This window comes from Strix uralensis, chromosome Z (genome assembly GCF_047716275.1).
Source record: "Strix uralensis isolate ZFMK-TIS-50842 chromosome Z, bStrUra1, whole genome shotgun sequence".
NCBI lineage: Eukaryota > Metazoa > Chordata > Aves > Strigiformes > Strigidae > Strix > Strix uralensis.
Genome location: NC_134012.1, coordinates 85,332,038 through 85,402,754, shown reverse-complemented (window position 1 = coordinate 85,402,754; position 70,717 = coordinate 85,332,038). Strand labels below are relative to the sequence as shown.

The 70,717-nt window shown below is 42.1% G+C and overlaps 3 protein-coding genes across 8 annotated transcripts; 2 read left to right on the top strand and 1 right to left on the bottom strand.

Moving 5' to 3' along the window:
• The first annotated feature begins 165 nt into the window (after positions 1–165).
• Positions 166–19,825, top strand: ZNF131 (zinc finger protein 131). 4 transcript variants are annotated; one of them, XM_074855883.1, is made up of 9 exons: positions 166–267; positions 1,887–2,070; positions 3,811–3,949; positions 5,411–5,512; positions 6,311–6,455; positions 9,255–9,615; positions 9,718–9,940; positions 14,461–14,591; positions 17,694–19,825. In XM_074855883.1, exons 2-9 carry the CDS (start codon positions 2,011–2,013, stop codon positions 18,354–18,356), a joined length of 1,824 nt encoding a protein of 607 aa, XP_074711984.1. In that variant the 5' UTR covers positions 166–267; positions 1,887–2,010; the 3' UTR covers positions 18,357–19,825. The 4 variants fall into 4 exon arrangements, with proteins under 4 accessions (XP_074711984.1, XP_074711982.1, XP_074711983.1 ...); XM_074855881.1 differs by having other exon boundaries at positions 9,255–9,940; XM_074855882.1 differs by lacking the exon at positions 1,887–2,070 and having other exon boundaries at positions 9,255–9,940.
• Positions 19,826–21,997: 2,172 nt separating this feature from the next.
• On the top strand, positions 21,998–49,934 carry NIM1K (NIM1 serine/threonine protein kinase). 2 transcript variants are annotated; one of them, XM_074856860.1, is made up of 4 exons: positions 21,998–22,149; positions 40,541–41,719; positions 46,786–47,054; positions 49,081–49,934. In XM_074856860.1, the coding sequence occupies exons 2-4, from the start codon at positions 41,428–41,430 to the stop codon at positions 49,822–49,824; spliced, it is 1,305 nt and encodes a 434-aa protein (XP_074712961.1). In that variant the 5' UTR covers positions 21,998–22,149; positions 40,541–41,427; the 3' UTR covers positions 49,825–49,934. The 2 variants fall into 2 exon arrangements, with proteins under 2 accessions (XP_074712961.1, XP_074712960.1); XM_074856859.1 differs by lacking the exon at positions 21,998–22,149 and adding an exon at positions 36,380–40,381.
• A 1,486-nt stretch (positions 49,935–51,420) lies between these two features.
• On the bottom strand, positions 51,421–63,190 carry HMGCS1 (3-hydroxy-3-methylglutaryl-CoA synthase 1). Of its 2 annotated transcripts, none has more exons than XM_074856858.1 (10): positions 63,084–63,190; positions 57,786–58,243; positions 57,271–57,396; positions 56,581–56,745; positions 55,689–55,857; positions 55,407–55,577; positions 54,477–54,583; positions 54,005–54,130; positions 53,589–53,752; positions 51,421–53,192 (listed from the first exon to the last, which is right to left on the bottom strand). In XM_074856858.1, the coding sequence occupies exons 2-10, from the start codon at positions 58,231–58,233 to the stop codon at positions 53,100–53,102; spliced, it is 1,569 nt and encodes a 522-aa protein (XP_074712959.1). In that variant the 5' UTR covers positions 58,234–58,243; positions 63,084–63,190; the 3' UTR covers positions 51,421–53,099. The 2 variants fall into 2 exon arrangements, with proteins under 2 accessions (XP_074712959.1, XP_074712957.1); XM_074856856.1 differs by lacking the exon at positions 63,084–63,190 and adding an exon at positions 59,859–59,908.
• Between the last annotated feature and the right edge of the window lie 7,527 nt (positions 63,191–70,717).

The window sequence follows — 70,717 nt, the reverse complement described above, 5'->3', positions numbered from 1 at the left end:
GCAGCGGCGCCGCCCACCCCTGGCGACCGCTCCCCGCCCGCGGGCGCACCCACGCGGGCCACAGCTCCCAGAATGCACCGGGCCGCCAGGCCCCGCCCCCCGCGCGCCCCGGCGTGTGAAAGGTGACCCGCTGCGTCACTTCCTTGGCGCGGTGCAGGCCGGGAATGCGAGTCGCGATTGGCCGGCACGCGCCCCGCTTTCCAGCGCGCTAGGGAGCAGGAAGCGGTAACGGCGGAGCGGGCGCGGCGGGGCGAGGGGCTCCTCGCGGTGAGTACCTAGCGGAACCGCCTCCCCACCCCGCGGGGCGCCGCGCCGCCGGGGCGCGACCTGGCCGGGAATTGAAAAGGGATCGATTTAATGCGCGCTTTGATGACGTAATAAGGACTAACGAGGCGGCGTTGATGCCAGACGCACGGCTCGGGCCGGCACCGGCCCGGTCCCTTCCCCGGGGGTACCCCCGTGGGACACCCGCTCCCGCCGGCGGCCGCCCGCACCGCTGTCGGGGCGCCTGTGCCCGGCGGGCACTCGGTGCTGTCTAGGCCTTCCGCCTTCTCCCGCTCCTGGGACTCGGCGGGCGCTCATTGGCTCTCCCGCCTGGGGCGGGCTGAGCCGCCGCCTTACGATTGGCGGAGGTCGCGCTGACTGCCATCAGCGCTCGCCAATGGGGCCGCGGTTGGGCTGCGGGAGGCTGTGGCTGGCTACGGGGCGCGAGGGCTGAAGCCCGCGGGAGGCGCGCGCGGCCACCGGGGCTCGGTGGGGGGCGGGGCCTGCGAGAGCTCGGCGGAGCCCTAGGGCGGCGGGTGGGGGCTGCCGGTGGGCGGGGCCGCCTCGTGACCGCTGTGGGCGGTGAAAGGCCTCTGCCGCCCCCCAGCAGCGCGGCTGCCGGTGTCGGGCTGGGCCGCCACCGCGTCAGGGAGGCCTGGTCTGTGGCTGAGGGGACCGAGGGGCTAGCTCGTGTCCCCGTTCTGCGGTTGTTATGTTTGGGAGAAAATACGCAGCGAAATGCACAAGAAGTTCTCACTTGTGTGTTCCCTGGAAGCAACCACTGCTGTAGCCCGCCAGGCACCTCTCAGATCGCCCTTCCCTGAGATGGCTGCAGGTGGCGGTGGTTGGGCCGGTGTTCGGTCTGCTCCTCCGGGTCATCTCAATTGCCATAACGCTGCTCTGAATGCCTGCATTCGTGTATGATCTGTGCAGGCAAAGAAAACAAATGTCATTCTTAAAATACAAGGAGTTCCTGTTGTAGTGCAGTCCAGGATAATAATAAGATGGCTTCCTTCTGGTAGATTTATAAAAACATCTGCAAGTCGCATACATATCACGTGAGATGCATCCATCTTTACAAACCGATAAACTTGTCAGTAGTTGGCTGCATCTTCTAAAAATATCAAAGTAAACAACTGAAGTAGTCCAGTTTCCATCACTCATCTGAGCCTACTTTTAAGTGGCAACTTGGATCACTTCTGCCTGCCTTCCTTGGCTTCTTGGTTTTCCCAACTGTACCTTTCACTTCTTCCTCCAAAGTAGTCATGCTCTTATAGAATATATGCTGTCCTGTTGGGCTTTTTTCTGCAATAACGCTGAGTTTTTATAATGAGAATACTCAATGAGTGCTGCAACTGCATTTAGATAAACAGTAAATGCACATTTTTTGTAATTCACGCCAACAAACTATCATAAGTTGTATGTTTTCTTATTCATGTTATTTAAGTGTTCTGAGAGAATCTTTTTTAAATTTCTCAGGTAGGGGGAAGGTTACCCTCTTATTTTGAGGGGTGTTTTAGTAAGATATCCCTACAAATATTCAATTTGGAAGTAAATTGCATTTGTGTAGGTGGAAATCATGAGAGTTGGAGGTTAAAATTTTGTTTGTTTTAACTTTTAAGGAGTTATGCTTTTAACTGCAAGTCATCTATCCTTTTGTGATGTGTCAAGAATGGTCAAGAAGAATTAAACAGTGAAGTAAATGGCTGACAACTTCCCACATAAGACTTGTATGGGGAATACCAGATGATGGAAGAAAGGCAGGAGCTGCTCGTCACCTCTCTTAGACCCATCGTTACAAATGAGGTGAAGCGAATACAGCAGCAGCACCTGTTCCCTTCTACCTCACCTTCTCCCTTGCCCCCACAGGCTGGTCTCCTCTATCCCTTTTAAGACCCTGATAGGTATTTCAGCATCTCCTTGGCAAAGCAATAATAGCAGGTAGAGCTAGACTTCCATAAGCAGTTGCTTCAGCTCTTCTTTTTTCGTACTCTTGGCAAAATGACTTCTGCATGAGCCAGTCTTTCCGAGATGCAAAAAAAGAGTGTGTTTTACAGTGAAAATAGGAATTCCACAATTTCCTTTACTTGATGTCTGTTAGCCATAAGAAAATAACTTTGCTTTTATTGTAACTGGGTAATTCTCTCTGCTTCTATCAAACCCCGTATACCCGTATATGTGTTTGTTGTAAGTGAGGTACAATTTACACGGCCGCACAGGGGAGTTACCAAGCCTGGTGGCATCAGCTCAGATGTGGTTAGTACATGTAAGGAACTGTTTTGCACTCAGGACTTTCCAATTCCAGTCACACACAGACACACAAAAAAAATCTGCACTAAAAGTCAGGGAGCACCTGCTCTCTGGTTTCTTCTAGGACTCAAAAAACCCCTGGTACTTTGCCACACTGGAACTTTCCGTCTCTGTATTCAACCTTTGGTTAGATACTAGCTGCTCTCCTGACTTTCTTCCTTTTCACTCTACTAATTGTAACAATGTAGTGAAGGGTATGTCTCAAATTCCTTTAAAACTCATTCACACCTAGTTAGAAACTGCTCTTCAAAGTGAGTTAGACTGTGAAAAGAAACAGTGTTTCTGTGCTAATATGACTTTGAAATGTCTTCGATTTTTCTGTGGTGCTCTCAGTGTGAGCAGTGTGAATGTGGGAATTGAAGATGAGAGCTGCTGCACAGATCTGAAGTCATTTTGCCTGGAGTTAATATGTGAAATGCTTTCATTGAAAGGCTTGGATTCTCTCCTGAGGTTCTTTTGCATGAGCAGCAGACTAACATCTTTGTCTAGACCACAGGCACAGAGTTCTGTTAAACCTCTTCACGTTTGAGAACCTCTGCAGCTCCCAATGCCAGCTATGCTTATTGTATAAGGGAGGAAGATCTGTCAGATTACAAGCATATGTGTCTTTCAAAAGTTTGACAAAGAATATTTCACCTTGCAGGAAGAGAAGTACAAGCAGGCTAGGTGAATAAGATGCTCTTTGCTCTTGGATGTGACAGCACATTAAATGCCTGGTGTCTCCCATGTACTCAGAAGCTGAAAAGTGCTGCTTTATTACATTCTTATTTAAAGGAACTAAATCTCTTGTGTTTGCTAGGTGCAAAATGTGACTTAAATATGAAAATTTTAAGAACTGTTCTTGCACCAAGTAGATTGGTAGAATTGCGGAAAGTAACTGTATAAAGATTCTGACATTATGCTGCTGAGGTGTTGTTGAATAGTTAGCTGTGGCGGTGTTACATCCCTGCAGTATTTGCTTCGAGGGAGGTGGGTCCGTGCTGAATCTGTAAAATAAAGAAATACACTTACCCACTTTGACTGTTTTTTTTTCATGTGTATAAATACCACAACAGTAACTCTACCATTTCCTACCTGTCAGCTAAAATCAGGTAAACCTGTTACCAAGACAGTTTAGTGTTTCTGTAGGTTTTGTAGTCCCTGAAAAGTTCTAGTTCATTGATGTTTGTATACTAGCCTGACTGTGCATTTACTGTGTGGCGCAGTATTCTTACTCTCATACCACATTTCTTGCAGACTAGTCCTTTCGCCATGGAAGCCGAAGAAACGATGGAATGTATCCAGGAATTCCCTGAACACTATAAAGTTATTTTGGATAGACTGAATGAACAACGAGAGCAGGACCAGTTTACGGATATCACTCTGATTGTTGATGGTACGTACAGGCCTGAGAACTTGTTGATATACAGGGAATTCTGAAAGTTATGCTGGGAAGCTGTTGGGTTTGTCACAGGTCAGCTGTTAAACTGGGCTGCTAACAAATCTTGGTTCTATACCATTCTGTGAGTTGCTTGTAGAGTTTCATTTAAAATCTCAGGGTGAACAGAGTCTCCAGCAATGATTAATAATTTTGCTTCTGCTTTTCCAAACAAGGGGCTAAATATTTTCAGATAGAAGCCCACTTTGAAACTGCTGTGCTATATTAAATGTGTTGTCTAAGGATTTCCAAAACATCACTAAAATACTTTTTCCCTAACTTGAGCTGCCTGTTTGCATGCAGAGAACAAATATTGTGTTTTTAAAAACAAAAAAACCCACCAACCAACCAACCAAAAACCAAAACAACAAACCTTGAAATAAGACTTACTTCTTGCTTCTCTGGTATCTGCCTACTGTTTTAATATATATATATATATATATATATATATTTATAGTTAAAATAGGGTAAAAGCACTCACTTTTCTTTTTATATGTGTTCTAAGGACATAAATATTAGTTTAAAAGGATGACAGAGGTATAAATGCTTATTATGTCCTTAGAAAAGATGGTGTCTGATAGGTCGTGTAAGACTACTGTTTTAGAACAAATGAGGACTTCGGTGCAGATAGAGAGTGTCCACTAGCACGGACTTAGCTAAAGGAGTATGACCTGAGCTTTAAAAGGATAGCAAGAACTCACTTGAAGGAAAATGGTCCTGCAGAGCCCAGATTAGAAAAAAGTATGCAAATGAAGAAAAAATTGCTCTTCAGGAATTGCTGTAGTTTAACTGACAGCACTTGCACAGAACTTATCCTGAATGTTTGTTCCTGCTCTGGTACTACCAAACCCATGTGTTGAGCTCAAAGCTGCTTTTGTGTGAAGCTGTGTAGTTGTAATCCATGTTGCTTCTCTTATCTCTGTCCTATGGAGCCTTATGAATGTTCATGTCTGCGCTGGGGAGGAGGCAGCATAGTGATGGGGAATACGCAGTCTGGAAAACAGGAGAAACAGAGCAGAACCACTTCTGGTCTGCAATGGTTTTGGTGCTTACAGAAGAGGTGATAAAATACATCAGTCTGTAAGAGTAACAGTAAACAAGGAGAACCTGGATAAAACCTGAGAGCTGAGCCCAAGACATACAGGAAAAAGTTTGCATAGGAATTTCCCATAACTTAAATATCTGAAAAGAGAAACACTGGGGTGAGTGAGTCCTCCAGCTGATTGAGTTGCAGAGCTTCAGCAAGGTCAGTGATGTCAGCAAGGGACAGGGTAGCTGCAGTAGTATCCCATGTTACAAGGAGACCCACTAAGTGACTATATGCTGCTGGAATAGGTTTGTAGACTGGTGGTCTGTCTTCTGCTTCTGCACTATGAGTGAGGAAGGTGTTATCCTAATCTAAAATTTTTGTCTCTCTAGGTCACCATTTCAAAGCTCATAAGGCTGTTCTTGCTGCCTGTAGCCAGTTCTTCTACAAATTCTTCCAAGATTTCACTCAGGAGCCTTTGGTGGAGATTGAAGGTAATCTGATTTGTGCAAATAAAAACCTTCAGAGCTGTGTGCCCAAGGTAGAAATTAATGTAGTGTCCTTGCTACAGGATTACGTACATGCTTGGTCCTATCAACTGACTTACTAGATCTCAGCTCTTGAGTTGTTCTGAGGCAGCTACCACCACTGGAAAAAAACTTGCCCTGAAGAAAAATTAAAAGCAGAGCAGTCTTGAATTAAATCTTTTGAAAGGGAAAGTTGTTTTTTTTCCTTCTTCCCGCTGGTATATGATGGCTAATGGAGGTCAGGCAGACCCTCTATGATTTTGGGACTGGCAGTGTGACATACAATCTCTTCCCTGATAACAGCCATTCTGGTCAGGTGAAAAAGGCTGCCAGTGACGGCCAATGGCAGATGGCTTGGCTGGGATGCAAGAACCGGACAGACATGAAGCAATACTTGCCTGGTAGGTAGGGATCAAATTCCTGGAGCAGTATTTCAGCCTCCAGTAACTTGCTGCTTAGGGATCTCTTGAGAGACAGACTGTATTTTTGTGTTTAAATCTGTATTTTTTTATTATTCAAACAGCTTTTGTCTATCTTATCCTTCCTTTTATCTTTATTGTGGCATTACTCTGTAGTTGTTCCAGATTCACATGTTTCTATAGTAGACTTTTTATTCTAACATGAGCCTTTTAGAGTGTCATCTTTATGAAACTGGCAGCTACAGTACTGTGAGCAAAATGGTGAACAGTCAAGTGTGCAAGATTCATCAGATAAATGAGACTGAGGAATTGCTGAAAGAAACTTGTTTTTCTTGCCTGTATACAGGTGTAAGTAACATGGCATTTCGTCACTTAATTGAGTTCACCTATACAGCAAAACTAATGGTCCAAGGTGAGGAAGAAGCAAATGATGTTTGGAAAGCAGCTGAGTATCTACAGATGTTGGAAGCAATCAAAGCACTCGAAATCAGGTAAGCACGTAAGCCTCTTCCCAATGCTGAAATCCAGAGTCAGAAGAATCCCTTTACGAGAGCTAGCTTCGTGTATTTTGCAATACTGTTCCTTATCCTGGAGCCTCCTAAACTTGTGCGGGACCATATAGTTTTCTACTACAGGATATGGGTCAGAAGTATACAGGCTGAAAAACAAATGTCACGTTCTTTGTGCTCGAACTTGATGACAAGTGACATCGCTGGTAAACATCGCAGACATTGTAGGGTTGTGACTTTGTGGTAACTAATACCAGGTCTCTGTACTATCTGAATGCCCACACCTGATCGACAGCTGGGTGTACAGTGACAATGTGCCTCAGGTAATTAGACCACATTAACAAGCTTGTGCTGGTGTTTTGTCTTCATACAGCTTTCTGCTGTTGATGAGAGAACAAGCAGTGATCTTAAAACTTCTTGCTGCAAAATTAACCTCTCAAACTTCTTGAATGAATGTAACTGTTATGATGAGTTTTATATGGGATCAATGTTTAATCAAATGTTGCTCTGACATCTCTTATCCAGTACCAGGAACTGTGCTCCATCACCAGACTCCAACCTGAGAAAAGCAGGTGCCAGTGCCATCACGCTGGTTTTCTTCCCATTCCTTTCCTTCCACTCTTCCGTCTCTTTACGGTTATTCTTGCTTTCTCTTCTAGACACGCTGAAGGTCTTTGTATTCAGGCTAAGGAAAGACTATTGCTTCCATTTTGTCTCCCCATAGACATATTGGACAAGGAGAATGGCAATGGCCCCAAGTTCCTCTAGTAGCCCGTTAACATTTTGTTTAATAAAAACGTCCATGACATAATACACTGGAAACTTGATTTTCAACATCAGCATTTATTTCTGAATTAAGTTATTCTGTCCTTATTTTGTGCTTATTCTGTGGATTGGCAGTAGAGCTGGATAAGTATGTATTTTTTTTTAATAGGAAAGATAAGGGATTGTGCATTTCTAGTCCAACCTTCCAACCCCACAACCACCCTTTTTTGATATTATTAAGTATGGTACTACCAAAATATTTTTTTTTCAGTTCAGGAAAAGAAAGCAGACCTTTGCTGTCTGCTTGAGAAATTTAAAAGAAACTTGAAACTGAAAAAGCCTTGTTCTCATCAATATTACTTTGAGTCACTGTACACCAGTAGAGCTGTTGAACCAGGATTTAGATTCATCCATCAAGCTAAACTGTCCAGCCTGCAATTATTTTACACTATTGTATGATGTTATGCAGTTTGTTGGTTATATGTCATTAGTAAATGCTGTCATTTTTAGGTTACAAGGAAAGAAATATTTCGCTTAACGAATACACATGCAAGTCAGTCTATTCGTTAGACTTATTTCCATTGTTGATAGATTTTGAAAAATTTTTTGTGAGAATTTGTTTGGCTTATTTTGTGGGGTTTTTTTCGTTAGAAAGACAAACTTGAGTACCACTGTCAGTCTGTTTTCTGCCCTGCAGTAAGAGGGAGAAGAATTGCAATACAGTTCCTCAGTTGGAGCTTTGACTGAAAGCAGTAAGCTTCAGAAACCTCAGCTGAAGTAGATAAGATTATAGAACTAATTATTTGTATAATGCATCAGAGTTGCACATCACATAATCTAAATGAGAAGGAACATAAGCAGCCATTCCTTAAAGCGCGGTTGTGTTGTTTGTGTGTGTCCCCATTCAAAGTTTCACAGAATGTGGTCAAGGACAGTATTTTCCTCTTTGAGCAGATTATTCTTTTGGTATGTGATCCTGGAGCCCCTTGCAGTAATGTGCAAAGTAACTGTCACCTTCTAGACATCAGAATCTAGGCTAGATGAAGCTGTAGGTTTAGCTGCTCTGTTTTCCTGTGTCTGAATAGAGTAAAGTGCAATTTAATGAGCTGTATCCATATATCTCTGACATATGACTTGCAGATACTGGGCGAAGCCTTATCTCTCCTATTACTAGAAAACATGAAAGTGATAGGGAGTAGATGACATGAAAGGATTCATCGGGCTGCAAGGACTCATCAGACAGCTTGCTCCTGTCAGCCTGATTTGAGGGGAAGATAGCCGCTCATTTCAAAATTGATAATCAGTAGTAAAACCCTCCAACGCATAAGTGTTGTGAATGATCTTGAGGGTATGACTTGAAAGTATTGGCCCATTCAGCTCTGTCTGGGAGATGTGATGCTATCTGACATCTTGGATGAAAGGGGGGTGTGTGTGTGTGTGTGTGTGTGTGTGTGGCTTTTATTTTTTACCTCAGCTGTTAGCTGTGTGCTTTCCTGAAGTACAAGCTATTATTATAATCATTGTGTGAAGTCACAGCTGTAGTGTTTTCTAACAAGCTGTAAGCGCTGCAGGCAATTGCACCAGAGCTTAAGAGGTGAATAGCGTAGGAAGGACTTGAATCTTATTTCTGAGTAGGCAGGGCAAAGAACTCCTTCCTTCAGGGAAGTTTTCTTTCCAAGTACAGAATTTCATAAGTTTCTTAGATAAACCTTAGGTCATTAGGTTAACTGGCCTTTCTTCTTGGTAAGAGTTTTGTATCATTGAAGCAGAGCTATTTAAAACACTTTAGTAGCCTTATGTCAAAGGCTCTGCAGCTTTATCCATGCTATTTTACATCTCTAAGGAGTATAGATTAAGGACAAATTAGCTTCTGACATGCACATAGATTATTATGTGGTCATTCATCATTCAGCTTCTTTGAGAAACAGCTAGAGAGCGTTGGATGCAGAAGCTCAGGCAGGAATTGTTATGTCAGTGTTTATAGATCATAACCATGTTTATGCAAATGGTTTACAGGAACAAAGAAAATTCATCACCCTTAGAATCAAATCAAGCACAAGGTAAAAATAAACCAAAAAAGAGGAAGATAGCTGAAACCTCTAATGTTATCACAGAAACACTACCATCTGCAGAATCGGAGCCTGTTGAAATTGAGGTTGAGATTGCTGAAGGCACGATTGAAGTGGAAGATGACAGCATCGAAACACTTGAAGAAGTAGCTTCTGCAGAGCAATCCATAAAGTACATACAGACAACGGGTACATCAGATGAATCTGCTTTGGCTCTTTTGGCAGATATCACCAGCAAGTATCGTCAGGGAGAGAGAAAATGCCAGATCCAAGAAGGTGATAGTGCAACTGATCCCTCATGCAAACAGGTAGAAGGTATTGACATTGTGGAACTACAGCTGTCGCACATGAACAATTTATTCCACTGTGAGAAATGTAACCGTTCATTTAAATTGTTTTACCATTTTAAGGAACACATGAAAACACACTCTACTGAGAGTTACAAGTGTGACATATGCAATAAAAGGTACCTACGAGAGAGTGCTTTGAAACAGCACCTCACCTGTTACCACCTTGATGAAGGTGGTGCCAGCAAGAAGCAAAGACCTGGCAAAAAAATACATATATGCCAGTACTGTGATAAGCAGTTTGACCACTTTGGACATTTTAAAGAGCACCTCCGGAAGCACACAGGTAGGAGTACTGCTATAGTCCTGTCCTTGTGGCCTTGGCTCCAGTATTTTGGGTTTTTGCGTGTTTTGGGGAAATAGAGAATATGCTGAAGAGAACACAAGTCCTGAGTGCTAGAAATACTTGGCTTCTAGTTACAACTAGAATACTGGTTTGTCTTTTTGTTTGTTCATTCGTTTGTTTTGTTTTCCACTGACATAAATTTTAGAGGGATTGAGGTGGTTAAGAATAGGTACCTAAAACCAGAAAGCACTTACAAAGCTTCTCTTAAAAATAATTTCTTGAGGGATGTTTCCTTCTTCAAAAGTACCAAACTGAAGAGCTACACTTAATTTCACAATTCTACTAGTAAATGTTTCTGTTGAAATATGATCTGAACTGTGAGCTTCTCAGTGGAATACAGTTTAGAGAGTTTCTTTATCCAACAGAACTTCTGAGGAAATGCCTATTAATACATTAGGCATAAAACACCCTCTAAAAATTCTCTCTTGTACCATCTGGTTTCCAAAGTTTCACCTTTGCTCTTGACAATTCATTTGTGATTTGATTTTTCTTTGTTAATTAGCACAACAAAACATTTTAGTGACTATAGTACACTTCTTTTACTGTGAAATCTGCCTCTCTGAAATCTGGATAGCATCCTTTGAGTATAAAATGACTTGTGCTCCTTCTTTATAACATGGGAGGTTAAGATGCTACTTCTTCATCTCACTGAAAAGTCTGCTATCTGAACAGGTACTGAGCATTATACAGATAACTCTGAATGTAAAATACATGTGGTCCTCATCTTCCAGATGTTTTTGTTTAATATGTCAGTCATCAGTAAGAATTAAATGGAGGGTAGCAGCCCTGTTTCTTTTGCAGCTTCTTATTGTTAAAGCCTTTTAGTTCTAATTTCTTTGTATCCATGTATGGGACTGCTGAGTATTGATGACACTGTGTCCAGTCTATTCACAATAGCCCCTTAAAAGTTCCATTTATAAACAGTCTTTGGCAAATTCTTACCCCTTATGAAGCAGGGAGTGTTTCTCCATTATAAGCAATCCAAATACAAGCTCCTTAACAAAAGTCTTTTCAGAGAAAAATTTGTGGCAGATTAGCAGAGTAGCTCAAATAGCACAATACATTGGTTGCTGTTGCGACAAAGGATTTTTGGGACAAAGTAACTGTCATGGTTTAATCCCGGCTGACAGCCAAACACCACGCAGCTGCATGCTCACCCTCCTCCGCCCCAGCGGATGGGGGAGAGAATTGGAGAATTAAAGATAAGGAAATTTGTAGGTTGAGATAAAAACAAATTAATAATTGAAGTAAAATAAAATAATGAAGCAATAGTAATAATAAAATATAGAAATGAGTAATGCACAATGCACTTGCTCACCACTCGCCAACCAATGCCTAGCCCATTCCCAGCTAATGATCCCAGAGAAGAGAAAATCCTGAAACCACAACCCTGGAAGAGAGAGACCCAGCTTCCTGGCCCACCCTCATCTCTATACCGAGCATGACGATACATGATACGGAATACTCCATTGGCCAATTTGGGTCCATTGCTCTGGCTGTGGTCCCTCCCAGCTTTTTGTGCATCTGCGTGCTAGCACAACATGGGAAGTTGAAAAATCCTTGATTTCTTACCGATAACTTAAAACATCATTATATTAACGTTCTTCTCATACCAAATCCCATACTGAATCCAAAGCCCAGCACTATTCTAGCTACTAAGAAGAATTAGCTCTATCTCAGCCGAAACCAGGACAACAACTTAGCATATCACAGGAGGTACAGAGTACTTTCTAAATATATATTGATACAAGTATAATGCATGAAGTCGTTCCAGTTTAGTGTTTTCAAAAGCCTTAAGCTTAAAATCAAAACAGATATTACCATTTAAATGTAGTCTCCTAAGATCAGTGGAAAAACGCCCACTCAGCCAAAGGCTTTCTAAGTTCTGAATTCTGTATAACACTGGCTGAACGTTGAAATGAAATAAAAAGCCTGGGAGAAAATGTCCTACAAAGTATTTGATCCTGTTGCTGCTTAATCACAACATCAGCAATAACGTGAAAGTAGCAACTGGGGCAAAAGTAGACACCTTATCAAGTGTTGGTAATTCTTCTTGATCTAGGAATTTGACATTACCAATGGCTATCATCTTTGTTTGTCCTGTGAGTTACTTACGATTGGCAAGTGAAATATCATCCATTCTCATAGAGGGAAAAAACAATAATCATTATATCAGGCCATAAACCTCCCTCTTCATAAATTCTCACTTAGATGAGACTAAACTCATAGCTGGATGACATGCGGGGGAGGAGAAGCAAGTTGTCTCTCTTAGCAGAGGAGTTTAGCTGCCAGCTTGCCAGCGTGTTTCTCAGAGAAGATAGCTGGCGTGCTCTCTGTGTTTTCTATCACTGCTGTGACTGGTGCAGCCCAGGTCACAGCATTGATTTGCACTGGGCAAGAAGTCACACAATGTCTTTTGGCCTTTGGATATTGCCACCAGTGTCTTTGAATTGTCACTTTTGGACACTTTCAGCAGAACATGTTGGAGATTACTGGAGAATTTGAGTATGAATAGAATAAATCTGTCCCTGACTGGCGCCTTGCTCCAAGTAACTATTTAAATGTGACCAGATCACGGGGCAGCTGAAGGCCTGTGGTGTGAGTTTTGCTCTGTAGTATCCACTGGTTGCTTGGGCAAAGTCCATGACTTCTGACCTACAAGACTGGTGTCAGTTCAGCATCCTCTGCATTACCTGTACAACAGTCTCCAAAAACATAGCATTTTGTAACCATTAAGGTGAATGTTCCCACTATTTAACATTTTTCTGTAGCCTTTAGGTGTATGTTGTGGTTTAACCCCAGCTGGCAATTAAGTACCACACAGCCGTTCACTTGCTCCTTACCCCACAGTGGGATGGTGGAGAGAATCGGGGGGGGGGAAAGTAAAACTCATGGGTTGAGGTAGAGACAGTTTAATAGGACAGAAAATAAAGGGGAAATAATAATAATAATAATAGATTATACAAAACAAGGGATGCACAGTACAATTGCTCACCACTTGCTGACTGATGCCCAGCCAATCCCTGAGCCACAGAGCCCTCTGGCCAACCCCCCCACCCCCAGTTTATATACTGGGCATGATGTCATAAGGTATGGAGTATCCCTTTGGCTCATTTGGGACAGCTGTCCTTGCTGTGTCCCCTCCCAGCTTTTTGTGTGCTCCCAGCCTCAGGGCAGTATGAAAATCTGAAAAGTCCTTGACTTCATGTAAGCACTGCTCAGCAACAACTAAAACATCAGTGTGTTATCAACATTATTCTCATCCTAAATCCAAAACACAGCACTATACCAGCTATTGGGCAGAAGATTAACTTTATTCCAGCTGAAACCAGGACAGTGTATAAATAAGAATTATAGGCTACTTGTGGATTTCTTTTGAAAAGCTAATTAGGAACTTCTGAATATCTTTATTTCTGATAATACAGGTTTATTGACTTTCCATCTCAATAGTCAGTAACTACTGCATTCCTGAAAATGCAGGCTTTTAAACTAGCTAGGATAGATTCTTATGTTATTCACTTATATGCCTCAGCCTCTTTTGGAGTTCATTAAACTGTTTGTTTCATCAGTGATGTTGGTGTCAATACCTTCACAGATCAATAATCAGACTTTAAGAAGAAACACGCTGTTCCTAATTTTTTGTACTTTAATATCCTTGAATTTCATTGTGTTTGTGCATGATGAAATTACTAAACAGAGACACCATTTGTTCTTTGTTACTACTTGATGACAGTAATAACAATATGCTACTTTGGATGGAAAAAGAGAAGATGACCTCCTTCCAACCTCCCCTGTTGTTGTCCTTAGCTGGCTTCTGTGTTTGGTACCAGGTTTGAAACGAAGTGACCAAACTGAAAAGGATTATTTATCTTCCTTGTGTCCATTTCTGTCCCTCTGTGCTTTTTCTTCACTGTATTTTCGGCAGGGGGTGGTGGTGTTTGTTTATTTGTTTTAATACTGATGCATTGCTATTTTGTGGTCATTCTGTGCCAACTTCTTTTTCTGGAGCTCAGTTTCAGCTCTCAAGCATAAGCTGTTACTGTTCTTGAAAATAAAACTTTGTATTATTTAAATACTTCTTTCTTTAATGTGTCACTGTATATTTACTAATGTTGATTCTCTAGTCATAAATATTATCAGACTAAAAGAGAGAAATAGCTGCTGTTTCTGTAAGATATTTCATCAGAATAGTAATCTCATTTCCATGAAAAGCTAAGTGTACCTTAAATGGCACTGGTAATTGTTACATTGGTTTTTTTCTACATCAGACTTATGTCTCCACATTAGATTTTTGCCCTTTTATTTCTAGAAATAAAGTTTATATAGAATGTCTTTCTCCTGTAGAATAATCTAGTTGGCCACATCTTTACAGCATATTTATCAACCTACACAAAAAGGAGAGAGTAGAAGAGAACTAGCTGGTTTTATACATTTACAAGTCCCTGTATCTGTCTTAACAGGTGAAAAACCATTTGAATGTCCAAACTGTCATGAACGTTTTGCTAGGAATAGTACACTCAAGTGTCACCTGACAGCCTGTCAATCTGGAGCTGGAGCTAAAAAGGGAAGAAAGAAGCTGTACGAATGTCAGGTGGGTAATGGAAGTAGCAGAGTCAGAGGCTAGATACCTCCTTCCTGTGCTGAGGGAGTGTGGGAATACTAAACAGAAAAGGCAACAAGAGTGGGCTTATGTCTCCAAGAACTACTTCTAGTAAAATAAATATGAGGATCACATTCAACCACAACATGCAGATTAATTCTTGTATCTAAGTAGTTCCATTTAAAATACAGAATTACTGATATGGAGCCTCGTAATACTTAAAGAGATTCTTATGGGTAGGTGAATGTTCATCTGCATTTTACTGATGTTTCTGCTTCCTTTTCAAGGTTCTTGATGCACTGACCTAGTCCTTTCCCGCTTGCGAGCATGCTTCATTAAAGTCAAAAATACAAAGTACTATTTTATTTCCTATTTTATTCTTCTTCTGTTTGATACCCATATATTGACTTTGTCTGGAAAATCATTCCAATTTGCGATGACAATCTGCAATGTCTTTTAAGCAAATATAAATGCAGTAGATGGATAGCCTGGGTACTTGGTCACTATCTGTAACTGATATTTGAAAAGCTGTCCAGATAAATCTTACTTAGCTTTTAAAAGCTGATTCTGAAAAGCTAGAAAACACAAGAGCTGAGGTTGATTAAAGCATTCTTATTTGCCATTTTGCTGCCCCACTGCTGTGATAGTCTCAAATAAGAACACACCTCTTTTTCACCTTCACACCCTCCCTCCTTGTCTCTTTCCCTCCTCCTTCCCTTCCACAACCCCCACCCCCACCACACCCAAGGCTCTCGCCTTCTTCAGTTCACAGAATGGCTGTGGTTTGAGGGTAAATTGGATTGTGTAGTGAAGAAAACTGCTGGATGTCAACTTTATTGGCTCTAAAAGAGAGAGCAATCTTATTCACAGAAAGCATTGAATACTACAGGAGATGAATTCATTTTGTGTTGCTAATCAAATCATTTAATCAGAAGTTTCAATGATGCTGTTGCATCATTTAGTTGTTATGCTACTCTGAAGTTAATTCTTGGGAGCCTACCCTTGTCTTCAAGATAAGTTTGTTCTGAATGCAAGAATTACTGTATAACACAAAGTTGTACCTAACAGCTTCATTGAGCATACTGTTTTGTCTTTGTGTCCCTTTGGTCTAATCATTTTGTCATGGCTTTCTCTTTCTAAGTTGATACCACATCCTCTCACAGATGTTGTGAATGTGGATTAGTGTTTCTTCAGCCCATGGAAACTATAGCAATTCTTGGATAATTTTTTCTTGACTTTTTCTCTCTTTAGAACTAAATTTGAATAGTGTTCAATAAATACTACCCCTGTACTTGGCACTGCTGAGGCCACACCTCGATTACTGTGTTCAGTTTTGAGCCCCTCACTACAAAAAGGACATTGAATTGCTCGAGCGTGTCCAGAGAAGGGCAACGAAGCTGGTGAAGGGTCTGGAGCACATGTCGTACGAGGAGCGGCTGAGGGAACTGGGGTTGTTTAGTCTGGAGAAGAGGAGGCTGAGGGGAGACCTCATCGCCCTCTACAGCTACCTGAAAGGAGGTTGCAGAGATCTGGGGATGAGTCTCTTTAACCAAGTAATAAGTGATGGGACAAGAGGTAATGGCCTCAAGTTGCACCAGGGAAGGTTTAGACTGGATATTAGGAAGTATTTCTTTACAGAACGGGTTGTTAGGCGTTGGAATGGGCTGCCCAGGGAGGTGGTGGAGTCCCCATCCCTGGAGGTGTTTAAGAGTAGGGTTGACATAGTGCTGAGGGATATGGTGTAGTTGGGAACTGTCGATGTTAGGTTAATGTTTGGACTGGATGATCTTCAAGGTCTTTTCCAACCTAGACGATTCTGTGAAATAAATCTTGGCTCACTGAACAAAGAGGAGAACAAAATTGTGCTTCCTTGATGAGCACTTTTGGTGCTCTTCAGTGACTGCCTTGAGTACTCAGTTAGGCTCCACATGGCAAGAACAATCATTATGTGCTTAGGCATTAGTGGTGGTCATTACCTTATGTATGATTAAGTAATTTTGAGTGCTTATCTATAAGGTTAGTATTTTACAAAATGTTCAACTTCTTTTAAAAGCACAAGCCTGGGGGGACAAAAGCATGGCACTAGCATCATAAACCCATTTTAGCAGACTTCAAACAGCAAAATGAAGATACTTAGCTCCACTACACAGACGTGTTCTTGAGTTAATCCCTGTCAGATACTCTGTCATCCTTCTGTGCTGCTGCTGCAAATGATGAGGAGATAGAACATTCTGTTTCAAAACTATTCGCCAGCAGGGACGGGGGGTTGAAACCTGTTCTTTGCTGCTTTCTGCAGCCAGGAACACTTGCATGGACAAAGAGCCTGTTTCTTCACTCCAAGCCTGACTGTACCCCACATTTCTCTCTTCTACCCTGGTATCTCAATTGTTTCTGCAGATTCTGTGTGTTGTTTTCAGGCTACTTATCTCAGTGCCAGCTGAAGGGAAGGAAGTGTGCTCAGTGTTTTGTGAAAATAGTGTGTCTGCAGGTGAGGGAGTACTTTTAGCTCAACAAAATTAAAGGGGTGGAGTTTTAAGAGAATTTTTTCTGCTGAAATCACTCAAATCGTTTTTTGAAATGGGCAAATGGGAGAGTTCCATCTAGCCAGTTAAACCTCACGGTGCCATGAGCAAATGAAAGCTGATAAGGAAAAGTTGGCTAGTAGTACTGCATCTAGAACTTTGGTAAAAGCACAGTTTGTATTACACTTTAATTGTACAGTATTATTACATAAATAGCTTTCCACCCAAAACTCTGGCACTAGACATTTATTGGGGTGTGATACTGTTAATGAATTTCACATAAGGTTAAAATAAAAAAACTTTCAATTGCTGTACTGACTCATAAATTTTGTAGGTATCCTGTGTATGCACAACTCAAAGTATCACACTGTTTCTTAAAAAGAAAGGAAGGAATACCAGGTTTTCTGTCCATCTGAAGCTGACTTCTCAGCTTTTACTGCTAACATAAAAGATTTTTTTAATCCATGTAGCAAGAAGCTACACTATGTGAAGCCATGATCTGAAATAGACACTATACTTTGTCATATTTCTGTTGGCACTATTTAACAACATACTGTGTCTTTTGTTTCAGGTTTGTAACAGTGTGTTTAACAGCTGGGATCAGTTCAAAGATCACTTGGTAATACACACCGGTGACAAGCCCAATCACTGTACCTTATGTGATTTGTGGTTTATGCAAGGCAGTGAGCTGAGAAGGCATCTCAAAGAAATGCACAATGTTTCAGAACGAATAGTGACAGAAGAAGTTCTTCCAGTGGAAGCTGAACCAGTAACATCAATGACTATAATAGAACAAGTGGAGCAAGTCCATGTCCTGCCAGTAATTCAGGTACAAGTGGATCCTACGCAGGTAGCTGTGGAACAGATGCACCAGGATCTCATACAGGACAATCAAGTGAAAGGCACACAGATGGAGGAACTGCAAGAACAGGTGCAAATTAGTTACTTGGAAGTTGAACACATTCAGACTGGACAAGGTGCTGAAGTTCATGTGGAGCAGTTACATGTTGAGCACGTAAATCAAATACAGATGGAAGAAGTACAGGCAGAACTTATAGATGGAACAGACCTTGAACAAGTAGAGTATGAAAGTGTTGATCCAGGAGAAGCACAAGAAAAGGAACCTAATCAAGTAGATGATGCAGATAAGGAAGATAATGAACAAGCTGAAGACTTAAAAACTCAACAGTCAGTGGACACACAGAATGAAAAGGTGCATGACTACGACAAATAACCACACTGTGCAGTTTTAGGAATGAAATACCAAATTATTTTTGTTAACTTTTACATTGGTTTTTGAACTGTCAGTGGTCACCTTTCCAATATGCTGTTCTTAGGAAGCTGGACAAGTGGACCAAAGTTAGCTTTCTTCATGTACAGCTAAACTTCTCTCATATGTGAAAAATAACTTTCCCATTCATGTAATACCATGCAACAGGAACTACCACAGACATTGACAGCTTTGTGAGGATTTTAGTAATGAAAGCTTTTATCGTTACACCATCCCTGGGTATATGTAAGAGTAACTTCACCTCTTTTCCTCTTGCAATAGAAGCAAACTCTTGTTATAGATTTGCAGAGTGTCTGTGGCAGAAGAATCAGTAACATCTGGTGGGTTCTATTGTAAGTGGCAATTGAGTACCTGTGAATTTTCAGATCAGACTGTTTGCTGTAGGGAAAAAACTTTGTTGCTGGAGGTCTCTGAGCACAAAAATCCTGTGCCTTTTCAACATTGACTGGCTAGATTTCCACAAAGTTCCTAGAGTGTTCAAGAACCTACTTCGGTAAAAGGCAATGTAGGTAATGTTGTAGTGCTTTATATTTTTGCTTAAAATTGTCAGCTACTGATGTATTTTTTTTGCATAAAATTGAGAGGCACGGGGCTGAGGGAAGAAACAGGTTCTACATGGAGACAGCAGGACACACTAAAAGGGACACTTTAAAATAGGAAAAGCGCTGTAGAATGTGTTAAACATGAGCTGGAAGAAAAATACCAGCAGACTTTTCTCTTATAAATTGTCATTTTTAAAAATTAATATGCTTAAACATAAATACATAGGTAACTTATCTATATGGTATCAGGTTCCTGTTTTTTTGAAATTAGTTCTGACACTTGACACAAAGATGTGCTAAACATAAAAGCCATAGGTATGAATGCTAAACTGTGGGTTGAAAAGTAGGAGTGTAAATAATCAATATTAGACAATAAAACAATACCAACCATAAAATGTTGCATTACTTCATCCAATAAATTAGGAACAACTGAGTGACTGGTAATTACAGTGCCAGCTCTCAGTAGTAAGAATCAGTCTCATTTTTAATAAGATTAATAGCTCTTTACTGTAAAGTTAGATTTATTTAGAAAATAATTGTCTAGCTCTATGTCCAAGGATGCTAAGGACTTCTAATTATCAATTACTGCCTTGAGATTAGAGGTGCTCCACACTTCTGAAAAACTTTCTTTTCAAAGCCTTAACTGAAGGGAGGAATTTTTGCGAGGATGTTCCCTAATGCTCTTGGTAATCCTGTAGATCTTAGTTAAAATCAGTCTTTTCTATTCAAACTTCTCCAAATGCAGAATTATTTCCTGGGATTTGTGCTTTTATTTAGTCTCGTTCAAAATTATTCTTGTGTTTCATCGTAGCCTTTGAGAAACTGTTGCAAAACAAACATGGCTCTCAATTAAAAATTTAAACAATTTGATTAATGTAACTTGCATTCTTTTTCATGATGTTTTGTGTTTTCTGAGATGCAGGTAATATGTGGTGAGATTTTGTGCAGAGGGAAGAATGTGGCCCAATGTTAATAATGAAAGTAAAAGTTGGCTATTGTATTTATACCTGGCTTTCGATAACACAGAGGGGACAGGCCTTCTGCTTAGCTGCATAACTCTAGGTTATTTGGATCTAGACACAAGATCTATATCTATGGAATTAAAGGAACAATCTGGCTGTGTGTCTAACCAATGAAACTAACTTTTAGGTAATTTCAGTCCAGTGTAAATTGAGCAGTTACGTGGTACTGGTAGCAGGGCTGTGGTTTGGTAAGCACAGTCAGGCTATTTCTTTGTTCTGTTTGATCTCCTCTTTTCAACAGCCGTTCACTAATTTGGTAGGGGAGAAATGATGGTGTGTTGTTGTGCCCAGTGCTGCCCCATCCAGACTCCCACTGAGCCTGGGGTGGAGGATGTTGGGACAATGAGCAATCCCCTCCTCACCGGAGGGACAGGCTTAAAGGCTCTCCTCAAGTAATAACTCCGCTGGAGAGCCTTTCCCTTTGCAAACCTCTCTTCCTTATAATTTCCTGAAGCCCACATTGCTCCCACCGGTGAAGTCCCTCATGCCTCCTTACCGCAACAGCTGATATGCGGGAGGGACAATTGTTGGGGGCGTCAGAAGCTCTGGCCGCTCTCTGGAATGGCCACCTTGCCATCCGCTTTCTGCCCCAAATGTCTGTATAGACCCACAGACCTCTCCGAACTGTATTACCTACGCACCATTGGAGGAGTACACGTATATACTGCTGTCCCCAGAGCCCTGTGTTGTGCAGGTCTGTAGATTGCAGTGGCAGCACATGGGGTGAATGCTTGAATTTATGCCAAATTAATCAGCTAAAGCAGTGGGGTCTAGGCAGGGAGAAATGGAAAAGGGAATGAACAAAACCCCGTGAGGTGTGTCTGGATATAAAATAAAATTGAGCATCAAATTGAGACCAAGGTTAGAGGTAGACTTGTAGATTTATATGTGATATTCATGAGAGGCCATAAGCTGTTTCTGAGACTGGAAGGGGAAAGGGAGCTGATCGATAGTTTGAGAGATGCTGAGTTATTCAGGCAATATAAGAAAGGACTAGCTGCTGTGCTTTTTTTTTTTTTTTTTTTTTTTAGAATCCTGGGGAAAAGCATGTTTCATCTGCAGGCTTACGAGGGTGAAATAGGATGTCACTCCTGAGTGAATGGGTCACTGGAGGAGAATCATGCAGCCTCTGCTTTGTTACGCCTGCCTGCAGTGCAACTTTTAATTAGCTAATGATGCAGAATATGGAACTCTTTTACACTAATTCTATAACTCGGTATTATTTCTAATGAGAAAGCATTTATAATAGAGTTTAATTTGGTTGCTTATTTTTAAGGGTTGAAGTATCTCTTCTACAGGGACTATCATGAAAATGTGCAGTTAGATTTTTGTTGGTTTTGAACTGTGTTTGCTGCTAGCAAATAATTTAAAAATGAAAGCAACTTGTTTATCATGGAAATACAAATAATTTGTAGCTTGTCAAACAACAGCCAGCTCAGACAGGTACAGCAGAAGCTGCAGCCCTTCCCGGACTCACCAGCTCAGACCTAGTCCAGCTTTGGCCACAGCTGGACCCGACTTTGTGAGCGTTGTTTGCACCCTCGCCATGGCTTTGCGCACACGGTGAGAGATGCTCAGGCAGCTCCCTGCTGCTTTCTGCCTGCCCGCTTCTCCTACCTGGAGCCCTGACATCTACAACGGTCTCTGCTGGGGCTTGGCTTTACCGTGCCTTTAAATGAGGGCTGGCAGCCTTTGGAGGAAATAATTTATACCGTTAAAAGACCTGAAGCTAGGCATGGGGTGCAGCCTGTGGCTCCTAGGGTGCAGGTCTCAAACGTGGGGACAGGAGGACCTGGGGGCTGTGCCTGCCGGCCCGCCACGGCCGCCGGAGCTGTCCAAGGTTGGCGGCGGTGGCGGCGGCCCCTCCACCCGGGCTGCTCGCCGCCCCCCTCAGCCGGGTCGCCGGGAGCCGCGCAGGCCCCGCCGCCGCTCCCGAGGGCAGGCGAGGGGCGCGTTGGGGCAAGGAGCCCCGTCCGCGCCGCGGGGCGGGCGAGGGAGGCGGGCAAATGGCGGGCCGCCTGGCGGGAGCAAATGGCGGGCGGCGGGCAGGGGCCGCGGGGCTGCGGCGGCGCTGAGGCCCGCGATCCGGGGCTGGTCCGCTGGGCGGCGGGAAGGGACGGCGAGGGCCTGCGGAGCCGGGGCTGGAGGCGGCGGGAGGGAGCCGGCTTTCAGGTACCTGCTCCTCAGCGCAGCCGGGTCTGGCAGCCTGGGCCGGGGAGCGCGGCCGGGGGCCGGCGGGGCTGCGGGGAGGCTCCCGCCGAGGTGGACGAGCCTCCCCTCCAGCCTCTGCTTATGCTGCTGGAGGAGTTTTAATAATTCCAGCAATACTTTGTCGCTACTGTTTTAATTTGTGCGTCGATCTGCCTAGAGAAAGCATGCTAGCTAAAAGGGATTCTTTTTCTCGGTAAAGCTACTGACATAACATCCCACATTTTTCTCGATCTGACTTTTCTTCAAAATACTCTAAACAAAATAAAGTGTAAAACGTTCCAGTTGCAGCTCTACCCTGTGCCGAGCCGCGAGACAGGAGCCGGGGGTCCCACCTGCGGCGCGGGGGTCGAGGGGCGGAGGGGCTCTCGCTGTTCGAGCAGCGGTGCCAGTGCGGGTGGGTTTTAATTTAAATTACTTAAATGCCTATTATTTGAGAGACACGTGTGTTGTATCTGATGCCCTCCTCTAACGCTGGGGCTAATTGGAGCCTAAGACAAAATATTTTCTGTCTAAGATCCCCTATTGTGTTTAACATACAAAATATATGACTAATTCCATTGAATGAGCCAGGACATGGTTCAGTGTTTTCTGGGTTGGGATATTATTCCTTATATAGTGTAACCTGTTCATATAGCTTTAGAGCAGGTAGAACAGTTACTGTCAAACATGTAACAGTGGGTGTCACAAGAAACTTGTTGGTTTGGGATTTTCTTGTTTAAGGATGTAGACTGACATTTCAGTTGATTCACACCAAATAGGTTTGTTGACGTCATGGGTGCGCATGTTTTACAACGTACTCAGATTGTCCCCTGCCACAGTTCAGGAGGAAAACTAAAAACCAGTACTCATTTTCAGGGAGAGAAGGGTGTTTGTGCATGTGTGTAAAAAAACCCCCAACCTGTATTTAAAAAGATCATTCTATCAAAAAGGGTCCTAAATTGCATATATAGTCTTTTTTTTTTGCACTGGGTAATTTATTTTAAAATATTTACTGAGATCTAAAGCAGTTCCAGGGGCTGAGCAATCCCATGGCTGTAAATGAGTGAATAATGTGGTTGAGTGTATTTTTCCTGACCACTTACATATTATCATCCTTCTTCTAGTGCATTTAATTCATCTGATACTTCTTTTCTAAATAGTATCTTATCCCAGAAATAGATGTGAGGACCTCAGGATTTTAGTTAGTCCTAGATAGTTGGTCTGTTTGGGAATTAGGAACTAAAGATACCTGAATATGCTGGTTTTACTATTCTTACAGTTACTTGTTTGGGATCATTTGAGAGTACTGCTTTAAAAATTGCAGCTTCTGGGGAATTTAAAAAAATGTTGTCAAGTTGTGGGGTCCTTAGCTTTGTCATATGAAGATACTCAAAATGGTTTTGTAAACTAACACAGACTCTACACTATTGTAAATATAAATAGTTCATTATAATACATTCTGATCTAGTGACTCTGTTTTGAAGGCAGTTAAGTTGCACTGGAAAAGAATCAGTTGCTCATGTTGTCGCCACATTACCATAGACTGATCAATTAGCCCTTTGCTAAAGAGGATTTTTCTCTGGGTCCTGTAGCTTGAACTTCATGGGAGGATTTTCTGGACTCCACCACTGGGGAAATGAGATACTCTTTGGAGTGGAGTTATTGCAGGTTCCCACTCCATGCGATACAGAGCGCTGACCCTAGCAGATACAGCATTGTGGCAACCGTAGTACTTCACCTGGAATATGTTTGTTTAGATACATGTTCAGAAGGTGCTCTTTGCGGGGAGGATCTGGAGTTTTTGCTCTTTTTTTTGTAAGCGAAGTTACGCTGAGGTAGGGAACATAACAAATGAGAGCACATCAGTTTGAACCATCCTGACAAGCGATTAGTTCCTTACAGTTAGAAACACCGCACAGTTTTATATGGCCAGTCTTGGCCTCCAGTATTAGTCCAGAGCCTGAGAAGTCAGGAGTGTTTGTTTTTCTTCCTGATTTTTACTGCGAGGCAGGGAATAAACTTCAACCTTTGAAACTCTTGGCTAACACTGAGAAAACCTCCAGCATGGCTCTACTGTGTATTTGGAAAAAAAGTAGTCCTTTATGCATAGACAGCTCTCTTTTAGGACACTTGGCAAATGTTAATTAGCTCAGCCTCTGACTGTTCCTGTAAAGTAGGTAAATGGCTTTTATTTTTTTTTTTTTTTTTTTTTTTTCCCCCTCTACTTTATTGTGGTTACACAGAGCAAATAATTCTGCAGGTTGGCAGTAGTGGAACTGAAACCACTGTCCAGCTTCCTGACTTCCTTGCCTAAACTAAAACCAAAGAGTCTTATCCTCATTGCAAGGAAAATAAGTTATTGAGAAAGATAACTCCAAAATAAAAATCATTGTGTCTCTTACTTGAAATATGAGAGGACTCTGCCTAATGTGGGAAGCATGGGGTAATAGTCACTTTATTTTAAAATATTATTATAAAATAAATGCATATTTGCACACTCAACACCCTGGAAAATTAATTTGAATAAATTATACATTTCAGATAATATCCAAGGATGTTTCATTGCTTCAAGCATTCATTCATAAACTGAGCCTCTCTTTCTTTCTGGTTGTGAATTGGTATTTTAAGCTGCAGAGTTAGAGATAATACCAGTCTAGATACCTGTGATGAAATCACTGTAAGTATGTCTGTGCTGGTGGTAAATCTCGTTAATGCTGCATGGAGACAGATCTGCTTGGAGAGGATTAGTGGGATACATTTTCTGCTGGTTGTCATGACAACCATAAATCCATGCAGCTGTACAGTGGTGTGTTAATCTGTTCAATTTAATCCAGTTTCCAAATTAGATCATCAATATTGAGCTGCTAGATAACAGCTGGTTTAAATGCTCTCCATTCCCTTCTCTTAAAACAGTGCCTGGAGTCCAACCAATGCACCTCCAATCTTCTAGGAAAGACACAGTGTTCAATCATGGAGCAATTTGTTGCTGTAATAGCAGTGTATGACTTGGCTCAGTATTCCAAGCCCGGTATTTGCCAGGTGTTTATAATAAATCATTGTTCTCAGTCTAAATTATTGTGTCATTTATGTTTTAGAGATTGCATCAAAAGTTTAAGGACTCTTTAGTCCCTCATTAAGATAACCTGGTAATTACACTGTGCAACAATGAGTGCTGATACTATCATGACTTTTAAAGCTTTTGTTGCAAAATAAGAAAGTATTTAATCTGGAAGTAAGTTAGAAAATGTGAGTATTCTCTGACACATACTTGAAAACTCGTCTGGCACTGAACATTTCAGGAGAACTACTACTGTTTTGAATTGACCCTTAGTTACAGATCCCTCTTTTATTATTTTGCAATTACTATGTTATTACATTCATAGTTTTTCCTGTAGTTTGCTGAGATGTACTCGTGAAATTCAGTGTTTATGAAAGCTGTCATGAAGTCAAGGTAACCAGGCCCAGTTCATGTGTGTAAGGTGGCTTCTTTGAGACGCTGCATTTGTGTAAATTGACAGCCTTTTCCTCCACAATAGGCCCATATATAATGCTGTTTTCTGTACAGCACAATGGAAAGAATCAACTGTTTTGAGTCCTGCAGGAAGTGATTGCACTGATGGTTGTCTTCTCTGCCCTGTTAGGCCACCATGAATTGAGTTAATTCTGGGCTAGAGGTATAGCATGAAACTGAGCTAATAGTTATAGAGGGAGAGTTCACCAGTGCTTCTCATTTTGGTTTCATTTTTATACATGACAGAGTTGTGTAAGCTGTTTTTTCTTATTGGTTACAGGTTTCACAGAACCCTCCTTTAGAAACTTGGTTTTGCAGAAGTCAAGTTGAAGAATCTCTGTCAGGTCATGCCCAAGTCTGGTCTGATATTCAGAAGATAAAAAAATTGCACTGTAGAATTAAGCCTGGAGCTCTGCTCTTAGATAGAGCTCCACTTCTCTGGCCAAGCATGGCATAAGTGCACTGAAGAAGAGCTGGTCGCTTACCAGCATCACTAAATGTAACATTTAAAATGAGTGTTCAGTGTTTAAATTCCAATGGTTCATTTCTGTTAGCATTTAATACGGAAGTCTTGCTTTTCCAAATGCAGTGAAACAAATAAAGAGGAGCAGGAATGAACATTAGGAAACAGTTTATGTGCTGCTGCCCAGCCTGGTGATAAACCCTAAAAGTCCTCTCTCTCCCCACCTCCGTGATTTTCCCTGGGTGTCACGCTGCAGTGTGTATGGATGGCTCGGGCAGCTCTCTCCAGGCTCCCGAGGCTGCCTCTGTAGACAGCTCTTTCCACTGTGTTTGCCCAGAGTGTTTGCTTCACCCACAAAGCATACAGATGTCACTGATTTCATACCCATGTTAATTTTATTAGTTCATTATTAAATGTAAAATATTTTTATCAATTTTTATTTTGTTGACATTAAGCATAAGAAAACATTCTTGATGAAGTACTTGATTTAGATCTGTAGAATGCAAAAAACCTTCTGCTATCAGACGTTGAAACCATGTCAGGTTTCATGCTCCTGCTCATGATTTTTTGCCCTTATAGTTTATACCTTCATGCCAAAATTGTATGGGTTTTTTTTTTTACAAACAGATTGTCCATCATTTGGCTCCTAACTCTCCTGCACCATATGGTGGAAACCCCTCTTAGTTTTGCAGCTGTGCCCTTGGGCTGGGAGTGGTGCCTGGAATGCTCTGAGGTGAGGGTCAGTCGGTGGATGCCCCCTTAGATCTGTCACCCCGGTAGCTGCCTGGCACTGTGAGGCCATGGGCCACTGCCTGCAGCACCCAGGCCTGTGTTTGCTCTCCCAGCACCACTATGCAAGTCCAGGATAGGATTTAGCTCTACAGTTTCATCATTTTGGTATTTTATAAGTCAAAAAATGTAAAGTTATTGCTTCAGTGTCATCATTGTTTCCATGTGGATGCTGGTAGGCTGTGAAATGTTGTAGCCCAGGGGCCTGCACTTATAATGACAGGTTGCTTCATTGTAACGTATTTAGCAATATCTATTCCTTAGGCAACTATTTATCACCCAGTTACAGTGGTGCTTCTCTTGGAGCACAGTATTTATTGATTATTTAGTTACTTTTTATATTTTCAAAGTGTTGGTATTCTCCACATACTTGTGTTTGCATATATGTTTTTCTTCTATATAACTGATTGACATTTGGAAATATCCTGAGACATGTGCTACTGTAAGCGATTGCCCCTACCCCAGCTGTTGGAGAGGGAAGTGGAGGGTGCGAAGCAATGAGATTGTGCAATGTTTTTTCTTAAATTCTGGTTTCTAGATTTACAGGACCTTAGGTTTTTCTTTCTAAGAATGGAGTGGAAGGAGAAAACACTTCTCAAACAATTGTTTTAATCCTCTGCCTGTAGCTCTGGCGTGAATTTCTAATGTTTCTTACTAGACAGTAGTTTTGGGAACAAAAGTATTTTAAAAGTTCTAGTAGTCTGGAAGGTCTTAATGTTGATTTGTGAACACAATGTCAGCTGCTGTTTCATATTTTCCAGTTTAGTAGCTTCTTATTGGTGTTGCCTTCCTAAAGACCATCATTCTCAAGACAACAAAGTGCAAGATTGTAGGTGCTAATAATGTGTGCAGGTTGTCTGGATAAAGAGCTAAAGCTTCAGAGTGAATGGCATCTGCTGTGCTTGCTTCTTGTTTAGGTCTCTACTGTACAACTATATCCCCTCTTGAAAAGCACTGCCTTAGGATGAGCCAAGCAGCAAATCTCTTGAGCATTACTACTTACTCTCAGCAGTGCACAAGGCTGTTTGAGCTACCAAAGAGCATGCCACAGGGGCCATGGGGATTTGAGTTTTCCAGGAATGATCAGCCATTTGGAGTGTCACGTGTTCTGCTCTTGTGAAGAGCTGCCTGGAAAAGCTGTAAGGCATTTACCAACAGCTTGCTCCTTGCCTCATAGTCCATCTCCTGTTTACATGTGGATGCATTGCACAGCTACACCACTACACTAAACACAAACATTGCAGACCTTTGTGGCTGTATCTATTGTATTCTTCTGCTTGGAAGGAATCAAATTCAGTGTAGGCTTACTTTACCTGTGCTGCTGCAGCAAGGGGAGAGGGCAGCTGTACTCTTGTCCTTAAGGACTTGTGTTTATCACTGGAACTGCATTCCTGCAGGTATCACCTAGAGGCTGGGAGTGCACGTGGAGGGCTCCCCTGAGGCTGGGGACATTCATGACATCTTGAAAAATGCTTAGATTCTAACAGGATCAGATTTTTTAAAAAATCAGGAAAGAGTTTCAGAAGTATTGCTAATGCAAAATATCAGCTCTTCTGCAACATATCAATGACTGATTTTTATCTTAATTTGAAGTGTAATCAGCTTCATTTGGTGGAGGGAATTTCTCTTGACAACAGTTCAGTTGTAATTAGCATTGACAACTTCTTGCATCAGTAATGAAGATTTTTTTTAAAGTATTTTATTTCAAAGCCTTCTTGTTTATTCTTCCTTGTTTTTTTTGTGTTTTGTTTTAATCCCCAGTGCTTTTTTCTGTCCCTGACCCCTTTTGGTTACTTGATGCCACTTGAAACAGCTGATATCTTGCTAACTAGAAAAAAAAAGATGTGGGTTTCCCTTCGGAATCAAAGTGCTGGAGCATCAGTAAGAGCTGGGTTTGGCTGCTTTCCCAGATGCAGATTATATCATTCTCTTTGCTTCTCTGGGTCTCTGGTGACCCAGGATTTGATGACCTCCTGAGGACATCTTTGGCAGAAAAATGAAAGCTTGAAGTTAAGAGATACCTAGAAACTAGCCTTACACCTCACATGAAAATGTAGTCGTCAAGCAAAATATATTGAATACATATGGGAATATAGATTGGAGTTGCCAAAACTTCTGTACTCAATGGTCAGAACAAACGCATTGTAACTGAGGCCTAATTCTTGCTAAACATCACATTACTTCATTTGGGTATCTTGCATAAAGCTATTTCCATAAGATTGATACCAAGAAACTTTTTTTTACTTTTCTTCACGTGAGAGGGTGATAGTCTGGTACATAAATTTTATTTTTCCTCTGTTCAGTCTGATCTGAGAACTTCTTAGTAATAAAAGCATGCATGGCTGGATGAGTACATGAAATTATTTTAGATGTGCTGTGTTGCTCTGGGCTGCCCACAGTGACAGCAGTATTTAATTGGAAAGTGCTGCAACTGTTGGCTCTACCACATTTGGGAGTGAATGGGAGAAGCTGTTTCCATTGACCTCCACACCATGCTTTTCTCTCTTCAGGCAAGTGAGGAACAAGCACTGACAGTATCTCAGGAGTGAAAAGCCAGTGGTAACAGTGGAGGGTGCTTGGGTGGTGGTCACAGCCAACATTGGAAGAGACATTCCAGCAGCTCCCAGTTCTCTGGTGATTAGTGCTTTTCCTTGGATATTGCACACGTGAGTCTGTGGTGTCCATGTGCCTACATATGTGTCTATGTGATAGACATATTGTAAGATTTAGTTGAATTTGGGATCCAAAGGATGTGAAATGGAAATGTTGAATTCAGGGCTGTAGTACAGGGGGAAAAGGCTGAGAAAGAACCCTTGCATCTGACCCTGCTTTTGTTTCACTGGTTCCATTGAAGGAGCATGTGTTTCTCTGACATGTGTCCATGCAATGAGAAAGACTTTCTTCTGATTTGATGTTACTGTTCAGGTCACCTTAGAGCCAAGTGTAAATATCTGAAAATGTGAAAAGAAATGTTGAGAAAAGTTTAAAGTCAAAGCAAGTTTTGGGGAATGCATTCAGTATGTCTGGGCTTTGAAGTCTTGCAGACTCAACAATGATCTAGATGTTGTGACTGTTAGTCTACAGAAAATGGTGCTACAGAAGAGACTGGTTTCTGACTGCTGTGGCACAAAAATGAGAATTAATTCCTTGCTCATATCGGAGTCCTCTTCTACCAGAGACCTGAGGTTCAGCTGGTAGATACTGAGATATAGGATACAGTTCCACAGAAATTTTATCTTTCGGAAGTGCTTTGTGAAGACTCCCTAGATTTGCCAGCTTTAGCACTGGGAGTTCACTTCTGGTTTTGGTCTCTGCTAGTCCTCCCAACAGTAAATACAACATAGTTCATGTAAATTGTTTCAATGCTGTGAAAAGGCACTGTCTGCCAAGGCCTCCTGAATTTTAAAGCTGATTTGGACTCTGATTCTGTTTGTATTTATAGGCAAGTTTTACATCTGCTACCATAATTTTCATATGTGTAAGACATTCTGCTAATAGAGGGATTGACAAATGTGTCTCAGTACAGAAGGGATATGGAGATGCTCAAAAGGTGTGTTTTATCTGAATCTTGGAGTGCAAACACTAGGTCATCTGGTGAAACCACTTGAGGAAGGATGAAAAAATGCCTCTATTTTCATTATTTTTTCTGTCTTCCTTGAATTAGTATGTCAGAAACTAAAATAAAAAAATCTAAGTTACTCTGAGACAGTAACTGAAAGAAAATCTTGTTAGGACTGGAACTCTCATATGGGCTGAAGGAAGAGAACTCAACTTCATCAGGCCATATTAGAAGTTCCAGTATAAATATTTTGAATCTGCTTCAATAATATTCCAGAACTTTTCAAAATAAGCTCAAAATTTAGTGTTGTGGTACAAGAAATTCAGAACTGGCAAATGTATTGCCAAGACTCCTCTACATGATGAGAAATTCCACATTGGTAATAAAATAGAAAAGGTGAACCGATTCCATTTTCATCAGAAATGAGACTCCATCATTTGCATCTCAACCATCAGGCTAGCAGTCTGGTTCCTCCAGCAATCTTTCAAGTTCAGCTCCCACAGCTTGTGAAACTTTGTGGTCATCTCTGTCTCTGTCCTAGGCATATAGTAACACCTCACTAAAGCCATTGGCTTAACCTGTTTACTTCTCGAAAGCAAACTGTACATACAAGCATTAATTTTGTGCATTTGTTTGTTATAATGGAAAAATATGAGAAACACCTTAAAGGCATATCAGGAGTATCATCATCAGGGGTAGTAAGCAGGAACTGTGACATTGCCTAGAGTGAACAGTAGGTTAGTTTATGTGCACATCTAATTTTATTTTCTTTTCATGAACAAGAAGAGAGCACAGCATGGAAGGAGAGGTTGTCTTTTTGCTTTGCTTTTGGTTTAACAATGCCCACAAATGGCGTATATGTTCAGTTCTGTACCATGCCTATTCTGGAGTTCTATATGAAGAGTGCAGAGGGTGCAGGATGTAGGCTTGATGCTGGCTTTGAGATGGGAGCAGGCTTTCAGAGTAACAGTTCTCTGGTTTTAATGCTGAGTACTGCGATGATCACTGTGGTAAATGACTATATCATTGTTTTTTGAGTGGTTAGTAATATCCCTAGTTTAAAAATGAGAGACCAACGTGGATTAAGTTCTTTCTTCCAGTAAACAGTGGTGAGAAACTGTTCATTCACGCCAACCAAATGATTTAGAAGTTATGAGAATAATGTCTTTCCAGTCCTGTTGAGCTCTGCCTGTTGTCACCAGATTAAGTGGTGTGATTAGCTGGGTTTAAGTGTTAATTTTATGAAGAGGATGGAAGAGACATGCATTTTCTTTCTTTTTCTCTCTCACCTAGTGCTGTGGCACTGAGAAATGGTGCTGCCGTGGAGTGACAGGAAAGCAAATATTGTTGATGAAGGTTCAGTCAGAGACCAAGTTTTGGAGGAGCCAGAAGAACCTGTTAATCTTTATGTTAGAGGCTGAACAGCTTAGTGCCAGCAAAGCAGGCAGTTCCAGCTCAAGGCACTGTTCACATGTGCTACGTCATCAGGCAAAATTAAGGATGGTGTTGTATCTATTCTGAGCTGCTTGCTGGAGAATTGCTTCCAATACACCTCTTCAGGAGCAGATCATGAGTCTGCTTCCCAAAAGGTTCCAGACTCTTAATGGAACATGGTTTCTAGACTTAAGGTATAGGAGATCAAACAGGTCAGTGTCCCCTCTTAGCTGTAAATACTGCTATCTGTTACTGCAAATACTACAACCCTTTGCATGTCTTAATTTCCAGACCTGTTTTCTGCTATTGCTCTGTAGTGCTAAAATGACATAATGTTATTTGTAAACTACTGTGAAGAATAAAAGGTTTGGGTCCTGAGTTTACAGTTGTGCATTTTTTTAATAATCAGGATGGTGGAAGGGTGTCCTCCTCAAGAAAAGAGTTGTCATCATGCCTTTGAGCTCAGAGGCGATGCATCTATCATGTGGGAACTTGGCCTTTTACTGCCAGAGGCTCTGGCCATGCGCAGGCTGCCATCCTGTCTACCACCTGACCAAGTCACAGAGTTTGCCCTGAGAGAATGTGACCTTCTGGATTGCCAGCTGCACTTCGTTCAGATTTCAGGGCGTTTCTCGTCTCATTTCATCTTGTTGGTCTCATGGTGTTAGCATGCTCAGTTTGGAAAATCTGAACAGGCTGTTCTCTGTCTCTCTTTTTCCCATTTTCCTCTATTCACAAAAGCTGTCCTAGAAACCTTAGCAGGTCTTATAATTTTATATTTTTAAATGTGCAGTCATTTGAACTGCAAGTGACACTCTGATGTGTGTTGTCTTTAGTATTATACAAAGTATCATTATGGTTTTAAAGCCAGCTTTTTTTTCCTCAGTATGTTTTCCTGTGAACATATAATTTCATGTGCATACCACTTAAACAGCAGTTACATTCTTAAGTGTCTTGACAAAAACCCCACCCGGTAGATTTTCTGGTTTCCTTATATGACAAATGGAAAAAGATCTGTTGTATTCAAGCAATTATCCCTGTTAAAGTAGTACAGACTCTTCTAATATTTTGACTCTCTACATTTTCTTTCTCTTTTCATTTTCTTAAACACTAATTATGAGCTTGTTCCACTGATCATTTTCCTGTTGTTTTTTTTCCCACTTCACAAAGTGAAATGAAACTAGAGAGTTTTTTCCCTTTCACTGAGTTCTGCTGCATTCAGACAGCTGCCTTTTCTTGTGCTCATAGAGGCAGTTCTGTTGATAGAAAGGGGTTATAACAAAGGAGTTGTGTTGATAGAAAGGGGTAGAGCATTATGCAAATCCAGGATAGATTAGTCAGTGAATGAAATGCTAGAAGCATTATATTGTCACCTATTTAAAAATAGTTTGCTATTTAGTCTAATAGGAATAGCTTATAGACTCTCCTCCGTGTCTCAGTTCTCAAATGCATTTCTGGATTCTAATCTGAAATTCTCCTGCAGATTTCTTCAAGGAGGAAATTGAGGGAAGGTGAGGAACTGAAGTATCTTACCTATAGAATTTTGCATAAATTTGGGATTTTGGATCATGTGATGTGAATGGTGGTTCTGAAAGTATAAACGCCATGTAACTGTCTGCATGTTTGCAGGGAAGATTATGGTTTAAAGATGTTCTAAAATTGGTTTATGCTCTACTTCTGTATATCTTGGCTTTTTGCTTCATTAGTGAACCTATGCTTCCTGAAACCATGGAACGTAATTTGTATCTGTGTAATACCATAGAGTTGGACTTATTCTTAATTTCCATTTCTGCAAGTGCATCAAAAACTGATCCCGAAACTTGAACACTGAATGTGTTATTTTGTTAAAATGTTAATGAGTATCATCTGTCTTTACTTTTGAGTTGGTTTGTGGTCTTCTGTGTGGTAAATTTTACGACCTTTTGTATGGCAGTTCAAATGCCACATGATCCATATTTAGAACTTCCAAAAATCTTTGGAACAACAATTCCTTTTCCAGTGGATTTAATTAGAAAAATTAAATGGAAAAAACAGTGACTGTTTTCCTAATGCTGCTGAATACTCAGATTTACACTATTCTCTCTAATGGAACACAGTTTATGTAAGTCTTCAGTTTGACAAAAAAAATAATAGTCTGTGTTCCAGGGCAGATACTCGACAAATCTCCATGAGATCAGCTAATGAAATTAAATACTAGCCAAATTTACTAACATTAATATTCAAGTCAGGACAGCTTTTGCTGTTCAAATGTGATATGAAAAGCAGGATGGTTTTAGGGATTTGGAATGTAGCCACTTTTTAGCATGACCCAGACTTTCAGTGGATCAGGAGCAAGCTGTGTATTGCTCGGACCTCTGAAGTGTTCCTCTTCCACACTTTCCCAGCTAGACAAGTATTTGTCTATGCCTGTCCTCAAACACTGACAGCCTTCCTTGCCCTCAAACCTTGGCTTCCTTGCTGATCCTTGCAGCAGGACATGGCAGGTGCCTAAACATGTTGGGGTACAGACTCCTTGGCGTACACCACTGTATTTGGATATTTGGGTTGAGAGACAATATTATGAACTTTTCAGGGCTCCAAAACCAGACAAGTTTAAGAGAAAAAAAAAAAAAAAAAAAAAAAGCTTATTTTAGTAGGATGCATATAAAAGCATTTAGTTGCAATACTGAAGACAAGGTTGTGAAATAAGAGTAAAATCTAGAGTTGTGCTCCATCTTGTTTGTGTTAATATCCCTCACTTAGGATCCTTAATGTGTGCCGCAGCAGCTGTAGCTGAGAGAACAGTTCTATTTCACAGTAGCCTGTCTTGAATGTTGCTTGCTGCCATTATACTGTTTCTCTGGATCCGTTTCAAAAATACCTGTCCTAATTTCACTTCTGTTCTCACTCCAGTGGAAGGGAAGTCTTTAATGGGCAACATTTCTTTGATATGCAGAGATTAATAACTTATGATCTGTAGGATGTCAAATAAAATCAGATCGCTTCCTGCTAAGCTTCTTGCCAAGTCTTGAAGACTTACTATGCATTAAGCAGTTTCCAGAGGTTAGTTGAAGCTTCAGCGATTCTGGTAAGCTTATGCTTATTCCCCTGCATGGCTCTGTGCCTGCAAAGGTCAAGGAGGACATACGGATGACAGATCCGGTAGCAGGGCACTGCCTGGTGCAGAGGTTTCTCAGTACATGGTATCCAAATATAGGTTCAGAGGCAGGAGCCGCTGTGAGGAGCGGGTGGTCTGCATGGTGAGAGGACCACGTCGGTCTGAGAAGGTGGCATGCTCATATATTGTTAGAGAAATACAGCTGGGACTGTTTTCCATTTCAGTGTTATTTTCTGATGGGTTCTAGAGATTTCCAATCTAATTGTCTATTAGATGAAAAGTACAAATACATGTCTTTCTATCTAGATTTTTTTCCTCTAAATGTTCTAAAAGTCCTCAGTACTGCGGTCAGTTTGGGACATTTAAATTGGCAAGGACAGAGCACTTGCAATGACACTTTTGGGGGATAGTTCTTCAGCATTTGTAAAACCAACCAGACAGTCTTTATGGCATTGCTCTGTTTCTGCATGCCTCCTGCCGCTTTTACGTGGTTATTGTATGTCTACATGTACGCCGCCTTTTAGTCAGGCTCAGTAATATAATTACTGTAAAGTGGCTCATTAATGCCAATTCAGGATAAATCTCGAGTGTCACAGACATTACTCTGAAAAAATGGAAATGCCAGGCAGTATAAAGTACATTTCAAAGTGCAGTGCAGGATTTATAACTTTCCAAACACATCCATGGAAAATAATAGCAACTGCTTATCTTCTGCCCAGATCCATTTAAAATTTGCCTTATGAATACTTAACCTTTTACTACTCAGTACTTTTGAAAAGTGCATAAATATTGATGCAGCTAAAGTCAATTGCCTTGTAAGAAGTAACCAGAGTTACTTGTGTTTGCTAGGGCCCATCTAAGAAGTAATGGGAATAGTGAAAGAAAACTGTGATAGACAATAGAAACCAGAACATTTTCTGTTTTCTTTTGTGTGGAAACACATTTCAGGTTTCTCTTTCCTGCAAATAATGGCAGGGTGATTTTATTGCAGGCCATCTGCTTAGCAATGCACATCTGCCTAAATATACAGTCATTTTCTTAAAATGAGCAAAGACTAATTTCCTCAGTGATTTCAGTGGGACTCAAAGTATTGCCTACTTCTTACTTCTTGTACTATCACTTGCTTTTTTGAGAGAATTTATTTTCTTTTCACTGAAAGCCTATAAGTCAAATTCATTTTTAGTGAAGTAATTAAATTAGATGCAAATTTTGTCCTGTCATTTGAAAGGCTAATAAAGACTTTGTTGGATCTCTGTTTCATGGAAGCTTGTTTTACCTTGGAATAACAGTTCTGTGGCAAATTGACCAATTTGCATTATGCCTCAGAAGGAAATAAAGAAGACTGGCCAGGTTGAAGTTTTGAGAGGGTAAATTTTATTTCAAAATACAGTCAGACTTCAAATTAATCTCTCCCATGTATTTCAAAGACCTGGGAAATCAATGGCTTCTATTAATTAATTCTTTTTTTGTCTTTGCTTTTAATGCAAGTTTCTGTGTAATTCAAAGACTCATTAATCCTCTCTCTAGCTGTTTTTATCATGCAATGCTGCAAAAGGATGAAAGGGATTTTTTTCCCCATATTTTAGTTTCTACTTCACAGGTCATAATGTATTAGTGTAGTTTGGGTTATGTTGATTGTTGTGCATTTATTTTCTTCTCAATATACCCTATACAATCTGCAGACTGTGGATTTGATGTTAGACTCCACTAGCTGGGCTGTACCCAACCTGTTTTGGTGTCAGCTCAGCTGGGACTGGGGGGGTTGCATCTCAATGCTGAGGGTCTGTGCAGCCTGTCTTCCTTGATGCTCTAGTCCAAGAGTTTATTCCAGTCCACCGGCAGATAACACTTGAGATGGAAAGGTGAGTCTGTGCTACACCCTGATACCCGTGTCACATGAACCAGCTGTCACTAGCCCTGCAGGACTGCTCTGAGCTGCTGCTGTCATGCGGACGCTGGCTCAGGTATTGCCTGGCAGAGGAGTGTGCGTATGCCGGCCCAGCCTGGTGGCTCTCTGTGAGCCAACCTGTAGTGCTCCCTGGACACAGCCAGTGACTGCCTATTAGAGATCACAGGGAGATCTTCTAGGGAGGGATCACAGATTAGGGCACACCTGTGGGTTTTTCCTCTATTTCTTCTCTCTGTTCCTGGAGAGAAGAAAGTTGGATGAAATGAACGTGGGAGCTTGCTTGGATCTATAATCTGCCACAGCGGCCTGTGCTAGGTGGTGCTCTACATGCTCCCGCCGGTCTCTGGTCAGCAGTTCTGAGAGGCGGCTGGTCAGATAAGATCCTTGAGCGAGAGCTCAGGTTCCATTAGAGAAACATCCACATTTGTCTTCAGGGGTCCATCCCAGAATGGCTGTGGGATCAACCCAAAAGATGAGGATTTCAGTCCTTCTGATGAGGTTGTGGGGGACATTTCATCAAGCATCCACATGTATTCTGCTTCAGTATGCAGGGCCCAGGCTTATTAAACTTCTAAACAGGTTGCAAAGTCCATTGTCTTCTCCTCTTAGTTACAATTGTAGAATAAGCTGTGGGCTAGAGTTAGCATGTTCCAGGGTGGTAGTTTTTTGGTTGTTTTTTTTTCCTTTTTACACCAGGGTTTCTTATTTTCTTGGTTTGGCATCAGCATGTAGACTAGGCCTTTTGTTGTGGTGAAGGAGTCAGTATAATTTGTTACCTCCTCCCACTTCCCCTCTTGGTGCCTTGGCCATCAAGTGAGGTTTTGCAAGTGAGGAATCTGTTGAAGGTGTTGGTGTTCTGTTTACCAAGTAATGTGCAGCAGGAAAAATAATAGAGTCCATGATCTTTAAGAGTATTTTTTCATTAGCCTTCTCCTTCACTTTGTTGTCTTGGGGGTAGTCTTGCATCTGTGGCCTGAGATGTGCATAGAGGACAGCACAGTGCTTTGACTTGACTCTAGTTGATGTGCTGGCACAGCTTGTCACAAGTGACTGGAGTTACCCCATGTCCTTACATTGTTGTATGGCAGCACTGGGAGGTTCATGGAAGAGGTCAAGGTGACTGCCCTTTAGCTGCTGTGTCAGACCATCAGAAGATCTGCTGTTGCAGTGTGACCCATATGTGGTCACTTACATGTTGGTACCATTGTGCCTTGTTGCAACCTAAAATGTGCTAAAATGAGGTGATGGAAGGAGTGAGCGCTGTAACTCACTACAATGCATGTTACAGTCATTGTCTTACAATATTGTGGCATATATCTTGTATTAAACAAATAGGCTTCATTTAACTGAAAAAGTAAATACAGCTTATGTGTAGTCTGTTGTACAGGGCCTGGCCCCCTTTTCACTGTCCTAAAAACCTCTTATTTCCAGCTGGTACAATGCCCGTGTGGTTGTACTTGCATGGTTATAAGTGTGTGTACAGTGTTGTTTTATATTGCCTTGGCCAGGGCTACTGCATTTGTTAATATTCTGTGTGTGGAAAAACAATGTCATGTCTTAGGCAAGGACACTTATAAGGCTAGGAATAATGTTGATCATGTCTGTTTCTCATCAAACAATAATTGGCAAACTGAATGCTATGCTAACTAACAGTAGTAATTCTGGGATGCACTGAAACGGGTGGCATGTGGGCCTGGGCAGGGAGCTCAAGTTACTTCTGGAGGCTGTCCACAGTCAATGCTGAGCACTGTTTATATTTCCTCCTACTTGAGTTGGGAACATACAAGTCTGTGTTCAGCCTGTAACTGTGCTACCCTGTGTATTTTGAATTTTTTTTTTTTTTTTAACAACTCATAAAAAGCTCTGGGCTGTGTATTTTATATAGTCACTCTGTTTTCTGGCATCCACAGAAATAACACTGAGAGCGCTTCTTACTCAAATCCAAAAAATGTGCACAGAGCAAACCTTGAACATTGATTTCCTTTGGCCACAACAGCCACACACTCAACCAATATTACTTGAGCAAAAGTACAAAAGTGGAGTTAGTACTTTCCCTGCATCAGTGAACATGGTATGTGGCTGCACAGCAGATCTTTTGTGTCATGTTTGGTCTGTGGTACAGGTCTTGTGGACTGTTCCGCTGGGCTCTCATCTTTTATAAAAGATAGGTCTTCTAAACATAGGAATATAATAGTTTGTTGGTATTTTCTTGCAATAACTGAATTTTCAAAGCTATGGTTAAAAAAAGGGTCAGTAGTTTTTCTTAGATGACAGGTTGAAACAGAGAACAACTGTGGGCCAGAATTCAGGCAATCCTGCAAGAAATCATCCTTTCCCCAAATGCAGAAGGAGAACAGAGAATGCGAGGTTTGGGTTTAGGTGGGTTTTGGTTTGCTTGGGGATGGGGCATCCTTCCACATAGATTTTTTTCTTCCTTGGTATCAAATAATAAAGTTAGAGGGAATGTTTGATGCTAAGTAAGGCTGGTTTGATGGGAGAATACTGAAGACTTGTTCAGTTGCCACTCAGTCTCTCCTCTACTAAAAAAATTTCAGGATTTGGCCAATAGTTGTTGCACACATACAGTATTTGTCAGGGGTTTGATTCCATTTAGAACCAGAGAATAACATATGATTATTTATTATTATTTTACACTTTTTCTGTGAACCATGAAAACAGCCTTTTTCTTCAAACAGGAGTAAAACAAAAAGAGTAACAAGAGTTCAAAGGTGTCATGGGACAAGTTCATTCTCCCTCTGCTCCAGTTATAAACTGTGTCAGCTGTGAGTTTGCAGCATGCACAGTAAGAAGCATCTCTGGCTCGGAGAACTGACAGGGAGAAGTGACGGTCCCTCCTGTACGTGGCCGCAGCACAGCGAGGTGAAGCGACTTGCAAAATCACTCACATGCATCTCAGGGCAAGGAGCAGCTTCACGGAGGCTGGGTCTGTCACTTCGGCCTCTCTGTAGAAGCAGCCAAGCGCTTCTGTGCCACTCCAATTCCCATTTAATGAAATCGTCACCAGCTGCCTTTTCTTTGCCCTTATGGGGTGCCTTTGGCCTCTCCTTCTCTTGCTCATGCAGGAGAATGGGGTTTAGAGGGCAACTTCACCTGGCAGCGTCACATGCCCTCTTCTAGTGCAGCACCTTAGGTGACTCTCTGCCTTCCCTAAGCTTCAGGCATTGAGTTAACTGGTCTAATTCTCTCCCCCTCAGTCTGGTGAATCTACACAACGGCAGGGAGGTGTCTCCCGCGTTCGTCAGTCGGGTGGTGCTGCAGGCTGAGAGCAGGGGAGGTGAGCATTGCCACCGCCTGCACTACCTCAGAGCTTTCGTGCCCAGCTCACCACACTCAGGCATGCGGCTGCATGATTAGAAGTTGCTGATCAACTCCTATTTTTCAAGGTTAAAGAAAAAAGGTAAAGAAGAAAAAACTGGTGTACCACTTTAAAGGTAAGTGATTGCTTGTGTGTTTAGAATAAGGACTTCTTCGTCTATGCTGCCAAACAAATAGAGTTAAATTGACAAAACGGTATGTGGTGTGCCGTCATTTAAAGAAGCGTATAGCTGTTATGTAAAGGTTTTAATGACTTTCTTCATCTGTCTGCTTAGGAACACCATGCGTCTGGCAAAATTTTGAGAAGGCTCAAGGCGTTAAAGAAAGCTCATCTAAATAAAGGAGGGTTAACGTGACATTGCAGTTACTTAATCCTGTATTGTCCTGCCATGTGACTGCAGGGACACTGAGGTGCAGTGTTTCTTTTGCCTGGTGCACAGATTATGCTTTTCCTGTCATCTTCCAGGATCAGTTGCTTTGCTAAACCTGTCATGAGGAGGAAAAAGAGGAGCAACAAACTTTTTACAGCAAGGGTTCAAGGCACAGTGACATTTCCAAGGCATGGTGACAAGCTCACAGGCTGAAGAACGAATCAAAGGCAAACCCTACGTTCAGCTCTCAGACTGGTACCAGAATCAAGGAGAGCTACGCTCTTAAGGTCAGCTATTCAAAATGAACTGGAAGCATCTGGATTTATTCAGAGTAGTTAATCAGCTATTTGTTTGACCTTTATATACCCAGTTAGTTTTCAAAGCAGCAAGATAAAACCTGAAAATTCGTGTCAAATGTTTTGCGTGTGTCAAATGTACTGCATAGACTGTGAGCAACTCACCGCTTTCTTGCACAATGCTTACAGTTCTAATGGCTAAGCCTCTTCTACCTTGTAAATGAAGATCTTGACATACTAAATCTGTTAGTGAGAGATGGATGTAAACAGCTTCCAGTTTTAGGTCCGATTTTGAACAAACCTGCAATATGTAGATATGCTAGATTTGTTTTTGAAGTAATTTCCAAACTAATCTTTGGACTTTCAGTAAGCTGTTTTGGCTAGGTTTGTCACAGTGTCCATTATCTACAGGACTGCGTATTCATACAGAATTATTTCATTTAAACTCCTTATTGGGACATCTTGTTAAATGGGGAAGTGACTACCCTGTAGACTATGACAACAGAATATGTGAATGGAGGAAGTCTTGGAAAACACCGTTGTTCCAAGTGGCATCGTGAGGACAGCAGAAAAGACGATGGGCACCCGGACTGCTGTGAAGGAGATGAAGAGAACAGGCAGCACAGGCTGACCCCATTTGAGAAACTAATGCAGGATATGTCCCAGAATGAAAAAGTGGTGAAAGAATTAACCCTGGGAAAGAGAATTGGCTTTTACCGAGTCAGAGGAGAAATAGGAAGTGGGAATTTCTCACAAGTGAAGCTTGGAATTCATTCCCTAATCAAAGGTAGGCACTGCTGTGTGGGTCACCTGCATGTTGAGTACCCTAGTTCTGTAGGTATACAAATGGCCCTCTTTGAGAAGAAACATGCTGTCCTTAAATACAGATACAGTTTGTTTGTGTCATCTTTTTGTTGAGTGAATCTATAGACAGGGTCACAGATAAATGCTAAGGTTTGGATTAGGCTTTAAAGAAACCGAAAACATTTTCTCTAGATGCCAGCTATTATAAGAAAAGTTCATGCCTGCACTTCATGGAATTAACACGCCTCATCCCATGGCACAAACACTCCACCCTTTGAAGCACGGTGTTGTGCCTCCCCTCTTACTACTCATCCTGTCCATCTGCCCTCTTCCCTGCTCAGCTCATGGACTGCAGGGCTATAGGTAGTGAACCCCCAGGGCAGCCTGGCTAGGCATGCACCTGACCACAGACAGGGTTGACAAGGCTTCCTCTGTTTCATCGCAAGTTTTGCTAGTATGGACAAAGCTTTTATTTGGTCACAGTAATTTTGGTGAGAAATTTTATGCCTGCTTTACTGATTCATTTGCAGGTGGTTCATTACTGTAAAATGCTGGGACAGGGCTATAGGTGTGCACTGAGAAGATGCATGGAAACAAGCTCTGGTACAGCCAACCTGGGGTTTGTGTGAATTGTCAATTGTTTTTCATTTTTCAAGTACAGAAAAGTACTCTATATGCTGCTTCTAGGAAGAACTAGAAAGGCTAGGCAACTGCAGCAAACCTTCAGTTATAGGTATAACTAAGAACTTCATCTGTCTTGTTTCTTCTTCCACTTCTGACTGACAGTAAGAGAAACTGTTCTTGTTGTCCTTCAGGGATGACTAGTTTTCTCCACATCTTTGTACACTACTATCTTGTTTTTATCTCATAGTCTCCTTTCCAATTTGATTGACTCTCCTTCCCTCCATCATCTTACAGGTGAGAGAATGAGGCACACACCAAAGCCTTCATGCCGTTATTACCTGTGGTTTTCTCTAACCACTTCTTTCAGCTCAGACTGCAGAGGTGTGAAAGCTCACATTTATCCCTCATGTGCAGCAGTTTGTGCACTGGGAATCAAAGTGGGGAACTGATGGTATTTATTTTTTCCAAATTTAAGCTTGCTTATGTCTAAGGGTTGCTTTAACTGGGTGTAGATTTTTTGGTTTTGCTTGTTTCTGAAAAGCATCTCTGTTCTTGGCCCACAAGTTATTTCCTCTTCTATTCTGTGATTTTTTTCTTCCAGACAAAACTGTCTTGTGCTTACTGTTGGAGGAAATGCTGCTCCTGTACTGGGAACAGGGGGAATGCTAAGGAAACTAGGTTATAAATTTGATCTGGATTAACTTTTTACCTGTTTAACTTACTTCAGAGACACATTGCTTTAGCATTTGAATAGAGCTGATTGAAAAATTTGAACTTCAGTGAATACAGTAAGCTTGGACAAACTAGGTACAAAAACCATACATTTTTATCTTGAAAAGGTTCTTTTTCAACAGAAATCTCTCAAACTATTCTTCTTTGGTTTGTTAGTAGCTTTTTTGGTTAAAATGTTCACTGGGCAAGAAGTTCGTTTCTCGATACTAAGTTTGCAACTGTCTTGATGAAGGATAAATTTCTTCTGACTCATCTCTGCCTGCGAGCTTACCTGTCCTCATAAAATACACTATGTGGATAGGAGAACAGGAACACGCACACATGTGCACACACACACGCACATGCATGCGTGCATACACACCACGACCACCCACAAAAAGGATTTGTTTTTTTCCAGTAGATGCGCATCGTTGTGTTGGTAATGAAGTGGTGTTCCTGCACAGTGCTAATGAGTACAAGTCTTTCTTTTTTGCTGATTACATAAATACAAAGGCTTCATTATTAATGCTGTTTGGGTCCCTGTGGTAGGGGGAAGTGTATGTGTTTGGGGGCTGTTCAGCTCTTCAGTTATTCTCATAGTGTTAAGCTCTAAGTATGGTCTTTCTCCTTCCATGTTGCATTTGTTCTTTACGAAGATGAGTTTTTGTAACAATTACATGTGTGCGCTGTTCTGTAGCCCTTGTGATCTGTTGCAGCAGGGTACGTGAAAAAAGTTTTCTAGAGGGAGAGAGGAAAAAACTGCAGGATCATACTGGATGAAGAACCTTGTTTATCTCACAGGGTCTGTCTTGGTTGCTTAGAGGATGCAGGAAGATCTTTGATGCTATGATATGTATTGGGTTATCCAGGAGCATTGCCCACTTTATCAACCTGAATTTTGGCAGAGATTTTCTCCAGAGGCCTGTGGAGTTGCTTGCTAAGGACTGTTAGGTTCCTAAGCTCTGTGTAACCTTTATTTTACATACCTTCCAGCTGACAAATGTAGTGTGAGAACACAGCTGAATAGATCCAATTAAGAGCATCCAAAATTTACAGCTAGTAAAAAGCCAGTCTAATGTCAAACATCAATTGCAAAGGCAGCAATGTCCAGGCACCTACTTTGCTTTTTTTGAAGCAATTTTACCTTGGTTCTGTTTGTATTTTGTTTCCTTTTACCATCATAGTATACACTTCTTCCTGAAATTATTTCTCAACCTTTTCCTAACGTCTCTTATTAAGATTTCAGCTAGTTTTTTTCAAACCTCAACATACACTGTGTATAGTCAATCAAAACCTCTTGCTACTCTGTCTTAATATTTTGGTAAATAAGCTGCCAACTAAAAATGTCCTTCCCTTCAGCACTGCTGCCATGCAAGGGTAATACAGGATTTGTAAACCAAGCATTTTTTGGAAGCAGAGGGAACAAGTTTAAAAAAGAAAAGGAGGGTGTGAGGTTTTTTATACTTTAGGTGGGCTGGTTTTCTTTGCATATCATGCATATGCAACTGTAATGATGTAGATTTAAAGGAACTCAGTCCTTATTTATGGTGGTGTGTGAACACGAGCAGGGCCTTCAATTCTAAACTTTTTTTTTTTCCCCTTGCCTTTTAAAACTTTGCAGGAAAACTGACCCAGAGGAATCATAAATTCTAGCAAAAGGAAAGGGAAAGAATTTAACCTAGAAGATTTTTTTTTAAAGCCCAAATGCTCCCAACTTTTATGAATCAAGATGTAACAATGCAATTACATAGTTAAGATTGTCAGAATTGTTATCCCTGTAGTATCTAAGCATTTAGTTGTGCAAATGTTACCTACTGCGAGCTGATGCTCTCTCCTCTTGGTTTAGGTGATCAGTACGCTACCAATGTGACAAGGGTTTTAGTCTTTCATCCCTAGGTCAGCAGATCTTTTCCAGGATCGGTGTCTGTGCTGTTACCATTCAATAGCTGCATTTCCTCCCAATTCACCACGCCACCATCAGCACCACGCAGCAGTAGGTACCTGCTTTCCTAAGGGGTTCGCTAGAAAGCATGGAACAGGTCAGAGGGAAGCAGCGTGGGGAAGACTGCCCTCTACTCAGCATGGGCTCCTTCTGAAAATAGGCACATCAAAGGATAATTCAGCACCTTTCACAAGAATCACATTTGCTTGGAGTATCTGCTGCACTTTAGCAGGGAGATCAACTTATGCACGTATGTTACTAAGAAAGGTAAACATACCAAACATGGAGTTTTTTGATCTGTACAGATATATGCATATGTATCCTTAACACTTCCTTTAGATATGTTGAAATACTAGAGTTAAATAACCTTATAATATTAAGTAAAAATATTTTGAATGCTTTTATATCAAAACACATGTACAAATGTAATAGCCTTCTCACTCTTCCCTTAAAGCAACAAGTAAACAATACTGACGTTTTTAATTTACTCCCATGTACTAGAAAACAAGGTGAGGTTTTTTTCTGAAAGATTTCATGAAAGTAGTAAATTGTTAAGAAATCTCTGAATGTTTGACTAAGATATTCTTGGGGAAAATACCATCTTCCCAGGAATAAACAGTTGCTTTTATTGCCATGATCCAATTTAATTCTGCTGTCCTGACAAGTTATACAAAGCCACTGTAAACCTATTTTAACCAGACTAATCCTTCAAATAGCAGCTGTATTCAACAGAGTGAAGACAAAAGCCATAACCTACCAATTAATACAGAAACATAAGGGCAATTGTGATTGACCTATTCATACTGCTCTGAGCTACCCTGGAGATGTGGTGCAGCTGCAGATGTGTATCTGTGTTTTGTGGCCCTTGGGTTCACTGTAGATATGCTCCAGAAACATGTAGAACTTAACAGCAGCTTTACGTTACCAGGACAGTGCAAGACAGCTAGATTTGCTGTCTTACAGAATCCCTGCAACTTATTCTACTTCACTGTTTTTTCCCTTCCTCAGAATAAAATCTGTGTGTGATGTGGATTCATGGTGCACTGTGGCAGACATAAAAATGTACTTTTCCTGTATTCTGTATAGTACCGAGAACTACTCACACAGGAACATGTTGGAAAAACTGGCACAGCTATCCTGAGGAAGACAAACCTCTACAACACTGACTTTAGTCACTGAGAATTTGTCAGGGTATGGAATAAGAAGTTAGGGAAGAGCTCTGTATGTCACACCAACTTAAAAGCACCTCTCCATTATAAACTTGCAGGGTTATAGCCAGAGCCCCTAAATTACCCCTAAGTTTGTCTGTCTGCTCTGAAACAAAGCACTTAAATTTGACACCTCCATTAGTCTGCACGTACCAGGCTCGGGCCTAGCTCATCTGAAGAGCACTAAGCTAACAGAGAGAGAAAGAAAAAGTGCAGTGTTCCTTTACCAGCTTTAAACAGGGAAAGCAGACCCTGCAGCTGTGGCCATCAGACACATTATTAGCCTGACAGCAGCGGAGCACGCTAAGACAGCAGATGATTTGATTAGCTCTTGCAATACTCTACCAGCATTTAGCTACCTCAGCAGTGAGTAGGCTGCCGTAGATGGAAAGGGGCGTGGGCGTGTGTGAAAGATTGCAGAGTTTAATAGGCCTCGCATCTTAGCTCATACTGATCAGAGGTGAAATTTTATTGCACTTCTATGACCAAGCATTGTTATAAGTAAATAGTATTACCATTTGTACCTATTGCACTGACAACATGGAAAAGTGTTTCTCTTTTCAGAGAAAGTTGCAATTAAGATTTTGGACAAGACAAAGCTGGACCGGAAGACTCAACGTTTGCTATCTCGTGAGATATCCAACATGGAAAAACTGCACCACCCAAATATCATCAGACTATATGAAGTGGTGGAAACACTCTCAAAACTGCACTTGGTGATGGAGTATGCAGGAGGTGGGGAGCTTTTCACTAAAATCAGTACAGAAGGGAAGCTGCTAGAAGCAGAGTGTAAAATAATCTTCTCCCAGATTGTGTCTGCTGTGAAGCACATGGTAAGTTGCTCTTCTTTCACAGGCACATCGCCCCTCACTATTCTAGCAGATTTTGTAGATGTATCTTTTGGTTTTCAACTAGTAAGTTTACTGTTACCAAGAATTCAGGCCCACATTTCTGAGGAGCAAAACAGCTAGAGAAGAGCTGTCTTAAAGGTATCTGAGAGAGCCTTCACATCCACCTCGAGTTACTGCCTGTTGACAGCTTTTGGGAGGAGACTGAACTGGAAGCACCTGGTGGGTGGAACCACCCATTCAGCAACAGCATTCTCCTGGCTGCTTTAAGTTGTTGTAGGCACCAGCTAACAAAGCTTAATTTCTTCCCTCCAGCTCTTTCAAAACAGGATCAGTCACTCTTCCGCTAGAAGAAAGTGTTCCAAAGAAGAGACTTGTTAGGTGTTGCAAACATCCAGCTCACTTATTAACGAACATGGGAGACTGGCACTTAAGACAGTTAATTCCTGGTCCTTGCTTTGGTGCAAATCTGTGAAATTAACACCCAGCAAGTCATTTCCCCTTGCCTAGTCTTCAGTATCTGGATTTAGGATGATGTTATTTGTGCAGAGCCCAAAGCATCTCATAAAGGCAGAAAAGGAGTAATTAACTATTTCAGCATCATCTTCTCTGAACATTGCATAGTAACTACAGCTACTTCAGACAACAGCATAAAAACATGGGAAGACCATTCTGCAAGCTTGAGAAGTAGTATTTGCTAAAGGTGGCTCAGGGTGCCCTCGGGTGGCTCATATTCTCCTGCCACATAATAGCCTCAGGCGAAGTCAAAAGCAAGGGTGCTGTTCCCAGGTCAAACCTGTAGAAATGGCATTACAAACTGCTCATGGCATATATAAACAGTGTGCGTTTTTTATATATTTTGACAAAATGATCATATGTCCTGCAACTGATGGATTAGCTTCAACACCTTTTCCATAGGACAGGTACTCTGCAGCTACTGGAACTTACTTTACATTTCAAGATCACATCTATTTCTTAGCATTAAATCAGACTACCAAACTGATCAACCTCTTCACTTGTACACACAGACTTCTGCAAAACATTTTACTTTTGCCATCAGATCCAGGCTACTTAAATCCCATCTCACTGCTGCCAGTCCACAACAAGGACAGAAGATCCCTGCCTGTTATCGACAACAGTTTAAAAATCTTAGGATGCCGAAGGGTTTCCTTATTGCCTCCAGATACTGCACCTTGTCACTTCAAAGGGTAGGGCAGAGAGTGCTCAAACACATCCATGCCTCCTAGTTATTTCAAAGATGAAGCTAAACCCTTACCTAATCAAGACCCGTATATTGCCACTAAGCAGAGCAAATTCAGTTTCAGTTCTTGGCTACTACTGCCATTTCCAAAGAAAAAAAGTACAAGTTACACCGTATTTTAGATTTCTAAAACTAGAAGACACCATTGAACTTGGCGTCCTGCAACAACACAATGCACCACAAGTCTGTGGTCCTTTTCTCCTGCCATCACAAGATCTTCATAGGACATTAGATCACACAACAGAATTGAAGCAACTTTCTTAATTTAGCTGTGATTATGTTCACTTGGTGAACTAAATGCTTTCACTTCTTAAGTCCACAAGCTTACAGTATATACAAAACTGGAATTAGTTAAAAAGAAATTATTTTTGTTACTTAAATCATTACAGAAATGTAGTAACTGCAAAAGCAAGTGTTCTAAACCCTGAAAAAACAGATTTTACATATGAAGATATCTAGTCTTGTAGGATTCACCACGATGCTATCACAAATCTGCTTCATGAAAATAGCTGCTATTCTTAAAAAAACCAGCATTCTTTCTCCCCCTCTTCTCTACCTACTGTATTGGGTTTGTATCAGTAGAGAATTAAGTTTGTTTAAATACTTTTAATTTTCATTGCAATACCTATTTCTGACTTTGTCCAAGATAACTCCCTTTTTCCTGTGTGGCAATTAATCGATGATAAGAGCTAGTCACTGGAGAACTTTCCTATGAACAAGATAATACCAATTTTTCCTCTTGTTCTACAGCATGAGAATAATATCATTCACCGGGACTTGAAGGCAGAAAACGTCTTCTACACTAGTAACACTTGTGTTAAGGTGGGGGACTTTGGATTCAGCACAATAAGCCGAAGAGATGAAACTTTAAATACTTTCTGTGGCTCTCCTCCTTATGCTGCCCCTGAACTCTTCAGAGATGAAAACTATGTTGGCATTTATGTAGACATCTGGGCACTGGGAATCCTGTTATACTTTATGACGACCGGTATCATGCCATTTCGGGCAGATACAGTGGCCAAACTGAAAAAGTGCATTCTTGAAGGGACATACAGTTTGCCTCCCTGCCTCTCAGAAACTTGCCAGAAACTGATAAAAGGAGTCCTTCAGCCAGTACCAACCGAACGATATTCTGTCAAACTTATTATGAACAGTGAATGGATGCAAGGAATACAGTACCCCAGACCTTTACAGCCATTTAAACTGGATCCAAAGTATTTATCAGACATCACTACACTCAAAGAGGAAGAAATCGAAGTGAAAAATATTCTGGAAGATCTGGGAATCACAGAAGAGCACATTCAAAATAACCAGGGAAGAGACACACGCAGCTCAGTAACAGGGGTCTACAGAATTGTTTTGCACAAAGTACAGAAGAAAAGGGCACTTGAATGTGTTCCTATCACATCCCACCCAGACCCCAAAGACCTGAGGAGAGGAATCCATTCTTACAGAGGGATGAAGCACACATCCAAGCTGTGTTCTATTTTATAAATTGCACTGCAGGCTGTATACTCCGCACATTTAACAAAGGGTTTTATTCACTTTTCACAAGTTCTGGTGTTATATTTTTTGCAATTTTTGAATAAACCAGAAATGCCTCATCTCCTTTGCAGTTCTCAACTCACAGTGAAGCGCTCAAATACAGAGCTCTCGTGCATTTATTTGTCCCTTGCTCCAGAGACATGGTATAGCCAGTGAAAGAACTCCAGTAAGTGAAACAGGTGAGGGATCACTAGTGGAGGTGATCTTTTAGTAAAGATTAAATACTACTGCATTTAACACGCTTGGGAGATTCTGAGTACAGACATACAACAGCTAACTTCTTGAAAAGTTGTACATCAGCTTGACACAACTTTACCACTGCAAACCAGGACAGTTTTTGCAGAGAACTAAATTTAAGCAGAAATGAGACCATAATCTAAACAACTGCAAATTCTTCTTTAAAACTTCTTCAGCAAATTAAACATCATAAAATGTATATCAGAGCTTCTTAATTTTATTTAAAGAAACAGCAATGCTGCTATTAACCACAGTTCCCAATTTGTCACAATTCAGAAAGGCAAATTAGGATATACTGCTTTAACCCTGACATGCGGTTGCACAACTGGTTGGGCTACCACCTACTAACCTCCTGACACCTTCCATTACTTGCACTAGTCTAGAACTACTTGGACTGCAGCTGCACACCAATAAAGATTTAAGCATACTCCAAAACCCAGTTTTAAATTCTCGCTTTAGCACTAGGCATCAGTAAGCTGAATGAAACAAAATCCGCTTATATATTGAGCATTACAGACTTGTACTAACTCCTGCCCTGCTACTCTGGCAACAAAGGCTGTCACCAAGATAATTTTGACACTCTTGGCCACTGCAAATTAAAAGCTGGATAGCCTTACAACTCCAATTGTTCTGAGCATCACCAAGATGTACATACTCTGATTTTCAGCTTTAATTGCTTATTTTATACTTTAATCAGCTTCAATGCAGATGGTGGAACAGTACAGTAGCTGTCCTTCTCTCTCAGGCAGAGCTGACATGCCTAACCTAAGAGGTAGAGCCTATATGATTTTAGTTAAGGCAAGTAAACGAATACAAGGTTTAGAGAGGTACAGCTGGTGCTTTCAAATTTAAGAGCAGGATGCCTTACCTATTATGGGGACTGATTACATTAATTAATGTAAATGAGCAACAGGACTCTGAAAAGCCACCTATGGCAAACTGGACTCAGTAAGGCTCAGGTAACTCCAGAGCAAGAACCAACCTCCCTTCACAATATTTGAGGCGGATAAAACAACACCATCTTTTATAAGACAGTAATAAAGATTGATTGTATTTCATAAGCTGGGAATTAATTCCTCCACTATAAACAGTTTCCATACGAAAGCATGTAAGTTATCTTGAAACACAGCCCTGAAATAATGGTTTTGCACCAGCCTAAGCAACCCTTTCTTTCCACTTTTGTAATGGAATGGTAGTAGGAAGAAAGATCCAGAAGGTCCATACAGATTGTGAACTCACAACTTTGGGTTTTCACAGGGCCAGTTCCCTCTTTCTTCCTGAAAAGCCAACAAGTCAGCACTACTCCAACAGGTTTCAAATATCTCAAACTTTATTTTAATAAAGGATCAGCCTCACAGACCATGAGGTCCCTGTGGTTAACTCTGTGCCAGTAGCTCACTTCTTGGCTTGTCCACTGCCAGCAATGGACTTTGTTCCATGGCAATCTGTTTTTCTGGTGCCAAGATAAAGTTTCACAAGGGCAACCTAAACCAAAATACTTGCAAAGACTATCATCATGCATCATCGCTCCATCATTTTCAGCAGAACAAACAGATTAGTATTCATCAATTTATAATAAACAACTATTTTACCAAGGCTTGACTGTACAAATACAGCAAGTTATCAAATCCTAGTGAATGACATAATACAAACACTTCATTACACACACAAAAAAAAATTGTAATTTAACAGACAAATCATTTTTTGCTACGTTATATTAGGCAATGTAGCTTTGTAGAATTAGCAAAGAAACAAATTCAACAAAACTTCATTCTGTACATTAGCTCAATTTAAGTATATATTACAAGCTTACAAGGCTCATGTCATAGTTCATTTCCAATCTGGGCTTTAAAAAAATCTACCAGAATGGACTCCCCATTAGCACTGTGTATCTACTACTTGCAGAATGGATAGCTTTTAGCTTGCATGTTGGGAAAAAAAAACCCAGAAAAGACCCCACTCCTACAATATTACCAATAGTGAGAAGGACTTCAAAGTACAAAGCCAAATTCAAAGTTAGAAATAGTCTTTCAGAAACGTATTATATAAAGAATAGTGAGAGGCCAGAGCTCCAGACAAAGTGATCTTCCTCCCTTCATTCATTTGCCAATTAAAACAGCTCCATAATATCTAGAAGTTTTATTTGAAAATTCTGCTGCCTTAGATACTTCTACTAAACAATCCTAAAATATGCCAAATCAATGAACCCATTTCTTTAGAAGAAAAGAATTGCTATCTCCCTTCTTTTTCCTCTGAGGCTGCTGTGATTTATAATGCAGGTATAAAACACGTAATACGGATGTTAGGAGGAATTACGTATAACTTAACACAGCGGGTCACAGAGTTTCTTGGAAGAAAACCACCTGTCAGTCTAGTTGTTCTTGATCCAGTCATTCTGACAGGGGAGAGAGATTCTATTCCAGCAATGAATGTTACTTGGTTCTATACCTTTCCCAAAGCAATGGGGTGATGGGAGGTAGACTGGGAGAAGAAAGGGAAGGTGATAAAGAGAAAGAGAAGAAGTGCAGCATTGAGAAGATAGACTGCTTACTGTCAAGGCACTGAGAACCCTAACATTAAAAGCTTGGACTATTTTGCCACACACTTGAGTACAAGTAGAAGTTAACAGTGTAGGTTTCAAGTCATTTTACATGGAAAGAGCAAGCAGAAGATTCTTTTTTTCCTATGTACAAAGACCTTGTAATAGACTACAGCTACTACTCAAACTAAAAAAATTCAGACATGTCAGGGAATCCATATAGCCTATGGCAAGTCCCTCTATCCCCAGTATATTCATGATTCTAGTGTTCTGAAAATACTATAAATATCAGCACACCATATTATGACAAATCTTTTCAAGGGGCTTAAACAGTTTTTCCATGCTCCAATGAAGTACTACTGTACACTGAAACTTCAGCACTACTGCAATCCTTTCTCTCTCACCCTACCCTCACACCTTGTGTCATTCCCCACCTCACAGAGGTATCTTAATGCTCCCCATTGGAAATGGCAACAGTAACGCCTTCAGATTCTGTTGTTGCAGGGATTCTTGGCACTTTCTTAGCAGGGCTTGGGATGTGCTAAGAAGAAGGGAAAAAAAAGCATTAAATACAGTTTTCTAGTTCACAGACATTCATACTTCATGGCTAGTCCAACTCTCAAACAACATTCATGCTAAACTGGATGGCTTGGTCTTAAAGTCAATCAAAGCTCTCATGCCCCATGCAAACTGATTATGTGAAAAGAGCCAGTTTGTTCTTGCTTCATTCTTGTGAAGTTTCATTCTTGTTATGATGAAACGTACTTTTTAAAGTCCCATGTTCAATTTTTTACTTCTGGCTTGTATGTTACATGTTAACAAAGTATTTAATGTAACTTGTTAAACCACTTCTTTTAAAATACATGCACATGCTAAGACAAGCACATAAACTGTTCCACCATTTGTATCAAACTTTAAAAGAGTGCTGAGTGTTCACCTCATGGACAACACCTGGGTGGACAACTTCAACTCCTGCCTCCAGAGGTCCATCACCCATGAGCGGGCGCCTCGCGTAAGTTCTCCTGTGTTTTTCATCCACACGCACAAGGTACCATGTTCCCTCGAAGAGATCTTCTACCGAACACTGCGGAATATAGTTGGCTGGAAAACAAGCCAGTAACACACTGTTAGTTGGTTCCTGCCCAGGCCTTTGCAGTTTAGACGCAGTAAGACAGAAAAAACAAGCCTGCATTTTCATTTCAGCCACACTGGGCCAATGAACATGAGCTATTCAAAGTAGAAAGAGTTGGACATTTCCTTCATTCTACACCTTAATCATTTAAAGTCAGGCAAATTAAGTGATGAGCATTTTGCTGTAAGAATAGGAATGATTTATATTTATGAAGTTCTTACCCAAATGATGTGTTTCCTGTCTAATCTTCATGTTTTCAGCAAAGACATCAGGTGCAATACATTTTCTTGAGTCAAGTCTTGTTTTGAGATCAGAAAGGCTGGCAGTTATTTTGTCCAGTGCAGAACCTACAATATAAGGCCATCATGTAAGGTAGCACCCATGCTGAGAACTCCACACTAGCATGTTAGCATTTCAAGCCCATTCAAAATATTTTGCATTATGGAAGCTAAACTTTTAGTCATTTAAAAACATTCCCTATTACTCAATCAAAATGTTAACAGAGTTTGACGAATATTATTTATTTGCCCGAGGAGACACTTAAACATTCCCTGGAGCTGGAACATCTTCAGTTTAGCACTACTGTCATTAGGCATTGCTCTGCAGGTGTACGTATGCTGACAGGTAGCGTAAGGAGACATTTAGAGGTGAGCTGTGCAAGGGAGTTAATTAACATCTCTTCCCTTCACTCACCAGGAGTGGCATCCTGTGTAACTCTGATGGAATACAGCGTAGCAGCAAAACCAGAGCCGTAAGAGAACACACCAATTCTCTGTCCTGCAAGCTGCTCTGGGGAGTACCTGCAAATCGAGCAACAGTTGTTTTAAGAGAGAACCAAGTCAAGGTGCCAATTTTAAATAACTAGAAAGTGCAGCTAGCTTAGAAAAGGCAGCCAGCAAATTATATCAACTACAATACATATTTAGCACACTCTGTGCATAAATGGTGACTTTTAAAAACACAATTTCAAACACTGTTGCTATGTGATGAGTTCCAAAGCTGCCTAACCAAAACAGAGCAAAGAAATGCCCAGAATATGATTATCTAGAAGGCAGCCAGTTTTCATGAAGTGACTTAAAGCCCAAAATGAACAACCACATCTTGGAAGGCAAAGTCAGAATAAAGAAAAAAGGATCCAAGAGGAATGGTTTAATTTAAACTTAACATGATTTTGTTAAAGTCTGTCATTGCAGAAAAAATTTATTGTTAAGTAAATACTAATTTAATTTGGCTTTGCTTATTATAGTGAAACAGAGAAGGCATTCTGATTCTCTTTTCCACTGCAGTGGGTTGTGGGTTTTGGCATTTTTTTTTTTTTCTCTTGGGCAACAGGGGCAGGGAAGAAGGTTGAGGCTGGGAAAAGACACCACCTTACAAATAAGATCCTACTTCAGAAGGCAGTAAGCAGCTGTTTCAGATCAGCTTCCAACACAGAAATTTTGAATCTGCTTGTCACTTTGATTGTGTGTGCAGTATAATATTTTTAACTTTAGTCTTTCTGCTTAAGGCAATCTAGTAGGAAAAGGTTTGCTAGATAGTGTTTATACAAAAGGCTTTCTGAAACAAAAACATTTTATGACATTATATATAAAAAGCTATGACTTTTTTCTGATTTATGCTTACTGGGCTAGAAGAGAGGCAAGACAACCATAGACTGAAGGGGTATACATATTTCCATTCTGATTGGATACAAGTAACGAAGCTTTGGTTTTCTGACTGAAGAGCTCTGCACTAGCTTTCATAAAAGCTTTCTCCACATCTCTGTCAAAATATGTATCTTCAAGTTTTACATCCCTATTGAAAAAAAAATTCAGAAAGTTACTAAAATAGCAGAAAGTAAAAACATACCTTGGATGTATAACAAATTAAGATTATATGAATAAGGAAGACAGCAGCCATTCTCACCTGAAAGCTTCCAGACCACTGAAAACACCATTTGCTGTTTCTGGGTTCTGGTCACTGAGAAAGTCATTCAGCAAGAGTCTAGCCACAGATTTCTGTACCAGTTTACAGTAGGGAGAATGAAAGATCATGAATCCAAAATCATTCAAGGTGAAACGTCTGTCTGTGCCCTCTGGAAGTGGCAGAAATGTTGTGTTACTACTTATGTTTAGTATCACTTCAACTATGAAAATAAAATAGGGGAGTGGCAGGACACCACTCATCATAACATATCAGTGTACAACAGACAACCATAAGACTAACTATTGCTGTTAAGTTCATTTAAAACACTGCTGCTACTTCTATTTAAAAATTAGTTTCTTGCTGATCTTATGCACCAACCAACAATGTTCACCTTTCTTCTAGAAGAAAAAGCTAGACAAGCTTAATAGAATCTCTGTATTTCTATCCAGAATTTTAACATAACGAATCACCTACTTCACTTAACTATCTAAACTTCATACCTATGTTTCTTAATATGAGTGAAGCAAGTACTAAACATATGGGGTGAAAAAAATCAGTATCATTATGTAACATCTAAATATTAACCTCACTATCTTAAGAGCCTGGGTGGAGGGAGGAGTAACACGCTTTTAAGCAAGGTATGATACGTAACACTAACAAAAGTGTGTAGAGACTACTGCTTACTGACTATCAGGTACTCAGCCATACCAGAACAGAAATAAGACATTTCTTATGGGGGAGAGCAAACATTTCAATTGCCCCAGAACACACAATCATGAAGAAAGGGACCCATACACTGGGATGTTAAAACTTGAAAATACATCATTGTCTGTGTAGTTACACAGTCTGGCATTTGCCAAATCCTGCAATATCATCAGGTGAGGCTACATACCCTTTTGCCACTGGGCGTGGATTTTGTTTCGATAGACAGTATAGCAGCGATCTAACGCACTGAGGTAGCACTGTATAGATAGTTTGCCATCAACTACAGGATATTCAGAAACCATATCTGGTTTATAGAAGTCATACGCATGCTGCATGTGGGTTCCACGCAACCCTGATGGACAGAAATTGACAAAAGTTGAAAATTATTTTATTCAGTTGCTTTGAGTCAATTTGAATGCATCACTTAACACATGAGGGGAAACAAGCAATATTTGGCTCCAGTCAAGCAGGCATTCACAGCATTTCAGGCCCTTTAAGGTAACGTTTCACGCAATTCTCGTGATGAACGCTTGTTATGCTCGTGATGAACAAGCATAACAAACACAAGTAACAAATTATTTTCATCATTTTGCCTTGGAAGTAGAGTACTCTGTTACTCTGCTGTAGTCCACTCTTTGTCAATCTTACCAGAGAATCCCCAAGGAAATACACAGATAGGAGCATCTCTACTTATTCCTTGCTGCTTCCTATAATGGGACTTGACAAAGTTAGCCCGGAGCAAGAGGAGACCAAGTACAACTTCTGACATTAGTGGGGGTTAATCCAGCTCCCCAGCAATGCACAAGAAACAGGGGACAGGCTTCAGAACAGATCCAGTTATCTGGCTGACCGGTATTCATTTTCTCACAGTACTAACCTCTCTCAAATATTAACGGAGCATTTGGACCAACTAGCATAGCAACAGCACCAGCTCCACCTGTTGGTCTGGCATTTCCCGTGGCATACACAGCGATGTCTCCAGCAACAACAAGTGCATAACGCCCTGCAAGAAACACACAGAAACAACAATGAGAAACAGACAAGAATCCAGCACTTTTTAACATCCATCAGCAATTTTTAGACTTTGGTTACAGAAGAGATGACCCCAAGATTAAGGGGCTCCTCAATCCTGACTTTTACCCCACATTTCAATTTCCCGGCAGCCACCAAAATTTACAGGAAAAGACCAGTGATTATTAGCTGTGTCACTATTTTTTGCACTGTAACTGAGCTAGTGGCAAATGTCCACTGCATTCAAGAAAAAGACTTCAGAAGAGAAAAACAGTTTACCCTCTGGGTTTTGTATGGTTAAACATGAATACTGTCATTATAAGGCAGACTACTCAAAACCAGGGGATGATGTAACTTTTCAAGAAAATTCCCCGAACTTACCATCCCAAGAACTGGACTCAATCCAATTAATAGCATTAAAAAGAGCAGCAGTGCCTCCATAGCATGCATTGGTGGTGTCAATTCCTTCTACATCAGTATTACCAGATTCTTCAAAAAGCTGCATCAGGACAGTCTTTACGGATTTTGATTTATCAATTATCGTCTCCGTTCCAACTTCTAATCTCCCGATACAATCATAGGAAAGGCTGTTCCTCTCCATGAGCTTCTGAACCACAGTCAAGCAGAGAGAATTGATATCCTCACGGTCAGAGCAGAACCCCATCTTTGACTGGCCTAGCCCAATGGTGTATTTCCCAGCATCCACACCATCATACTTCTCCAGCTCTGTCTGGTCAACATACTGAGACGGAAAATATATTTCCAGTGCAACAATCCCCACATCTTTGGGCCAGCATGATTCAGCATTCACTGGCAGAGACCCAGGCATCGTGGTAGATCTTAAAGAAAAAAAGAAAACCACAAAACCAGCTGATTTAGTCACATCCATTTTGAGAGACCTACTTTCATTTTCTTTACTTTCATTAGAGAAAAAGCCAAATTTTAGGTATTCTATAAGGTCATTTGCAAAAGGTAGGCCTTGGCCTCCAGGGAGACTTTAGTCTCAGCATACTTTAAACATCATAAGAAGTCTTGCAACATTTTAGATGAAGTACTTTTAAGTGAAATGGCAAATTTTAGCCCTGGAGATGAATAAATGTAAATTAAGCTCAGGTTATTTAATTGAAGGACAACACACATTTAATAAGTGTTAAAGTGTCTGAGAAATTAATGCTCATTATTCTACTTTTGCTTATATGCAAAGTCTCAATTTTACACAACCCAGCTAGAAAGATTGGATTTTTTAAAAAAAAGTTACTAGCTGAGAACTTAAGTTTAAAATCTATCCTTACCAGGAAATTTCGGACTTAAAAACAGGCCAAGACTTTTCAAAATTGTTTTTATTTTTAAACAAAGTGACCTAAGTCACTCCATTTTGTCTATACTTGCAGCAAAGAATAGCAGAATTTTTTCTGGTGTGGGTTTGGGGTTTTTTTTGTATTTTCGGCTGGGTTGTTTGTTTGTTTTAAGCATACTGTGTTTTGGCAGTCCAGAACACTGGAACCCCTAACACCAGGCCTGGAGGAATATTTCACAGGCTGAGAAGAACATGCAGGGATTCTCCCTGACAGTCCAAGTTTTTTCATTTTAACCCCATAACTTTACAGGCACTACACTTGAGGATATACTACTCTCTAGGACATACTGCATCCTATTACTTTCACCTTACCCCTACTGCACAGACAGGGACCACCTTCCTGTCCTTTTGCTTACACGGTGTTTGTCCCTTCTGTGCCCAGCTGCAAGTACCATCACACTGACCTCACCCAACTTCTTCCATAAAACCACGATAAGCTGTATAAGGGAATAAAGCCTTTCTCTGCAGCAATGACGACTTTACAGGATGCATATTAAGGCAAGTGTTAGGAAAACATTAAAAGTATTTTCTGTAACAGGTACAGTCTTATGTATGACCTAGAGTGCATGGCTTGCCATTCATTTTGATTGCCTCTAACAACGTTTCAACCATACCTATGATGTACCTAAAATAACTTTTAAGAATTTATCTTGTAGCCTTTGTTCGTATTAGCACGTGTAAACGGGAGGAAAAGGCTATTTAAAGCTGCTTGCTGCAGCACAGCCGCACAGCGCACTGCCACGATTTTAACCAAAGCCACCAACACCGCGTCGCTCGTGTGCCCTGCCGCCAGCACAGCTCACGCCCTCGCGTCCGCTCGCCCCTTCACCCACGCCGTCACGAAGCCCCTCACCTCAGGCGACCGCCGCCCCGCTCCCCCCGCCGCGCCGGCCTCCCCGAGGGCACAACGCACACCACCCCCCCCCCCCAGCCTCAAGGTTACCCGTGACCAGGCCGCGGAGACGGCGAGGAGCCACCGCCGTAGCGTGGAGACGTTACGCCGCCTGTATCCCCGCCCCGCCCCGCCGGCCCACCACAGCGCGGGGCCCGGTCCCCCCCCGCCTCCCGCCTCACACGACCGCGGCCCCTGCCCTCACACGCTGCGGAAGCCCATCGCCGGCTGCCGGCGCCGAGGGCCGCGCATGCACTCTACGGCGCCTGGCTGTGGCAGTGCGCAGGCGCGGGCCCGGCCCCTCCCTCCCCCTCCCCCCACCGGGCGCGCCCTCCCCGGGGCGTCACCCGCCGCGGGGCGGAGACCGCGCTGGGAGCCGGCAGCGGCAGAAAAGTGAAATCCACCCCACCAGCACCTCAGACTCACGGTGGTTGTTGTTTCGGGTTTCTTTGGTTTTGGTGTGTTTGTTGGTTTTTTGTTTTCTGGTTTGGGGTTTTTTTTGGTTTGGTTTTGGGTTTTTTTGTTTGTTTTTTGGGGTTTTTTTGGGTTTTTTTTTTTACAATCCCTGGCCACAGGCTAGCCCATCCCGGTGGCACCACACTTCTATTTACATTTTGCTTTTAAAATTTCTCGAATGCTTTTAAGCCGCACTATATATATATATATTTTTTTTTTTTTTTTTTTGCATTGCTACGCCACAGTGAGCAACTCCATCTGTTGTTTTAAACTAGCTGGATTGCAAGAAAAGCAATTAAAACGTAATAATTTCTGCCTCCAGGAAGCTAGTGGGCAGGATTAAGGATTTGCCATGGCACAGCAGCAGGTTTACGCATTAGAAATGGGACGGCCATCACTGCTTTACTAAAGCCACGGCCAGGGAAGGGAGCACGGTGGTCTGAAGACTCCCCAGGAGCTGCAGGAGCAAGCTCACGTCCCCTGTGGGCAGCACAGCGAGCAAGTCACACACATCTCCTGGGGACACAGAGCAGCGCTGGGGTCCAAAGCTTCCTCCAAGAGCTGTGTCTTACTCCAAATCGCACAGGCACTGCAGGGGAAGAGGATGCTTTCCGGCTCCCCATACAAATGCAGGCACGCCACTGACAGCGAGAGCCCAAGATACCAACTGGGAAAAGGACTTTCGGATTCAGCTCTCTTTCTGGCACAAAAACACAAAAGGGGACAAAAAGGAAATACAGACCAATGCCAGCTCAGCAGAGTGTCTGGCAGCCACCCCGAGGGCAAGCCTTGCACCCCGAGCAGAGCTTGGTTCTGCTCCAAGAGTCAGAAAGCTGAAAGTTAGACATTTGTGGAGACTCTTACACACTTAATATTATTTAAGTTATATTCTAAAAGCCAATGCATGCAGCACATAATGAACTTGACCTGTAATAGCCATGGAACAAGTGGCTTTTAACCAGGCAGTGAATTACTAGGAAGCTCAGTATGACAAAAGGACTTTCATTATTGGTGAGGGCTGAGGAAAAAACTGCTCTGTACTTGCTCCTTACAGAACTTTATCAAAACTGGCATTTAATTCGTATTACTCGCTGCAGTTCTCATAAGAAAACTTTCCACAGAAGACAGCTAAAGGGAGGCTCTTTGATTGTATTCTCATGGCTCACCAAATACACCCAAGATAGTGGTAGTCAGGGCCATTGGGCTGTACCGCAATGAAAAACACTGCTTTATAAGCTTGCTCCGGTCACTGAAGGAAATGGGACATATGACATCTCAGTCATTACAGGAAAAAAATTGTTTACTTGATGTAAAACAAACAGCCTTTTGTCCTCCTGGTCAAATGGCAAACAACATCCCATCATTGAGTTTTTACCTAAAATGAAAGCTCTCTCAAAAGTACAATTTCCTTGAAGAGACTGAGAACCCCAAATGCTTATATATAAAGAAATGCCAAACCTGCTTTGTTTTGTGTCCCCTTAGGATTCTGTAGGGAATGCAGGAGCAGTATAAAACAGCCACTACTTTCTGCTGCTGCCAGATATATGTTCTCCCACAACAACTGGTGGCTTTCACTGTCTTTAAGAATTTGAGAATATTCTGTCAATAATTTGACTTTATTATTTCCTGCTTAAGTTTTTAATTCATACAGAACACTTGGCTGAAAGTTAGAAAACAAGCCCCCAGCCCGTTCGCTACAGGCAATGCATTTATTGGGTAACTCCCTGCGGCGCTTTACCTCTGGAGGACGTGGAGAGCAGACTTTGCTGGTGACAGCAGAGCCACTTCAGGCTGTTTTTCAGCAGTTAAACAGTGATGATCTGGCAGCTTCAGCTATGACATCATCTAGTTATCCCCGCAGAGCTGAAAGGTTTCAGGTACCGAGCGCATGCGAGACACCCGTCACGCCACGAGAGGTCACTGCCTCTACCCAGACCGCGGCGACTCTTCACGGCCGGGCCGTGCGCGAACGTGGCATCCCCGCGACCCTCACCTCTGAGCCGACTACGTGGAGACGGGCAAACTGCGTGAAAACACCGAACCGCTGAGACGGTACCTCAAATTAAGTCGTAAGAACCCACCCGCTGCGCCTCCCCCGCGGGGATGCCAGGCACCCTCCCGCCCGGTGCAACCCCAGGCGCATCCCAGGCCGGGACTCCGCTAGCAACACGGGTGGGTGCCGGGATGCCCCCACCCGTGCCACAAACGCCATCACGAATGAAGGCGACGGCATCTCCGGGGACAGCATCCGGCTGCCTTTGCCCTGCGCGATGGGGGGGTGGGGGGTGTCGCGGGCAGGGGGACACGCCCGCCCCGCCCTCCCCAGCTTGGGTGGGCGCCTCTCTCGCGACACTGAGAGGCGATTAAGGGACACGCCAAAGGCGCCGCCGCTTTCGGGCTGCTTTGTGGCCCTCGGTGCCGGGGCAGAGCCCGGCGCAGCCCCGCAGCAGCCGCCCACCACAGCTCTCGCAGCCGGGGGGCTTCCCGGGGGCAGGGCGGGCGGCAGCACCCCAGGCCCCGGCAGCGGAGCGCCGGCTCTTCGGGAGCCGTTTGGCCCGGCCGGCTGCCGCGGGCAGGGAGCGCCGCACGCCGCGCCGCGGGGATGCTCCATGATGCTCCGGGCAGCGTCCGGCGCGGCGTGCGGGCTGACACCTACGGTAAAGGGACACCCAGACGCGCCTCTTTTTGATTTTTCTTTCTCCCTTTCTCCCCTCTTTTTTCTTTTTTCCCCACTCTTTTTGTCTTGTCTTCCCCCCCCCCCCCCTCTTGTCGCACTGCAGGCACTACTTCAAACGCGCTTGCGTCCCCTGGAAACGCCGCTCCCAGCTAAGCCGCTCCATCCCCAAGCCCCGCGGGCGGCTGCGCCGCCCCACGCGTGCTTCCCCCACGCGGCTCCGCGGCCCCCGCCGCGGCCGAGCAGAGAGGCAGGGGCCGCCGCCCGGCCCAAGGGCCTCCGGGGCCGAGCCGCCCTCACCTGTCGGAGGCGATGGCTCCCGCTGTCGCTCGCCGCTCCGCGCTCTTGCCCGTTCGCACGCACGGGGGAAAACACGGGGCTCCGGCGTGCGGCGCCTTTAAACAGCCCCGCCGCCCGGGCTCCGGCCCGCGCCCTGAGCGGCAGCTCCCCCCGCCAATCACCGCTCCCACCGCCCAGGTCCCGCCCGCCGGCCGGCCCGCAGCTGGCGGAGAAGGCGGGGGGAATGGTGTGAGACAGTGACGCGGCGTGGCCAGAGGGCGGCGCGCCAATGAGGACGCGGCAGAAGCGGTGGGCGCTCAATGGGAGCCGAGCGCAGCGCGGGGGCAGCCAATGGGAGCGCGCTGCCGACCGCGGGTGAGAGTAGGACGGCTGCCGGGCCCCGGCGAGGCGAGGAGGCGGTTGCCCGGCAACGGGAGGCCAGGCCCGCCCGGCCCCGCCGAGGACCGCCCGTCGTGTCGCCTCGGCCCCGGCCTCGGGGTCCCGGCTGCGCCCAGGGCTGGGACCGGGCGTGCAGGGCAGCGGGTGAGGGGCTGGCAGGCAGCAGCGGCGGGCAGAGAGCAGCCCCGGGGCTGCTGCGGGCGGGAAGGCCGTGCGGCGCGGGCCGGGGCGGGCCGGGGTCTGCGGGGCAGCAGGAGGCCGCGGTGCAGGTGACTCGCTCCGGGAAGCGCAGCCGTGCGGCCTAGGCCCGTGACAAAAAAACAAACCGAGCCGGAGCCTTTCCCCTTGGTGGGCCAGGACGCGGCGCTCGGGGCGCACTCGGGGGCTGTGCCAGTGAGATTGCTTCACGGGGGATGTGATGTCCTGTCCTACCTGCCCCAGATCCTCCTGGAACAATCTTTTCCCAGCTTGTTAAACGCACAGTTTGCCAAGCCATATCTCATGGCGTTATTCTTATTTGGCAAATTGACAATTAGCTAATGGATGGGTTTCACATGCCGTCCTCTGTAGCTTTCAGGCCTTGCGATGATTTATATCTAACTAATTATGAGTGTCCCCAGAGGCGTCCTCCCTGCCAGTACTGGGAGTACAGACCTTTGTTGCAGATGAGAAACTACTTGATAAAAATCACACACAGATTTTAAAGCCTGGATAATTTGTTTGTAAAACACTGCTCAAGTCAAAGAAATACACTCCCTTAGCAGCTGCTGTCAGGTTCTGTAAGATCAGATTACTACAGCAACAGAAGACACCGCCTTGCTCACCCCACACAGTATCGGGGTGTCAAAACCGTGTTATTTCCACCATCTAGGGACAGGTGAAAATAATACAAACGAAAGGTAAATACTGTCATTGAAAGTGTTAAGTCTTATCCTATTTGTTCAGTCTCTTTTAACTGTTCTATTGTCATGTAAAATCATGCATTTATCCTATAACTCTGTAGTGCAAGGATTGAGAAATACTACTGAGAAATTGACACAAGTTTTTGTTTGCCCATGTTACCCTGCAGCCTTCTGATAAGCTTACACCAGTCCATGTACAAGCCAGTTCCATTTGTAATTCTTGAAAAACACGTTGACAAAATGCAGATTCAACAGAGGATGGCATAGTTACATCATGTAGACACGCTGTTACCTTCTGTGCCTACAGACCAAACGGACTTCTTGTTAGAAAAGTAGATCTTCTGCTCTGGGAATCTAAAACTTCAATTCCTCCTTCTTTTCCCATCCTACCACAAAAAAAAAACCCAAACCAAAAAACCTCAACCAATCCAAACCCACAACTGTGTCCTTGTTCTAGACTTCAAAATGGGTTCCTAAGGCCAGACTCATTATATGCTTTGGTGGCCACCAAGTCTAGACTTGGACTGTTGTGGCTTTAAAGAACAGATGGTCAGGAGGAGATGAAGCAGTCCATCCCTCTGAATTTGTGGGAGCTCATGTTAGGGCTTTGAGTGCACCCTGAGACCTTGCAGCCCCTCCCCTGCTCCCTGGGAGCTTGGCTGCCTGTGTGCAATGCTGTGTCCGGTACAACGCGCTCGTGTAGCCTGAGATGGGATTGCGGTGAGAAGAGCTGTGTGACAAGGAGCTGTGAGGACACTCCTTGGTGGCCTCTTTACTTGGGAGCTGTTCATCGCCACAGACTTGTCCAGAAACCTGGACTCTTGGCTGGCCTGCCTGCCGTCACTGGCCCTGCTCTGCTTTTTGGTTTGGGCGCTGGGAGGGCGTGCCCTTGTTGGCAAGGTCGCTACCCTGCCTGCCTTGTCACGTTCAGCTCCTGGGTCACCCACCCTTGCAGAGCAGCCTGCCCTTGCTGCTCCCTGACACCATAAATCTGCTCATCTGTAAGCCTGCACTTACATGGTGGTGGTTTTTTTTCTGATAACTGTCGTATTTTCTTTCAAAATGGTAAAGGCAGAATTGGTTCTTGCAATTGTTTTTTTGGTGTGTAGTCAACAATAAATGCAGATGTAAATAGCAATCTTCTCATCTTTACTACAGATTTGATTAAAAAAAGGTGCCAAAATGACTAAGAGTAATACTTTCTTTTCCATGGTCCATGGTACAAGATAATGAATGATGTCCCGTAGTCTTTGCCATTAACTTTCTGTGTTATAGAAGATATTTTGACATAGACATGCATGAAATCATTGCTATTAATTTAAAATTGTGTATTTGCAAAAAAACCCCAAACACCAAATTAACCTCTTATAGCCAATAAAATTATAACCATGTTCTCCTCTTGCGCCAGTAATGAAGCACATTTAAAGATGATGAAGGAAAGCCACAAGTTAAAATGTGACAGACGGTTGCTGTTTTTTCAGAATTTTAAAACTGAGGTTAAGGACACAATGCAGTCCCAGTTTTTTAATAATTATCTGAAGTTAAATTCAGAAACCAGTAATCAAATCTATGCTGCTAAAAGCAATGTATTTGTCTCCTCAGGATGTTTCTGGATCCAGATGCTAATTTAAATTTAAATCAAGTCCAGACATCCCCCATTTGCAGACTAGTTTGACTAGTTTTATTCTTTATAGCCTAAGATCTACTACTTTTTCTTAGTAATCAGTACAATTTATAATTGTTGTCAATAGCCTTATTCTTTTAATTTAGCTTTATGAGGCTCCTATCTGCTTTTCCTGTCACTGAGTGTGTTGCAAGGGAATACTTACAAAAAAATTGCTATTATTTCTTCACAAGAAAGAATCTGCCTATACTGCTATTGGGATAGACTACAATTGCTTTATATTAATTTCTTGGCTTGTTGGTGAATTTTGCTCCAAACCTCTTAGGTAGTTAATTATAGTCCTCCAACCAAATTATGCTCTGGACATGTGATTACCACTATTTCTAGCCCAGCTTCTGAGAATGCAGGTAATTTTCCTTTCATGGCTCTAGAACTTAACCAATTGGTCCAGTGAGATTTTCAATCGAGACTGTATTCGGCAGTTTGGACTAATGTACCAAAATGAATGCTGCACCTCAGTAACCTTAGATCTGGAAACCTGAGAAAGGAGAGGTCCATTTAATAAAGATGGTATTACCAAAGAAACTCAGAGTAACTCAGAATAACCTTGGAGCAGAAACATCCTCAGATGCTGCTAATGAGAAGACAAACACACTTCCTCTTTCTCTGTTAAAATCCAGTTTGAATGTTGAGTCTCTCACCATTTTTCAGCTATGTAAAAGTGGGTGGGATTTCCTAATCCAGTACTGTTTTGAAAGAAAAGTGTTTGCTGTCTGATGACTCACGTTTACTTCTAGTTTTAAGCCAGTGTATCAAATTTAGGGTGCTGGTTTTTTCTCAATAGCTTCTTTGCTTCTGTTTAGTATATCTGTGACGTTTTTCTCTAAAGCCTCCTAGAGAGACAGAGACTGTCATATTAGGTTAAGTTAATAACTTTTAAAATAAATGAAACAGCCAGATGATTAAAGCCATTTCTTAAAACCATTTAAGAGTGAATTTATTGGAATTTTCAAGAATATTAATTATAGGCCTAATTTGGATTTAATTCAATGGGAACTACCCTTCTAAGTCACTAAAATACTCACTGGGGTTTTCAGATGCAGACAACTACATCTTTAGGCACCTAAACCTACTGAAAAGAGAGATTTAGCCAGCATTTTCAGGGAAAACAAAATCATGTGCCGTAATAATCTCTTCCTCAAAACAAAATGTTGAGATGACTTTACTGACAAATAGTATTGATTTTATTTTTTTGCCAAGTACATAATAGCGAAGGTCAAAAATAATGCTCAGGTACAGAGAGTGTGAGGTCACCCAAGTGAAGGCTTGGGAACTGGAAAGTTTTTCTTTTACATATTTGTGTGTCAGGGTTCAGGGATAAATGAAACTGTACCAGACAGTAGATCTTTCAAGTGCTGTTTTGGTACTTCATACACCAATATCAGGGAATAAAGTTTTTTAGACTGAATGACTAGTAGAAGTTATTTCTAATCCAGTTTCCAAAAGAAGGCACAGGAACCCAAACTTGAAACATAGTTGGTAGCTGGGAGAAGACTTCTTTCGTCTCATAATGTCTCAATTTGATCTGAATCCAAGACAATGTAATACGAGATAGCACATACTCTGCAGAACTAGGAGATGTAAACAAAACTATCAAAGCCTGTCTTTTAAAGTGGGTCCAGTAAATGCAAATATTTCAATAGTATTTGAGCCTTAAAATATTTGTGACATTGTAACAATTCCAGGTTTTTGAAGCTATAAAAGTGCATCTAGATCACACTTTGCTGCTTTTATACAGTATGCGTAAGAGGAGGAACTGCAGCAGTGTTATAATTTCACATACAAAGCAGTAACGGTTGAACAGTTAAGAATCTAAGATTTGGGGGCCAGGAAAGCTGATGGTACAAAAAGAGGTCACTAGTAGGAAGCGGATACCGCTCTCCAAACCGGAAAGAGAGCCTCAGCTGCGCTGCGTTCTTACAGCTGGCAGCGGACAGGTCTGCAAGACAGCACTGTATGGAGCTTCCCAGCAGCCCATGCCTAAACCAACAGGGACTTCCCTTCCCTTCCCACGACAGACGGAGTGTCCAGGAGTTCTCACTATTGATGGCAGCACTGCTGTGCTCTCATCTAGAGTCACAGTTTCACTTTTTCTTAGCCATACTGTCAGCTTGACTTTGCTCCCTTCTTTCTCCAATCCCCCAAACTTTCCGGACTTGCCTTTACCAAGTGGCAATACTTAATGATCCCGTAAGTGGAACAGTCAGATGGTTCACAGGGGTCTCACACATGCCTGCATCAGCCTGGAAAATTAGTTGCATATGCTAATCCTGTGAAGTGCTGAGTATCTCCAGTGAACAGGCACGGAAATTAGGGTACGCTCCATACTTCAGTCAATACTTAGGGTACACTCTATATGCTCATAAAGGGCACTGCAAAATCCATGAGGAGCTGAGATGCCATTATGAACCCACCCAGAAATCTGTGAGGGTGCCTCAGTCTTGAGAGAGAAGCATGAAGGTAAAATCTGGAAGCCAGAGCAGAATATGAGGAATAATAGAACTGCCAGAAACAGTAAGACACCAATACTGTAGTGTAATATATTTCAGCAATTTAGCGTTCCTGGTGTTCTGCTGACCTGGGCCCAGGAGGACTGGATTCTGTCTAATACCCATTTGCTATATTTGTGTGGTGTCCAGGCAGTGCAGCCTCAGAGTGCAAATGAAATGGTGTAAAACATGTGCCATTTCAGCTTGCATCAGCCAGGGTCGCATCCTCTGCCTGCCCAGCACACCGAATCCAGCATTTGGGAGGAAGAGCTTGTGTGCATGTTCAGAGTCAGAGAGAGCGCTCCCAGGTCCCGCTCCTGGCAGAAGGCTTCCTGCATGTCATTTCAGCAGGCATGGAGCTGTGCCAATGTACATGGTGTACACAATATTCCGCAGAAGCTGAAAGAAGAGTTAGATAAGTTGCCTCATCCCTGGTAGGAGGCTGTTGGCTCATCAGAGAAGATAATTATGTTTCTTGTTTTCTCTTACCTGTTTTGGAAGGAGTCAGTTTCTTTCATTAGATATGCCTCTGTGGGATTATGCTACCTATTCTCTAGGGATCTTGCTACAGTTGTTCATCTTTATTTAGGGAACCTATCAGCAGCTGTTTCATCTGCCTTGCTTTCTCCCATGTTTGCAGTATGTAGTTAGGCATAACAATTACAACACAAATACAAGAGACAACTATGAGGAGCTGATTTAAGTCAATAGCAGTGAAAACAAACAGTAATTACTAGGGGAAGAGGAGAAAGAACAGAATTATACTGCTATATTACATATTTTTGGCTCACTAAGCAAATATTTAACATATGCATTCTATGGCACTTACCCTTTTAAAGACATTCCTTTACCTCATTTGCTGCTTTCCATGTACATGTCTCTGAGCAAAAGTGCCTTTGACTAAGATGGCTTTGTGGAAATACTGAATTAGTTTGAAGTTTCCAAGGAAGGAGGGAGGGAATTGGTGACTGTGCCACACTTGAGAAGGCAGTGCCGTGCAGTGGGAGGGAGGCTATGGAGTGGGTAGTCAGACTTGGTATCATCGTTAGTCTTCAGAGAAAGGCCTGATGGACACGTGCAGTCCTCAATGCTAATTACAAGAAGTTCAGCAAAGAGGGTAGGAAGGACCCAGCTGAAGGATTTGAACAGAGAATTTAATGAACAAAAGCCGTAGAGATTATTGCATAGCTTCAGATGCTACACTTTGAGCCTGATAAACAGGCTCAGTTATTTTCACTGAAATGATATGTCACGATAATAACAGCTGGGAGCAGAGGTTGTTTGAAATAGGTAAAAGATACATGGTTTTGGCCAACTGAACTAGTATCTGGAAAGGTATCTGTAAAATTATGTAAGAAGAAAAGAAAGATTAATGACTGGAAGAATAGAAGCAAAACAGGCAACAGCACAAAGATGATTGCAGACAAGGAAGAATAAAGACCATGAATGGGACTGGGAAAATGAAGCTATGAGAAGGAACTGCATACTGGCATGTTAAAATAGAAATAACAGTGGAGGTTGCCATGAAAGCAGAGTGTGAGAGAGGAGGATTTAAGTCTACCAATAGATCTAGTATGTACAGCAAGCATTTACTACAAGACATTTGGCTGGTAATCTGACCAACATTGTTCTTGTGTGCAGGTGATGTTTTCTGCCACTGCTTTCTCTAGCACACAGACATTTGAAAAGTCATTTTAATGCTACAGTCATCCATCATTGATGAAGTCTGTTATCTTTGTTCGCAGTGCCATATGCCACAGGTATCTTCATCATGGGGCTTGCTTCATCATGTTCCTGTTTCTTTTCTTTTTAGTGATTCTTCTATGTTTTCTACCATGAGTTTTTTTTCTGGGAATCTTGTGCTTCTTCATCCATTTTTTAACTTTTCTAATCCGTGGGCTCACACAGAACTTTCTGCCTTCTATGTAGAGACTGCCAGAGCAAAAATTAGTTGTCAGTTTCAAAGAAAAAATGTAAAAACCCCAATGATCATACTTATCACTCACCTATGAAGACCACAAAGTTCAAATTGGTTAATCTTAAATTGTATTTTATACTATGTCTATTCACTTTTGTCTGGTTTCAAATACATAAAGTTAGGATCTAAGGATTACATGATTACACTTGTCTTCCAACATCTGAAAAAAGCTTTACTACTTCAGTGGGTCTGAAAAGAAATGT

Bases quoted from the DNA above. Each gene is read 5' to 3' on its own strand.
- ZNF131 (XM_074855881.1), top strand. From the start codon at position 2,011: ATGATGGAAGAAAGGCAGGAGCTGCTCGTCACCTCTCTTAGACCCATC. The intron at 2,071-3,810 runs GTGAAGCGAATA...CATTTCTTGCAG, and splicing joins GACCCATCGTTACAAATGAG to ACTAGTCCTTTCGCCATGGA. The intron at 9,941-14,460 runs GTAGGAGTACTG...CTGTCTTAACAG, and splicing joins GCACCTCCGGAAGCACACAG to GTGAAAAACCATTTGAATGT.
- HMGCS1 (XM_074856856.1), bottom strand. From the start codon at position 59,905: ATGCGCGGCCCTCGGCGCCGGCAGCCGGCGATGGGCTTCCGCAGCGT. The intron at 55,858-56,580 runs GTATGTAGCCTC...TGCCACTTCCAG, and splicing joins CCACGCCCAGTGGCAAAAGG to AGGGCACAGACAGACGTTTC. The intron at 54,584-55,406 runs GTAAGCATAAAT...CTCGATTTGCAG, and splicing joins CTTGCCTCTCTTCTAGCCCA to GTACTCCCCAGAGCAGCTTG.
- NIM1K (XM_074856860.1), top strand. From the start codon at position 41,428: ATGACAACAGAATATGTGAATGGAGGAAGTCTTGGAAAACACCGTTGT. The intron at 41,720-46,785 runs GTAGGCACTGCT...TTCTCTTTTCAG, and splicing joins AATTCATTCCCTAATCAAAG to AGAAAGTTGCAATTAAGATT. The intron at 47,055-49,080 runs GTAAGTTGCTCT...CTTGTTCTACAG, and splicing joins TGTCTGCTGTGAAGCACATG to CATGAGAATAATATCATTCA.